This window comes from Salvelinus namaycush, chromosome 5, assembly GCF_016432855.1.
Source record: "Salvelinus namaycush isolate Seneca chromosome 5, SaNama_1.0, whole genome shotgun sequence".
Classification (NCBI taxonomy): Eukaryota; Metazoa; Chordata; class Actinopteri; order Salmoniformes; family Salmonidae; genus Salvelinus; species Salvelinus namaycush.
In genome coordinates, this window is record NC_052311.1 from 39199912 (window position 1) to 39259404 (window position 59493).

Below are 59493 nucleotides of genomic sequence, written 5' to 3' on the forward strand. Positions count from 1 at the left end.
CCCCCCTCGTTGTCCATTACAGTGATTCGATTTAAGTGTTCCAAAAGGCCTTTGACATCAGAGAGAGAGAGACACTGAAAGTCCTCGGAAGTTTATACAACTGCCTCGAGTAGGCTCCATCTTTAATAGTGGGCCCTCGTCCAACGTATATATTATTCTAACTTTCTTACTGCCACGAGACAGGGCCTGCTCTGTGCACATAGAGCCCATAGATGGCCCTCCCCATCCGCCACTCTCTGCTCCACACTACTCTACCCAACCTGTCTAATCACACCGCCGCCAGTGGAGCACACACTGATTTGCAGTTCAAACACATCCCGTGTCTTACGCTGGGATGTGGCATCATGCACTTTTCAAGCTAGCCCACTCAGGAGCACACTTGTACATTTTATATTTTCATTTACACGTTCCTTTTCATCATGCTGTTTGCCCAGGAAATACTTAGGTTAATGTAATGTGCAAACAAACGCTGTGCCCTTTCATCTTGAAACGTTTTGCAGTCATTACAGTGCTGTACAGAAATGTCATGTTATTTAAAACGTGTCTACAGCCACATGGAACTTGAACACAACGTGACTTATAGACATATCTAGAAATGAATCCTAAAAGTACAAGAGTTGGGGGGGGGGGGGGGGGGGTTCTACTAAGGTAACATATGGAATTGTTTAAACAGCTATTTAATTTTGAATTTTAGGACCCCTGCAGGTATATATTAGTTGTAGGCCAAACCGTTCGGATGCTACAGACAAAGAGAAGACCGATTTTCAGGATGTCTCCTGGTCTGACAAACAGTGCTGTAGCTCTGCCACTTTCCACCGTAAATGCGGAAAAGCCGACATTGGTGGATTGAGATCCATTAAAAAAAAACTAATATATTTAGCTTTAAACAGACTGATTTTTATGGGGATTTTTGTATTATGTTAATTAGATTGACGCACGGGTGCTTCAATCGACACTAACGTTTTTTAAAGATTATGCAAGGCTCCATAATTTCAATTAATGAAACAACCAGTCTGTTTGGCTTAAGACTTGAGAAAAAAAGACCCGAGGACTAAAACATACACTTATGTTTCCTGACCAATCGTGTGGTGTAATGACAAGCGATGCCAATAGCAGTAGACATTCTAGAATGCACTCCTGCAGTCTGAGACTGTCCAGTCATTGACACACAACATTATGTTTCAGACAGATTGTTCCTGCATTTGTCATGGGGTTTTCGGATGGCTGTCACTTGCCAGATTCAGTGCGCTGTGACATTTGTTGCCATATTCACAGGGGCGTTTAGGGGCGTGTTGTTTACGAGACCACTGATTGTTTTACCAGAAGATCATTTTTTATAGTTTTATTTTATTTATAGAGGAATAGTCTAAACCTGTGCAGTTGCCTCACCCCCCAAAAAAAATCTATTTAATGTATTTCATATGTTAAAGATGATTACCAACATCTTTTTTAATGCGGTTTAGGATGGGTGTGACTTTTCCTACATGTACACTTCTCATGCAAATAAAATGACTGTGTATGAGTATGTGTGTGTTTGTGTTGTGTTAGTGAGTATGTTTGCAGTCACCAATCAGATACATCTATCAGGAGGTATAGTCCAGGTGGGAATTGCTAGTCAGCTACCTACGTTCCTCTCTGATGCTGAGACTAAGTGCCAGACTACCGGTAGTAGTGTGGTGGTTGTCTCATTCAAATCAAATCACATTTTATTGGTCACATACACATGGTTAGCAGATGTTAATGCGAGTGTAGCGAAAAGCTTGTGCTTCTAGTTCCAACAGTGCCGTAGTATCGAACAAGTAATTTAACAATTCACAACAACTACCTAATACACACAAATCTAACAAGTAATCTAACAATTCCCCAACAACTACACACAAATCTAAAGGGGTGAATGAGAATATGTACATATAAGTATATGGATGAGCGATGGCCGAGCGGCATAGGCAAGGTGCAGTAGATGGTATAAAATACAGTATATGCATGTGATATGAGTAATGTATAATATGTAAACATTATTAAAGTTACATTATTTAAAATGGCATAGCAGGGTTGAAGGGGAGATGTTTGGGATTCAGACCAGATATATTTGGGATCACCACCCCCACTAACACTGTAAGGGCACTATCCAGGGAGAGTGGGACTGTACTCTTTTAAATCCCCTGGTCCTTCTCATACCAGCATGGAGAAATGGACCTCTAGCTAGCCGTTAGCCACGTGTGATCAACACCATCACCATCTGCAGACTGGTACCTGACCTCCAACTAATGAGCCTGAGTACCCACATGTGAGAGCCCCACTGCACCCCAGCACTGCTGCCTCAGCCTGACTCAATCTGGACTGGACTGATCGAGGAACAGCTGGAGAGACCCTCTGATTTATTTCACCTCACAGGAGTCAAAATGGCCCCTGCTCGTGTTTGCTCTGCTAACTATCCAGTGCTGCGGGAGACAGAGGCCCACCTGTGAGAGGAGGATGTCTCATCACTGCAAACCAAAGCTTAATCGCTGATCTAACTCATCAGCCCTGCGGCAAACGCACACACACATAAACATACATTCTACCTCTCTCATAGCACCACCACCACACAAAAATCATACGCTACTACTAGGGATCAAACCGCGTCACGTTGAATCACACAATGTTTGCCCTGGGCTAGACATATAATTTCATTGTGCCGCTTGCGTCTTAAAGAGCGGGTGGATGAGAAAGTGGTGCCGTCACCAGCAGGGAGCCCCCCACCACAAGCCCCACAACGTGTCTGTGACGCGCCACACATGGCTTTAGCTCCATGGGCTGGCTGACCAAGTTTACCCATATCTCTGTCATCACTGCGAGTTTACCAGGCCAGACTGTGGGTCTGTGAGAGATACCAGAAATAAGCCATGATGCAGTAATATATCATTTCCAAATGTTGACAAGTGAAGATGTGAGTCGTTTTAGAAGACTTCAAACTTGTCTGTGGAACATAATGATCCAGTTACCCCTGTCCTGTCGCAGCATCAGTTTTCCCACTGTCTCGCCTCAGCAGGCAAGCCCCATGCTGCTCTATGGGCCAAGACTGTTCAAGTCACCCACAGCCAGACAGACGGAAAGGGAAGGAGGGACTCAGACAGACAGTCGGACAGAGGGACATAGTTGTTCCACTCACCCTGTCATTTTCTTTGTTTCATTACCCTTTTGTCAGAAACCAAAGCCCTTCTCTTAATGCGACCATGTTGTCTTTTCCATGTTTGTGTTCGGAACTCAAAATGGCAGCAGCAGCAGGGCCAGGGCGTGTGCACCCAGATTCCCATCATCTAGTACCCTGTCCCTCACTCGCGCACCATACCCACCACGGTGACAACAAAAAAGAGTAAAAATTATTCATTCTGGTTTACCGATAACCAGACACCCCCAAAACGCCCCCACTCTCCCGTGGCACCCTGTTCTCTCCAGAGTGGTATATATCAGGCTGGGAGAAAGTGCCCAGACCATTAGATGGGTTGGTTGTTTAGCCACAAAACCGACACATGCGCAACTATGGGGCAAAACAGATGGGGTTGGCTTACATTTTTCACAACATGTAAACTATATTTAGTCTCCAATGTTAATTGAAAACATAAATAAACACACAGACTTCTGCCACATTGACGCTTGTGCATTGTTTTCGTGACGCTGTCAGCTAACCCGTCTACGGCCCAGACAGACTGTGACTAAATGGGTGGGCAGAACCGTAGTTAAGGTTTGCCACCAAGGCTTTCTTGTAGGCCAGACTCTACGCACATGGCACAATGCACAGTATGATTAGAAACAATGACGTGTGACACACAAACAAACATCCTACTGCTGGTTATATATAGTTTGGTTGACATGCAGGGCTTTGCGTCACAGCCTCAATAACATGTCTGTGGCTTTCCGTACAGCTTGGCTGCCATGGTCCAGTTCCGCTCTGTGTCTACTGTCTACTGTCCGGTGGGCACGAGCCAGGAGAGTCATAACTTCAACACTGTTCTGCCAGCAAATTCAACATACTGTAGCTATTGGTTGTGTGTGTATGTGGTGATATGCCAATTACAATTTTAATATATAGCCTAATATTTTATATGTATGCTTGCTTGGTCAGGCATTGCAGGGTTATGCTTTTTTTATATCAAAAGAGTTAAAGAGATTTATTTTGTTTATCTTGGGAGATTTTGTTCATGAAAAGGAAAAACAGATACTTTTACATTCTTAATTTCTTGTTTGTTGTTTTTTTCCTCTCGTTTATGTGGCCTTCTATTTGGGCTCTGGCGTATTTACACACACATCCACAGACATGGCTACTTTTAGCTGTGTGCGACAGATTTCCACTCCAGCCGTGGGCCGGCTGACTCCATGGCTGACGTCAGTGCAGAGGGGCCCCAGCGCAGACACTTGTGGTGTGTCTGTGTGTGAGTGTGTGGGATGGGAGACAGGGTTTTCTCGCTGGAAATCCCGGTTTACTCACCGCCTGGCTCATTGTGGCTAGGTCACCACTGGCCTGGGTTTGCTGATAGGGTAAGAGCTTAGACGCTAGACTAGACTAAGACACATGGGCTTTAGTTCTCATCAGGTGTCATTCCATCCCATGTAATCTGATTATATTTGACCTCTCCTGTGGGGAAAGTTATGACGTTTTGAAATGGCATTGACAGATACCATTTGAACACCAATGTTTAGAAAGACATAGGCCTGCCAGGTTTTGGGTAGGACTTGGTGTCTACAGAGGCACACCCCGCTATCAAGTCTACAGCCTATGTCTGTCTGTCTGTGCGCATGTGGCTATATGTATATATGCGTGTGTGTGTTTGTTTAATCCGTGCCAGCAAGACTCCCTGTTTAGCATACCACCCTGAGTTGGTGAGACGGGTCAGCAGTGTTCAAACAATGGCCGGATGAGAATAAACAGCGCATGGCCACTGGACGCTATGGGAGGGAGATCGAGATGAGGTTCTAGTCCACATTTAAAAACTGACTCACTTTCTGCCTCCCAGACATGGGGGTGAATCATTCCAGATTAAGGGGCCATACAATTAAAGTCCCTGACACACATATTTGCTATTTTCTTTCCAGCCCATCCCTACAGCTTCTTGCCAAAACAAACAATTTTTCTTTCTTTCTCTGCCCACCACAAAATTTAACTCATGGCTGATAACGTTTTACTGTACATTCGACCACCAACAATCTCAAGCAGTATTTTTCTGTTTCGTCTTACGTTGCCATGTGCACAGGGTTGGAAGCCAAATGAACACACACAGACAGATACAGTATACACACACACACACACACACACAGCACGCAGCACACACACACACACACACACACACACACACACACACACACACACACACACACACACACACACACACACACACACACACACACACACACACACACACACACACACACACACACACACACACACACACACACACACACACACAGAGAGACACTCACAAAGAGACAGGGTTGAGTGCAAATGAAAATAAATGTATAATTTATCTGTGGAATTTAAAGCTAACCCCTAACCCTTCCAATTCAAACTGGTTGTGATAGGAGTGAGTGGGAGTGAAGTAAAGTGTGCGCCGAAACATGCTGAAGCAATAATACTCTCTAATGTGTTCCATCTCTGATAAAGCACTGTACCTGGTGCCACTCTGGCTACCCCTCCACCTCATACAATCACACTGCTAGACGACAGCACTCTCCCACATACACACACAGTCACTCAATCCCCAAGCACACAGTCACTCAATCCCCAAACACATAGTCACTCAATCCCCAAGCACACAGTCACTCAATCCCCAAGCACACAGTCACTCAATCCCCAAGCACACAGTCACTCAATCCCCAAGCACACAGTCACTCAATCCCCAAGCACACAGTCACTCAATCCCCAAGCACACAGTCACTCAATCCCCAAGCACACAGTCACTCCATCCCCCATATGCTGTACTCACCTCAAATACACAGCCACACATACAGTGCACTCAAATACATATTCACTCACCACACTGCAAACACACACAGAAAGAGACATAAGCACACTGCACTGTTTCAGTTCTATGCCACACAATTACACTCACTCTAACAAACACACATAATCAAAGTCAAACATGAAATAGCCTACACACACATGCATGCAGACACAGCCTATCTATTGTACCACTTATGGTGCTGTACAAAGGTATGTTACACATTTTGTTCAAAGTGGTTCCTCGCTCTTTGTCGGTTCCCAATAATGGATGAAAAGACCTTAAGAGCGGTCGTATATCATTCATATAAAACGTTTTATATCTATAGAGAGGACCATACGATAATGAGGAATTCCCTCTTTCCCATCCAAGATAGGGCTGAGAGATGGAGATGAGTAGACAGGAGGTTTAAGTCAAAGGCAGCTGGCCTGGCCTCTCCACTGCTGTGCGGTATGCTGCTGTGATGTGGCTATGAAAGGTTAGGCTTCTGGGCTGCAGAGGCTACCAGGAGGGGGCGACTTCTTCAAACTAGAGCCCTGCGAGATTAGATTATATTTCAAAGAAACGATGATGATGTTCCTTGAGTTTTGTCTGAGTTTAGAGAGACAAAAAGTAGCTAACAGCTAACTGCTCTCTCATGTCTCTTCATTGAGCAGAGCAGCCCAAGCGGAGCGGTTGCTATAGATACTCACAGACTCTGAGCTCCATGAGCAGAGCGCATGCAGAGTGAGCTGTGCGCAGGGAGCGAGTGACAGACAGAGAGTAGCAGCTAGTGGATTTACTAATGGGGGAAGTTATTTTGGGTTTCAGGCAAGGCTAGGATTAAGCAATCCGGCCTGGGTAGGGTAGAGCCTGAACGTTGCAGGCACAGGCTTAAAATGCATGCCTGTGCAGGGCTCTACGTCAAACACTGTCCTGATAGCCACAGTCAGAGAAAAAATCGTCTTATGCAATACTCAATTAACAGACACGTGGGATACCAATGTTGCGATATGGCTTTGATGCACATGAGGATCGATGGAGAACACCAGGATGTAAGGGTTGTTGTAGCAATTTGTACAATATTTTACGAATTTTCAAAACATTATTGTTATGAATTCCAATTTGTTGTGGCTAACGTCACCTAAGTGGCTAACGTCACCTAAGTGGCTAACGTTACCTAAGTGGCTAACGTTACCTAAGTGGCTAACGTCACCTAAGTGGCTAACGTTACCTAAGTGGCTAACGTTAACCACCCAAAAATGTATTTCATACATTTTGAAGTCAAGCTGTAACACAACAAAATGTGAAATAAGTCAATGGGGTATGAATACTTTCTGAAGGCACTGTATGGGGTTTAGCGTGTGTGTGTGTGTGTGTGTGTGTGTGTGTGTGTGTGTGTGTGTGTGTGTGTGTGTGTGTGTGTGTGTGTGTGTGTGTGTGTGTGTGGGGGGGGGGGGGTCTCTTTTATATCTTAGTTGTTTGCCGTGCTGATAGAGGCAAAGGCAGGTATAATGTTTGCCCTGCTTGTCTGTTTCACATTACCCTTCATGGTTGCTTAACTGTACTACATTTAAGACTGTATTTTATGTGCTTCCGACCCGGGGAAACCTTTTCTTCCGGGAGAATGCATTTTTTTCCTTCCCTAATATGAAATGATTGATCTTCAACACACCTGAAGCAGCAACGGGAGAGGCCTGCCTTTATAGTGGAAACATGCATGTTTTATGATTTTTATCTCACATCTTTGAAATCCATTTAAAGGGCTGCTCTCTGATACCATAACTGTATCCAACTGGTTGAGTTTGAAGCGTTTTTACACTAGAAGCGAAGAGAAGTGCAAAGAAGATCAATGTTTCCCTGTAATTCAACATGACAGTATCTGAACCAGTGGTCCCACACAGCCTGCTCTCATAGACTAGACGTAACATAATACATGTAAATCCGGGACCCTCAAATTAGTAGTAATTAGTATGATATGTTACGTTTGTGATGGTTACATAAGGCAGAAGGTTACTTAAGGCAAAAACAAAAGTAGGATGGCTGGTCGGGGTGGATGGGTAGGCATATAACGCAAAGGTTCAAATCGCATCACGGACAATTTGAGCTAATTAGCAACTTTGCAACTACTTACTACTTTTTAGCTTCTTTGCAACTACTTAGCATCTTAGCTAACCCTTCCCCTGACCCTTTAACCTAACACCTAATCTTAACCCTGACCTTAAACCCTAACCCTTAGCTTGGCTAATGTTAGCCACCTAGCTAACTTTAGCATTAGCCACCTAGCTAACATTAGCCACAAGAAATTGGAATTCGTAACATATCATGCATTTTTCAAATTCGTAAAATATTGTACGAATTGCAATTCGTAATATATTGTACAAATTGCAATTTGTAACATTTCACACAAATTGTAATTCGTAACATCATATGAAATGGATAATGGACATCCACAAATTAATACATACCATACAAATCATTACATATCATACTAATTGGAGTGTACCGCATTTACATTTGCTATGCTACATCTACCCCTGAGTCCATGTTGTCCCACAAGGTTTGATCCATGAACTCACATATCCATTCATGAAAACAATAGTGTTTTAGTAGTCTCATTTGAACAGGAGTCCCCAATGCTCTGTGCAGACCAGGCTGACTGGCCAGCCAACAAAACCCATCCACTGAGACACATGACCGTGGTCTGCATTATTACTGTATTACTGTATTTTCAGAGGTACGCCAAAACAATCACCACGATGGGACAGATAAACATGGTCACTGGCTTAGTCACCACTATGGAGAATGACAAACTTCCCGCTCTCTGTCTAGCCATTTTGCCCCATGCCACCAGTCAATTCCTTAGACAAATTGAAACCATTTTACTGGTCTGGCAAGTTTAAGACAGCGGGCCGACAGGGTATGTGCGTTGTTGGGAGGACAGGAGGTGAAAAAAAGAGAAAGAGATGGTGTTTCTTCCTCTTCATGGAGTTTGAGACACTGGCCTGTCTGGGGAATTCATTTCCTGCTGGGCTGCGATGTAGGTGAGAGGTGGGAGTTGGGTTTCCTGCCTTATGCTGATGTAGGGGCGGGCCGTGGGGTGGAGGAGGCTGGCTGCAGGGCGGGGGTGTATTTGGGGAAATGTCTGAATCGGCTTCACAATTTGGTGAGAAGAATGATGTTTTGGAGGGGCGAGGGGGTTGCGCCAACATGGCTGTTGACCTTTTAGGACGTAATTTTGTCTCACTGATGGATCTCAGGATTTTCAGCACAATGATGACTGATACTTGCCCTTTCGATCTCTCATATAGACAAGTAAACCAGGGATGGCTGGCTGAACAGACAGCATTTAGAGAGCTTCATAATGAAACACACACTGCCATTGTGAAGTGGCCTTGGACTTCTCTGGAGAAACCATAGACCTCTGAGTCTGAGAAGTCTGAGTCTATCCCCCCAATCTGTGATGACTGGCTTGGATGTGTGGGAAGGTTGTGCTGCTTCAACTGAGTCAGAATGTAGGTTAGATCAACAACATGGGGACTTTCACCACTATACAGCAATAATTTGCCAGACACACAGTGCCACCTGCTGGCCAAACACACTGTGTGAGTGCACACATGCACACATTTGTTTTCATTGAAAGCCTTAAAGACATGCTCCGGTACTTTAGCGACTAAGTAATTTTTTAACCTCCCGCTTTTTGCTGGATGTGTCAATGTCTAGCTGCAGGAGCTAGGAACACAAGCATTTAGCTACACCCGCAATAACATCTGCTAGATATATGTATGCGACCAATAACATTTGATTTGATTTGATTTGGTGTAGTTCATACATGTGTAACAGCTGTCCAGCGAAGACAAGATGACTGGTTTCGGCACCAGTAGTGTAACAGATGTGATCATACTTCGTCACTCTCTTGCGTTGTGTTTTTAAAGAAAGGACTGTCCAGCCAGCGATGCCAGTTGGTTTGTGTTTATTCTGACAATAGACACAAGGAAGCGCATTAGATGTGCAGGACAACGATATGTTAATGGTTGTAGATTTCCTGATTCGTCACTTGCATGTCAATATTAGACTGGGTATTTTGTAATCAAACATCATAACAATGACATAAATAGTACACAATACAATACATGTAAGTACCTAACAATAGACACAAGGAAGCACATTAGATGTTCAGGACAACAGTATGTTGATGGCTGTAGATTCGGGATTCGTCTGTTAGCATGGAAATAACTGTGAATTAGCAGGGAGCTAATGTGACCATTACAATTAGAGCATGCTAGCTAACTCGCTCTTACAGCAATAACATACAAAAGCAGATCCCGGGACTCCCCCAATATCTAACAGTTATCATACACATATATACTGTATATACATTGCCTTGCAAAAGTATTTACCCCCCTTGGCATTTTTCCTATTTTGTTGCATTACAACCTGTAATTTAAATGGATTTTTATTTGGATTTCATGTAATGGACATACACAAAATAGTCAAAATTGTTGAAGTGAAATAAAAAAAAATAACTTGTTTAAAAAATGTTTTAATTAAAAACAGAAAAGTGGTGTGTGCATGTGTATTCACCCCCTTTCCTATGAAGCCCCTAAATAAGATATGGTGCAACCAATTACCTTCAGAAGTCACATAATTAGTTAAATAAAGTCCACCTGTGTGCAATCTAAGTGTCACATGATCTGTCACGTGATCTCAGTATATATACACCTGTTCTGAAAGGCCCCAGAGTCTGCAACACCACTAAGCAAGGGGCACCACCAAGCAAGCGGCACTATGAAGACCAAGGTGCTCTCCAAACCGATCAGGGACAAAGTTGTGGAGAAGTACAGATCAGGGTTGGAGAGACCAAAGATAACCCTGAAGGAGCTGCAAAGCTCCACAGCGGAGATTGGAGTATCTGTCCATAGGACCACTTTAAGACATACACTCCACAGAGCTGGGCTTTATGGAAGAGTGGCCAGAAAAAAGCCATTGCTTGAAGAAAAAAATAAGCAAACACGTTTGGTGTTCGTCAAAAGGCATGTGGGAGACTCCCCAAACATATGGAAGAAGGTACTCTGGTCAGATGAGACTAAAATTGATATTTTTGGCCATCAAAGAAAACGCTATGTCTGACGCAAACCCAACACCTCTCATCACCCCCAAGAACACAATCCCAACAGTGAAGCATGGTGGTGGCAGCATCATGCTGTGTGGATGTTTTTCATCGACAGGGACTGGGAAATTGTTCAGAATAAAAGGAATGATGGATGGCGCTAAATACAGGGAAATTCTTGAGGGAAACCTGTTTCAGTCTTCCAGAGATTTGAGACTGGGACGGAGGTTCACCGTCCAGCAGGACAATGACCCTAAGCATACTGCTAAAGCAACACTTGAGTGGTTTAAGGGGAAACATTTAAATATCTTGGAAAAGCCTAGTCAAAGCCCAGACATCAATTCAATTGAGAATCTATGGTATGACTTAAAAATTGCTGTACACCAGCGGAACCCATCCAACTTGAAGGAGCTAGAGCAGTTTTGCCTTGAAGAATGGGCAAAAGTCCCAGTGGCTAGATGTGCCAAGCTTATAGAGACATACCCCAAGAGACTTGCAGCTGTAATTTCTGCAAAAGGTGGCTCTACAAAGTATTGACTTTGGGGGGGTGAATAGTTATGCACGCTCTTATTTGTTGTTTGTTTCACAGTAAAAAATATTTTGCATCTTCAAAGTAGTAGGCATGTTGTGTAAATCAAATGATACAAACCCCCCAAAAATCTATTTTAATTCCAGGTTGTAAGGCAACAAAATAGGAAAAATGCCAAGGGGGGTGAATACTTCCGCAAGCCACTGTACACATCAGGACATGTGCATAGTGAACTCTTACGCATTATAAATATGGAAATAGAATACAGTATTTTAGAACGTGACCTACCACTTGAATGTCAATATCAGAGTGGGAAGAATTTAAATTTGCTATCTCCCCCTATCTGCATGCATGACCGATGGCATAACACATTATTGATATGTAAATTCAACCAAGCAAAATGTGTACATAAACATCAAATACATATTTCTGCACTGTCAAGTAGAAACATAACCAACTCTGTTACACATTCATAATCAATGAGCAGAATGACTGTCTTACCACAATTAGCCACAAAATCCCTAGTTTGAAAGCAACTGTTTTCTTGAAATTGTCCTGTGCCATTTTCCCTACATTTCCTCTATATGGGACAGCCCCCTAGCAATTTGTGTTCTAGCTAATGAGCTTCAGCTCCTCGCATTTGAGTGACAGCTAGCAAGAGGCCTGCCCAGCATTATCAAATGAGGTTGCAGGGCAGGCCCAACGACTCAGTGTTCGGCAGAGAGAGCGCGAGAGCAATGAGGTGGTGCACATATCTGCACATAGTATGCAATTTTCAGGGACTACTTTCAGACTACTGGCTAAAAAGTATACAAAAGTACCAGAGAATGTCTTTAAAGGCCCAGTGCAATCAAAAATGTGATTTCCTGTGTTTTATACTGTATATACTTCCACACTATGAGGTTGAAATAATATTGTGAAATTGTGAAAATTATGATAGTACCCTTTTAGTGGAAGAGCTGTTTGAAAAGACTGCCTGGAATTTCTGACTGTCTTGGTGGGATGGAGTTTTGGCCTGCCAGGTTAATAGAACAATAAGAAAGAGTTCCAAACCTCTCTGCCAAGAACAGATAGTTTTCAGTTTCCCCCTCCCCACTCAGACCACTCCCAGACAGTCCTAACAAAATTCTTGCTTGAGAAATTGCTCTTTGCTCATTTTTGGTTCTTTTTGATAATTTTAATTTAAAATAATCACTGTAAGGTACTTAATTGTTACCCAGAAATTATTTGATATTGAAATAAAACCGGCTGCATTCGACCTTTAAAAGGTATATTTTGCCTGCCGCTGTGACAGAAATGTAAGAGGTAGAGCACACACTCCTTGAAGTTCTACCCGTCACTGATCAAAGGCCTTCATGTTGAGGAGGGAAAATTGGCAAGTCAATTCTGATAAAAAAAAATTGTAATCCAACTGCTGGCTGGTTTAAGGCTAAAACCCCATCCAGTGTGTCGTGTATGCCAAAGCCAAACAATATTGCGGCCAACATGCCAGCAATGCAAGCCTCTCAAGGTTTCTTGCTTCCTAAAGAAGTGTCTTTGTTGTCACTGGCAAATCACCTATAAAGGTTATGATGTGAACTGGTGGGACCAAACATTTCAAATGTCCCAGATTACAAAGTTCTTTATTCCGCATGGTAGAGAATGTCCATTTTATACCTCTAATTTGTATCTCCAATATTTTCAACTTGTGCCCTGTTATGCCCCTGGGTCATGTTCAATAAGGGTACACAACGGAAATCATTTAAAAAAAAGCTTTGCAATGGGAAACTAAAATGTGCCTTTCTTATTGGATAAATCCAGGTAGTCCCTCCCCGTTTTAGTCCGTCGTCTTCCATTTGGTGCTTAATGAACACGTCCCAGTGTATCACGGCAACCTTTCCATCTCTGCAACGACGCAAGTGCTTAGGCCAGGCATGTAGAGGGATGGTGGTGAGACTAAGGGCCAGAACCAAGCTGTTACATATTCAGGTACCCAGACGGGCTGGTGGCATTATTTTAAAGAGTGTGAAGAAAGTGGAAGAGAAAATCATTAAAGCACTTTAGTTGAAGGCCATTAAGCCTCGACAAAAGAGATTCCAATAAAGTGTTTAATTGGTTGAAACAAACACAGATGAACTATACAGCTTGATGATAGGGTTAGTCGGCCATTTGAAACAAACCAAGCACTCTCCATGGTGCTTTGGTCTAGGACATGCAGAATCTTGAATGCCATGCTACAAAAGACCCTACAATGCTGATATCAAGTATGTAGACTCTGCAAGATACAGAAAACCATCACATACACTGGATCATAGCCTGCCTCATCTTTTATTTAGGAACATTATTGCTTTCTACTGTCTTAGCTAAGTAGTGTTAAATGAGACGTGAGATTGGCTAGAGCACTCAGGACCACCACATTAATATGAATCAGTCGGTCCAGCTCTGACGAATCAGAGCAAGCCCTGGGCCCAGACTGAATGGTTGTACATAAACACATCTACTGAGCTGTGTGGAGCAGAAAAAAGACCACCCTTCCACCTGTCAATCTGGTTTAATGCCGGAATAGGCCTGAAAGGAGACGATTAGAGATACTACACAGGAGCCTTCAGAGAAGAACTCAACTTGCCAGGTCTTTCAACATTGGAAATGGAGCTAAAGGGGAGTCCACAAACACATTTGATTTAGTTTTTCCTGAAGGTCATGATGCCCTGTTGCCTGGCGTGCTTTCCAGTCTGGGATGAACAATATTAGATAGACATTAGGTCTATGATGCCCACTAGTGGACAAAGCAGGAAAAACAGGCCTCAATGGAAACTGGTACAGAAAATCCATATGCAGAAATGTTATCCAACCAACTTGATAAAATTACAAGTGTGTGTTTATGTATGCACAGGACAGATGGAGACTGACAGAGCAATGATTTACATTTTTAATTTTCTTAAATATCTACGATAAAAAGGCCCCACCCCTTGCACATTCGTGATGATATAGAGCTGAAGCTGAGCCCTTAACTCCCCACCATGGTATAAAATCAAAAAGAAGATTATGACTGATTGATACAGATCAAGAAAAAAATTGAAATTCTTGAGTCTCGCAGAATTGGGGGTGGAAGGAGCACAGATGGTTCACTGGGCTGTCCTGAATCAGGGCTAGGGGATGACAGGGACGGATGGGGGACACAAATATTGGTTAAGGTATATAGTAATTGATATAGGGAATGTTGTTGGGCTGGAAGGGTTGAGTTAAGAGTGGGTAAATGGCTCTAGTAGATGTAGTCCAGGGTTGGGCAAGTGTGGTTAAAATGTTCCACGGTTTGGTAAGTGTGGTAAGACGGCTATAGGTAGGAGATGGATGCGTGTTCCAGGGTTGAGTTGCGTCAGGGGAGTTCCTTAGAGGTTGTGGTTGTTGAAGATGATTGTAGGGCGGTCTGGGATTCCTTCATTCTCCCTCCAATTAACATCCTCGTCAATGTCTAAATGAATCCTGGGAAGAGGTGCTGCAGGAGCAGGACGGCTCCCACCACCATGAGGCCACAGAAGAACAGCACCAACCAGATAGGGAAGGATCCTGGGATGGTGAAGATACAGGGAGAGAGTACAAAGGAGGGTGAAGGAAAAGACAATACTGCTCACAATGCTAAATCAATGCTACCAATTCAAACCACTTACTTCGGTTTCGTACAGTGTGCATCTGACAGCGGCTGTCCACAGCCACACTCAACATGGCTGCCTCGTTGTTCCCTTTGAGGCTCTGGCCTTTGGGAGTGTCAGGCAGGAAAGCCAGATCGGTCACCACAATGCCGTGGGACTCCTGCACATAGTACAACTTCTACAGAGACAATGAGACAAGATAAATAGGGAGTTACACAGGGATAAGCTAAGGCAGCTAATTATTTGTGTGTGCGTTTGTCTACCTGTAGTGAAAAGGCGGCATAGATTGCTACTGATCCCGTCACTGTCCCAAGGCCGAGAAAGGTTCCAGAGTCACTGTGGAACACAGGGAGAATAAAAAAGAGCCACTGACTCCTGGTTAACAGGGAAGAACAAATATCTACAACAATTACATTTATTCAGGGATAGGCAGTATACCGTATTTTACTATATACACCGGTATTGACCAGTTTGAGTTTTTACTTTACCTTCTGTAACGGTATTTCAGTGTTTGGTTTGTTAAAATGTGATACGCCACTCCGTTTCTTTAATAGTTTACTCCGCAACTTGAGTCTCTCTCCCCAAGCTCTGCCCCGTCACTCAAGGAGCGCAGTTGCTGTTAGACCACGAGATCATTTGCCGACAGTTCACTGCATGGTCAATGCAGCAGATGCAACAATATGTTGATAACAGCAATGCTGCTTTCCGCTTTGCTTCTTAATATAAGTGTTCTATAATTACACTATTAGTTTGTATCTTACTGTCTGCAAACAGCTAGTTTGTCTTTTCTTAGAAAGTTGTGGCTAAAATAATCGTGTTAGCCGCTAATGCGAATCGCTAGTTAGCTAATAAATGTACTGAGTTTGAGCAAATGTAGCTAGCTAATACAGCCTGACACCAGTGCTGGTGTAGGCCTAAATCTGCATGTTGTTTCTGCAACAGTATTTTCTAAAATCAGAGAGGAATAGGCAAAGCATGAATATATTAGCTAGCTACATGAAGTAAGAGAAACTTATAGGGTTCCACTCCCATGGGAAACACTGACCAACACTTTGGTTCCTACCCTGTCACAATAACGCCTCCAATTAGTATTGAAATTCCAAGTTCTATGAACGCCTGCTTGGCTTTTTCATTCATTGACATGTCAAACGGTGTATTCAAAGTGCCCACTATTACATTCTAACGCTCACCGGACAGTTTTAGGTACACCCAACTAGTACTGGGTTGGACCCCCTTTGCCTCCAGAATAGCCTGAAATCTTTCAGGCATTGATTTTACAAAAGGTGTTGGAAATGAGTGTTGATCAATTGATCAATTGGTGTCAAGGGATCTAATGTGTGCCAGGAATAAATTCCCCACATTAGTACACCACCACCCTGTACCATTGACACCAGGCAGGATGGGTCCATGGATTCTGCTTACATCAAATCCTGACTCTGCCATCAGCATGACGCAACATCATTCATCAGACCAGGCAATGTTTTCCCACTCCTCAATTGTCCAGTGTTGGTGATTGCGTGGCCACTGGAGCCACTTCTTCTTGTTTTTAGCTGATAGGAGTGGAACCCGGTGTGGTCGTCTGGTGCAATAGCGCATCCATGAGAACGATTGATGAGTTGTGCGTTCCGAGATGCCATTTTGCACACCACTGTTGTACTGCACTGTTACTTGTTCGTCAGAGTGCAAGATTCTTGCCATTTTCCTTCAACCTTTCTCATCAACGAGCTGTTTCACAGGACTGTTGCTGACTGGATGTTTTTGTTTGTCGCACCATTCTCGGTAAACCCGAGACAATGTTGTGCGTGAAAAGCCCATGAGGGCGGACGTTTGAGATACTGGATCCGGCATGCCTGGCACCGACGATCATACCACACTAAATGTCACTCGCTTTGCCCATTCTAACGTTCAATCGAACAGTAATAATGCCTCAATGCCGGTCTGCCTGCTTTATATAGCAAGCCACGTAACTCACTGTCTGTAGGAGCAATCCATTTTTGTGAATGGGGTGATGTACCTAAAACTCTCCAGTGAGTGTAGAGTAATCATTCTATTTACATGATTCCAACAGTTCCAACACCCAAGTGTTTTAATCTAAATCGCAATACTTAGTTAAAAATAAGGCCTTGATTTTTTGTGCATATTGTGCGCACCTAAGAGATCCAAATCAAATCAAACCTACGTGGCAGTATGGAAATTGTCAAATTAGATCAACTTCTGGTTGAAGTTTGATTGTACAGAAGAGAAAGCCCCTTTGAAAATCACTTTGAATGTATGTGTAGCCACCCTAGGATCCTGCACAACTCATAAAGCAAATGTAGAACTTTTACTATTCAAAAACATATCATAAATGTGAGAAATATTGTGATATGATATTTTGGCCATATCAGCCTTACATTTATGACACAGTAACGTCACAGAGAAATACTTGCAATGAGCAGTTACGCAACCTTATCAGAGATTAACAAATAAGGCTCTTTCTCAATTCTTCTTTGCTCAATTCCTCGCATCCTTTCTGATTTGCCTTCTCAAAATGCATTGGAAAAGAAGGTCTGAGGGGAGGGACCTTCTCCAATTCAGAAGGTGGGCAAGGAAAGATTAATTGAATCCTAGGTATCATCTCCATCCTCCCTCACCTGACAGCCAGGGTGGAGATGACCTCAGTGCCGCAGGGGTTCGTCAGCATGGGTAGGAAATTCTGGCCGTCCCATTTAGAGAGGTAGCATTGTGGAGGTTTTCTGTCTCGTTTGTGGGGGATCTGGATGGTGTAGAGCCTCAGGGTGTCTTTCTGGTCCTCGACTTTTCCAAACCTAAACGGGAGAGCGAAAAAACATATGTGGTATGCTAGTGTGGCCATTGGATCAGAGCAATATGTCGGTGATGTAACAGGGTATATGAAAATTAGTAGGAGAAAGGGGTATGTGCTTGCCTGCAAGACATATAGCGGTATGACTTCGCTGCTATCTGAGGCATCTTCTCATGCCAACAGAGGCTCATGGCCAGCTGGTTGCCACTCCATATACTGCAGGCAAAGTCCCGGCCCACCGTCACAAGGTGCTACACAGAAACACAAAATAACACACACACAGGTCAGAAAACACTAACCAGTTTAGCTTGCACATTATGTTTATAACCTCTTCATTACTGTGATTCCAACACAGACAGACATCGAGGTCATATACTTATTAGCTGTTTAGTACCTTGTTATTCGGACTGATGTCCAAGTCTTCAATTTCCCCCTCATGAGCTTTGAAGTCCAACTTCTCTTTTAAGGAGGGGTACTGATGAGAGAGCAGAGGCATTACAGTCAAGCTCAACACCTGCACAGTAACAAATTGGGGAGAAGTCGCAACATGGCGGCTATTTTGGCATAACTTAAACTCACCTCCCACACTCTGATGTGTCCGTCTGTCCCGCCAGTCAATAGGAGGCGGAGATCGGGACTGAACCTCACACACTTCTGGAGGGGGTCCTGGGGGTTGAGGTCCGACTGCACCTCCCCAAACGTGTCAACAGAGATCTGGGTGGTGTTATCATTCATCTCAGACACATTGCCCCTAGCAGCATCTCCCTCACTACCCTTACCCCCTTTCCCAGCTCGTCTCCTAGCTGCGCCCTGCTCACTGCCGCCCCCTGCTGGAAAATAAGGCGCATAGTGATGTGTTAATGTAAGGCAGTGTTGCCCAATCATTCTCCTGGGGACCCAAAGGGGTGCACATTTTAGTTTTTTCCCCCTACCACAAACATACGTGATTTAAATAATCAAAAAGGCTTGATGATGAGTTGATTAGATGAATCAGGTGTGTTAGTGCTAGGGCAATAATAATCATGTGCAGCCCTTTGGGTCACCAGGACCAGGATTGAAAAACACAGATGTAAGAGATTAAATGTAAGATAGGAATGATGTGACAGTAAATGTATCTGTAAAGATCATTTGAACTTTGTGTATGAAGAGGTTTATAAAAGTGAATGGCAGGTTTTTGGGGGTGTCCCTTCCTTACCGTCTTTGGCTGCAGCCTTGCCCCTGGGCTGGCGTTGTCTGAAGCGCATGAGGCTGCATCTGCCGTCCTGCCCTGCGGCGATCACATCCCCGCCTATTGCCAGATTCATGGTGGCACGCGTGTCTGTGTCATGAGAGTGCACCAGGGTGGCACAGTGCTGGTCTCCTACCAACTCCAAATCCAGGAAGTGCTGAAAAGACAGTCCCTTCACTTAGCAAATACTGTACAACATTACTCAGATTTAATTAGATCAAAATAAATGCTGAATCACAATGTCTACAATGTTTCTGCATTTTCACACTTACAGAATACATGCAATGTAAAAGGGTGTGAAGACAGAGAAGAGACTAGAAATTGAGAGATTGTGCCCATAGAGCAAAACCATTACATGATCACCTAAACATTCAGTAGTTTACCACTGCATTCTTTATGCCTGTCTTGGAACCGCCTCCCCCTCCTGCAGTGATCACCCATCCTGTTTTGGGGTCCACTTTGATTGTGTAGAGGGGGAAGGGGGCCCTATACAGGTCTGGCATCCTCCGTTTGCCCATGGCTCTTGAAGGAATCAATCCACTTCAGGGCAAATTCCTTGTCTGTAGAAACAGACACAGGAGTACTCAAAATACAAGACAAAAAACTATAATTACACAATAGTAGCTAGATCCTTGCTTTTAGCAATGCTTGTGTATTTATATGCACTAGTGTTGCTTTCAATTGTATTTGGTTGCACAAAACAGTCTGTGGAAAGCCAAAGTTAAATACAATTTTCGGACAATTTAGACCCTACCAGGATGCTGCAGGGTGGGCATAACTTGTGGAACGTTCCAACAGGAATCTGTTCCAAAAACGTCGTAAGTAACAAGCTTGCCAACAAACAATGCATACGAAGTTTTTGCAACAGATTCCTGTTGGAACGTTCCACAAATTATACCCACCCATGCTGCACACCCTTGGCTGAACACGGTTTGCAACATCCTAAATTGTCCGAAAATGGTGGTGGAAAATGGTGTATTAAGACAGTAAACATATTTTTCCTGTTTTAGAAGATCCTGACCCTACCATTACAGGTGTTTACACTGAGCTGGGTACACAGTCGTGGTTACATTAAGACCCTATGGAGCCGGCGTGAGATTTGGGTCAGAAAACGTATCTCAATGCAGGGATGGGATATGCCACTGTACTCCAAATTGTACCTTTATCCACACTGCACCATTGAGAAGATTGAAATACTGCTAGTTTCCTGGGAAACTGCCCTTTTTGGCTTCATGCTAGCTGATGATGAAAACTGGCAGTATTTCAATCTTCTCGGTGGAGCAGTGTGGATAAAGGTAACATTTGGAGTACAATGGCATATCCCATTCCTGCAATTAAGTAGGTTTTCTGACCGATATCTCGCGCCGACTCCAAGGTGTGGTAATGTAACCATGATTGTGTTACGACCTCGGGTGTAAACAAGAGTAACTGTAGGGATGGTATCTTCTACCTGTCAAGCCTAAGGCGCTTGCTACATCGTTTGCTAACTAACTAGAACAAGTTTTGTTATTTTAATGTTAGCTCGCTAAACATCCCATCGCGAAAGTCTTGTTAGCTAGCTAGCTACATAACTTGAAATCTTTGCAATCGTCACTGCACAATACATCTGTACAAGACAGTTTAACTAGCTAGCTAACTCGCCATCTAAGCTTTTAGCATGCCAGCCAATCATTAACGTTAGCTAATTGAGCATGAATGGTGCACTGGGTAGTGTATGCTAATGTGTTTGAGGTCTTGCAAACCAATGTGTAGCAAACTCTACCTGTGTAATCTGCTCCGATTTCTCTTCTGATGCCAATTATTTCAATTAGTTGGCTATTATTCCCATTATGAGCTGTCACTGGCTGCACATATCTAATGAAAATAACGCTAAAGTTGCTAGCTAGCTAGGTAGCCAGCTTGCTACTTCCCTACATACACGTCAGCAGCGTGCAATGTGAGCGTCCACGTCATTAAAGACGCCCCTGTACGTACACTGTCAAAAAAAACATTTGAACTATCCCTAGATAGACCACACCCTGTCGTTTCCATTGGGCGAAAAGTAATCATAGTGGGCAGAACAATCAAGGTGGGCAGAGCCAAGCACGAGCTAGCGAAATCCTATTGGTGCGTTCTAGCAGGTATTTGCATATTTCCTTTAGGTAATGTCTACTCTGTGAAGTGTGCAATAACTCAATTTGTTCTTGCGCTACTAAACAAAGCATTTTTATACATGTATATTTTACTTTGGCAAAGGGTAAAGTCTACAAAACTTGGTCCACTCTGTTCATAACAGATTCTAGTTTGGGGAACAGAAAACTGTATTAAGATCAAAATCCCAAATCCCAAATCCATTTTCTCCCACTGCCAGCCACTGGGCTTCCTCTCACTGCCAGCCACTGGGCTTCCTCTCATAACCATATTTGGTGGTGAGCGGAAATGCCAACCGGAGGCTTCAGATTTATATATCCGGTGAAACATATTACATTGTTCTGTGACACTGTATTGATTGAACTGTATTGTTTTTTTTTTCTAAACACAATAAACATTTTAATAGCATTGCAAAACAAGAGACAAATATTTGCAAACAAATGTTTTACATATATGTATTCTATTCTACATAGATCTAAAACCTTCTGTAGATCATGGACAGCAGAAAAGATTTGCACAGGCCTATATTGGCCAAACAATGTATTGATTATAACACTTTCCTCGTGCAAATAATCTGTTTCTTCTTTGTCCTCTGTGGCCAATGCCATGGAAAACAATATACACATCTGATGTTCTATTCTGATTCTGCCCAACAGGGTCATTCAAATATTGGATTAATCACATGAGAGGGATGATGAAAAAAATTGTCTCTCTAAAACAATAGTGATACTGAGAGCATGATTGTGATATTGTTATAGGACAATGTTCATTTATGAATCTAGAGAAAACCCTCACATGAGGAGAGACATGGTTAGACACAATAAACAGGATTAATTTGTCACTCCATTCCCTTGCCCATTTCTACTGGGAAGAGATCATTCTGAAAACCGGACTTGTATAATCCGCTTTAGCAAAGCAATCAATTGTTATGCCTCTGCATAAAATCATGACATTACATAATCATCTGTCAACTGTTAAAGGATGTACCCTAATCCATTGCCTCCCATAATCTGTGTCTAATTTTGCACACCATCGTCATCTGTCCTACCGCAGCCTTTGCTGGTGGTAAAGAGCACTGTTTAATAATTATTGTTGGCTGTTCTCTGGGGAAATCTGTCTCTCCACGGCAACATCAGTCTTGGAATCCAGCAATTAATGAATCACTTTTACAGAGTGTTACCTACAAGCCTCATCTATTTGAATGGGCTGCATCACTCTAGGCACATATCAGTAGCGGTAGGTTAATTCTCCATGATTAGCACAACTTCAAAAATATGTCCACATGTGTTCTCGTGGTCTCTAACCTCTGCTGCCTTGACAAAATCCAAATTGATACATCATGCTCTTAAAAAATGAGGCAAAAGTAAGATCACGGGTGTGTTTATGGGGAGGTGGCATGGTGACAAGGGAGAGGACCTTGTGATATGGGGTATCACACACCCCAAGCTATAGAGGGATGAATACAGGGGGAAGTATGATTGTTCAATTTGGGCCTGAGAGGCAGGGAGATGTTGTTGATGAGTTTGTTTCCAGTAAAAAAGGTCAATGGTCTGGGTATTGATCACACGTTCAATACAGGGTTTCAGTGGAATAATCAATACAGGTCTAATGGTAGTGTCAACGAAAGAAGCCGGTCTCGGGCAGGTTCGGCACAGCCAGTAGCGTTTCTGGGACACAAACAAATTACCAGACACAACAACCTGAACACATCTCATAGTCAAAAAAGAATAATGAACAACGACGCCATATGGTGCATGAACAGCCCTGGAGCACCTAGACTAGACTCAGTTCCTGCTCCACACACACTGTTTGGCATTTTACTGCATTGCATTGTTAGGCGCTAGTAACAATCATTTCGCCGCACCCGCTATATGATTTTCTAAACTATGTAAGTGACCTTTGATTTGAAATAGGGTGGGCGTGAGCAAAATAAACTGATGTTGTGTAATGGACTGCTGCTCTTGTTTGGATTGTTCAAGCCGATGCGGGAACAGCTGTCGATAAGTACGCTATCAATTGTTCCCTCCCAAAGACTGGTTCAAGTGACATGCATATTTCTTTTACGGTGTTTGTTGGATCCATTTTACCTTTATTTAACTATATAAGTAGATCATTTGATGTGATAATGGTCAGAGTCAATTAGTGCACTCAGACATTGTGGTGGTATGGCCAGGAGGCGGGAAAACATTATGCGAACTTTAATGGCAATTAATCAATAAAATGAAATCAAGTGCCATATAAGTTCATCCAGTCATAATACATAACCATATGCTATTTACATTTAGTTATCCTATTTGGAATAGTCTGTCCCTATTTCTGATTTAGGGGGGGGGGGGTTTAAAGACTGGGACGGGCTTATCAGGGGTAGAAAGTGAAGATCGAGGGCAAAAAAGCAGAGCTGTTCCGTATTTTCTGCAGAAGGCGAGTCCATTGTAGTCTATTACTCGTCGAGAGGGACATGTTCATGTTATTCTTATAACAAACACCCCAAATGCACTGTTTTGATTACAAGTGACATCTAATCCTTAAAAGAGCGAGCACCACCTATAGGAGATCGAAAGTGGCTTTTTCATGGCTCTGTAAACGGATGCAACAATATGCGGATGGTTTTTACAGCATCTGGTACAAAATCTCTGTTCACATGCGGCATTTTAAAAGGGATAGATAGACAGGAGATGCCAAACGTCGAGTCACTGGAGAATGAAAACCTACATTGAAAGATCACGTTCATCTTTGGCCATCACCACATGTTAAATGGATACAGAATGGGTAAATAATGACGCTTATTATTTTCAGTCATTCGATCATTTAAGTGGGTACGACAATAGCAGTCCTCTAGCACCTTTTCAAAATAGAAATGTAGCCACACGATTTAACCCTGAAATCACAGGCAACAAACGCATAAATATGTGTAATGAGGGCAAGAAATATGTAAATATTATGTCCTTATACTGTAGGCTGGAAAACCGGGTTGCTTAATAATACGGCAACAAAGACTGTGTTAAGTATTTTAAATGGATAGTCTTGATCGTGCCGTTTTGGACATCCATTTTACAAGTTCTATCCTTTTTCTCTTTTTCATAGAGCGCAACATGTAGCCGATTTCCTGTGTGCACTGTAAAATCAGAAGTCCCGCATAGTGCTCCGGGGTTATTATCAACTGAGGACAGAGGCGCAGTTTTCTCAAGCTAAATATTGGAAGGAAACGAAAGACATTGCTCTCGGTATCAGTCTGTCAACTGCAAAGAAGAAACGAATCTAGGCCTCTTTTGCACAACTTGCACAAGCTGTCCATATTTCCATTCATTTTCCTAAAAATCCCAGTTTTTCCCAACGTGGATTGCTAGTCAGGCGTTATCTCAGGTGAAGGGTGGCAATGTAAACAAAGTGTTGTATTCGAAAAGAAACAAAGCTATATTATCGCCCCCAATTTATTCTTAGTGAATTTTCCATGGGCTCACTTGAGGAAAATTAACATGGTCCAGGAGACCCTTTAAATCTCCTTTTGCCTTAGGCCTACATTTGGAGAACATTGGATTGGTGAATCAACTGACAGAGGCGTGTAACTAACAAATATGTGAGCAAAGCTTTTCCAAAGTGCAGATCCTGACAATCAAGACACTACGTGGGATTTAAAGGACATTCGTGACACCTCAGGGCAAAGGGTTCAGTTTACACACAGGAGAATAAAAGGGAACCCGATGAGAGAGCACGATGTAGGCCTACGTTTGAACCTTACAACAGTACCTTGAGGAATTTTACACCTGCAGAACTACAAACAGATTTCCACTTTTTTACGACGAGGTCACAGGAAGAATACCAAACGTAGTCATTATTCACGATGCCTCGCAACAGGGCCTTCTCTGAGCCGGAGTACTCAGCAGAGTATTCGGCGGACTGCTCTGTGACCCTACCATCGGACCCAGGCCATGCCGTGGGGCGCACGCACGAGGTAACGGTTCGCAGCCAAGGGTGCTGCCTCTGCCTCCCACGCTTCATGCGTCTCACCTTTGCACCCGAGTCTCTGGAGAACCTCTATCAGACCTATTTCCGGCGGCAGCGACACGAAACCCTGCTGGTTTTGGTTGTGTTTGCTGCCCTGTTTGACAGCTACATCATTGTCATGTGCGCTGTGGTCTACACAGGCGAAAAGCTGGCCTCTGTGGTGGTGGCATCAGTGGGCCTGGCATCAGACATCCTACTCTATGTGTTGTGCCGCTACGGCCTGCTACCCGACCGCATCTCGCGACGTGTGGTGCCCTATGCCCTGTGGGTGCTCATTGCGACCCAGATCTTCTGCTACCTGGGCCTGAACTATGCCCGCTTCCACCAGGCCAGTGACACAGTGGGCTGGCAGGCATTCTTTAGCTTCTCCTTCTTCCTGACACTGCCCTTGCGGCTCACGCCCATTGTGCTGATCACATCCGTGTCGTGCGGGGTCCACACCCTAGTGCTGGGGGTCACCATTGCTCAGCAGCAGCAGGAGGATATCCAGGGGGCTGCCCTCGGGAGACAGGTGAGAGTGGGAATGGGGCTGAGGACACACCTTGGGTGGGGGATGAATTGCAGCGGGAGTGAGAGTGGGTGAGTTGTGATGGGGATTGGAGTTGCAGGTAGAGTGGGAGACAGGTAAGAGTGGGTGCTGAGGACACATGCAGGAGGGGAAGGAAGTTGCAGGTGTAGAGGGAGACGGGTGAGAGTGGTTCAGGAAACACTTGGGGTGGGTGGACACATAAGAGTTGGATGAAGTTGCAGGTGGAGTTGGAGACAGGCAGGTGTGTGTGTGTGGGGGGGCACGGTAGATAGTAGGGTGGCAGGTAGAGAGAGGTGAACAGATCTTGTGAAGTAGCTCATAAAATAACTAGGAACAGTGCAACATGCCGTACTTGCAACTCAATGAATGATGAGCAATTACTAGGGTATGTACAGCAGATTTAATAAGAGGCTAGATATTGTTAAAAGGACAGTGCAGGTAAGTCATGCTAGCTTTCCTGATCACATCAAATGGTGTGTTGAAATAATTTCATCATGCAGAAGATAAGCCTCCAGTCTATGTACTATTTATGTCACATTATGCCCTGTAATTGTCTACAATGAATAGGCATTACTGATGAGTCTTCAAACAGGCTGACTGTATCAAATGTTTCGGTGACAGAGCAGAGGCTGAGGTTTCAGTGTCTCCTACCAACTAAAAGAGTCTGAGGTAGAATTATCAATGGCAACAAAAAAGCCTCTGTGGTTTTGTCATTTGTCTATATTTGTTATTTTAGAGGTTATTCTCTTGTTTGACATCAAGACTGTTCTCAAATGGTCCACAGTTTTTGGTTCTCAGTATGCTCATGTCTTTATCATAATGTCACATTAATCCAATGAGAGGCAGGCAGCCCAATAAAAGGCCAACCACCCTATCAGAGCTTCAATCTGAGCGAATCAAAACGTTATTCAATGACAAAACAGTGCAGTATCCAAACTTTGTTTGAAATTTAACTCATCAGTAGCCACCTCACTGCAACCTATTAGAGTTTGGTAATGGTTTTGAGTGCTGGTTTCTTTTTGCCTGTCTGCCACATTCAAGATACCACTAGCCTAGATCGTGATAAGTCTACACAAGGGTCGTCCCCACGGCGTTCAGAGTGTGTGTATGTGCGTCCGTATGTCAAATCAAATTTGTATTTGTCACATGCTTCGTAAACGACAGGTGTAGACTAACAGTGAAAGGCTTACTGTGCGTGCCTGTTTGTGTGTTTGTTATAGTGCAGGTGGTGTGTGCATGCTCGTGTGTAAATGTGTGTGTCTAATGACTCTGGCGTTCTCCAGCTGCTGGCCAACATAGTGATCTATGTGTGTGCCATCACTGTGGGCGTCATGTCCTACTACATGGCAGACCGGAAACACCGCAAGGCCTTCCTGGAAGCACGGCAGTCCCTGGAGGTCAAACTCAATCTGGAGGAACAGAGCCAGCAACAGGTGAGACTGACAGACTGAGACAGGGAGGAAGTGTGGGTAAAAACATATGGTGGGAGGACAGAGGGGCATATACAATATAGGGCAGGAGACAACATGTGCAGAGAGAGAAAAGTGACAGAGGTTGGTAGGTTTGAGTGGTAGGTTAGAGAGTGGGGGGCAATAAGGAGTGTGTGGCAGTGCCAGAGTAGTGCCCTGGTTTGAATGTATGTGATTCTGATTCAGACCTGTTTTATTTATGTTGAAGCCAAAGGGAATTTAAACAATATTCTTAGTATCTACAGCTCCATTTGATCTACTGTTACAGTACACTTACACTAAGCTAATTACATATGTGTGTGTGTATGTGTGTGTGTGTGTGTGTGTGTGTGTGTGTGTGTGTGTGTGTGTGTGTGTGTGTGTGCGCACACAAGGGTCTGTGTGTGCTTGTGCATATTTTGTCTGTTTGAGTTAGCACTGTGTCAGCAGTCATTTCCCCTCCCTCCCCATCTCACAGCTGTGGCCATTGGGCATTCTTGATTGCTACTATTTATGGAACAGACGGTCACTGCTATAGAGAGCTCAGAAAGAGGGAGAGCGCTGAGAGGAAAGGGGTGATTATGGAAGGGAGGGAGGGAGGGAGAGAGAGACTCTCCCAGAATACTAATGGAGAAGCATGGGCTGCCGGGATACAAGGGCCGCCAGCCAATCAAGGAGCATCCGGTCGCTGCAGGTTACTATGGCGACCGGCCTCCTGAGACGATGTCCGCAGTAATCACTCTGCTGACTCGCTTGCCCATTTTTTTTGTCTCTCCGTCAGGTTTTGATAAGAACGTAGAAAAACCCTGCCACGTTATTTGTTTTCCTCCCTCCACGTGTGTGTGAACTCAAGGCTTTTGTTTGCCTGATGCGTTTGTGTTTTCCAATGTTTATGTTTCTGGTCTTGGGTCATCAAGGGTGGAATCTGTTCAGATGGACTTACGTGGCGATGAGTGATAGTTTTAGGCCAATCAGATTTGTGTATAGGGACAGTGCTTTTAACAGGGAGAAATGTTATAGGCCTATATGTCTATGTACTGTGTAATATGTGATTATATATCATGTTTGACCGTTGGATGTTTATTATTTTATCAGGGAGTCATACTGAGACCAAGGTCTCTTTTACAGATAAGCCCTGAATTACAGAAATGACAGAAAATACGCACATCAAAATGCAAGCAGAAAGAAAAACACGGTTATAAAGCCTTTGTCAGGTTACAAAATAGAAAATAAGGTTCTCAATCAGCTTACTAAATTTCCCTAGAGGCACCCAGATATCAAATTTAAGAACATTTTGAAGATTATTCCATAAATAAGGTGCAATGAAACTAAAAGCTGATTTACCTAACTCAGTAGCAGCCAAAGAAATTTCCAGAGTTAGCCATCCCTGAGACAGAGTGTGGTAACTCAGCCATCCCTGAGACAGAGTGTGGTAACTCAGCCATCCCTGAGACAGAGTGTGGTAACTCGTATGTCTAAAGTTTAGGAAATAAGTTAGGTACAGTGGGACTTTTTGTAAAAGGGCTTTCTAAATAAAAACATAGCAATGTATCAACCTACGTGACATCAGAGGGCAAACCACCTGTCTGTCGGACCCCAGTAAGACTAGTTGTCGCTAATGGGGATCCTAATAAATCAAAAGAATGCAGTGACGAGTACAAACATTTTAGCCCGTAGTAAAGCACAGTGCACTATGTTAAATTGCATCTAACAGCTTAAATGAAGTGACAGCTGACTTCATATAGATGATGTCGCCATAGTCTAGGACCGATAGGACTGTCGACTGAACAATCTGCTTTCTACTATTTAGCGAGAGGCAGGACCTATTTCTATAGAAGACCATTTTTATTCTCAGGTTCTTAACTCATCAATATGCTTTTTAAAAGACAGCTTCAAATCTAACCAGATATTTGTAAGCAGGGACACAATCAATATGGACACTATCCAAATGACATGCTTCAATCATCAGAGTTATTTTTATGTGCTCTAGAGAACAACCTACACGTAGTTTTACCTGCATGCAATACTAATTCCAGGTCAATAAAGTTTTTCTGTAATACAATGAAGACAGACTGTAGTTCAGATAGAGCCTGGTCAACGTTGGGGGTAATAGCATACACAACACTATCATCGGCATACAAGTGCATAAAAAAAAAAAAAACTTGTCGATATTGTTAATGTTAAAAAGCACAGGACCAGAATCGACCCCTGTAGGACACCTTTCGTAATATCCAGGAAACCTTATTTAACACCATCAGTAGATATACACATTGAGTTTTATCTGTCAATACATTTTTAAACCAGTTACATGCAATCTGGTCTAGGTCAATTGAGGAAAGGCTCTGAATTAGCCATGAGTGATCAAAAGTATCGAAAGCCTTTGACAGGCCAATGAAGAGGGCAGCACAATGTTGCCTTTTATCCATACAGTTAACTACATCATTTATAACTAGGGATCCAGCAGAGATACTGCTATGACCTGGTCTAAAACCCGACTGATGTACATTTAGAATACATTTTAAAAATAAGAAAGATCTTATCTGAGAATTAATCAAATATTCTAATATTTTAGCAAGGCAAGAAAGTTTAGAAATAGGGTGATTGAATTATTTAGATCACAAGGGTGTAACTCACCCCAACTCACACCCTGACCATACTAAATAAATACAAAACAAGGGAAAATAAGGTCAGGAACCTGACAAAGGGTCTGCATGTTTGTGAAGGGGGAGTACATGGGCCGCCTTCCAAACCTTGGGGATAGTACCAGATATAATCGTCAGGTAAAAAATATGGGTTATTGATTCAGTAATCAGGGGGGCAGAGAGCTGCAGCAAGAATGGATCAAGAATATCAGCCCCAGTGGATTTTTTCAGTCTTAAGCAAGGCATTTAGCACATCACATATAGTAAATTGTTGAAATGAAAACAAAGATTCACTAGAAGTTGATGGGTTAACCATCGAGGCTGGCAGAGGAAGAGCAGTTGATTGACTTACCAGGGTCAATTAAACCACAATTTCTCGCAAACAAAAAGCCTGCCTGGATAAAATTATGATTAAAAGCATCGCTTATCCCATTCTTCTCAGTTATGATGCCATAGTCAGACAGAACTTGCTTAGGCAGGGAAGAAGAGGAATTTGTACGCTTCAGTGCATTTACTGTTTTCCAAAATTTTGATGGATCACCAGCAGTCGGATATAGAGTTTAAAAGGTCATTTGGTTTTGCTTTCTTAATCGAGATAGTACATCTGTTTCGCAATTGTCTGAAACATTTCCAGGCCTTTTTCCTTGCTTTGGCCCAGGCCAGATTTCGCATCTGAATGAGCTCAGATAGCTCTGAAGATCTAACCCTTGGTTTTCTATCTTTGACTCTGAATTGTTTAAAAGGGGCTTGTTTATATGCCAGAGGAATTACATATGGAGGATACATTTTCTAGAGCCAACTCTGGGTCAGGAATACAGGAGACAGTGGCTAAATCAGAGTAGAACCATGTAAAGGATTAGTATTTTGTGGTTTCGTATCTCTAATACATACCATGGGATGTGATTATAACATGTACAATGCATTCGGAAAGTATTCAAACTCCTTGACTTTTTCCTAATTTTGTTACGCTACAGCTTTATTCTAAAATTGATTCAACAATTGAATCAATTTTAGAATAAGGCTGTAACGTAACAGAATTCCCACTAATCTACACACAATACCCCATAATGACAAACCAAAAACAGGTTTTTCTTTTTTTTTGCAAATTTTGTAAAAATGTAAATGTAAATATCATATTTACATAAGTATTCAGACCCATAAGTATTTGTTGAAGCACCTTTGGCAGCGATTACAGCCTCGAGTCTTCTCAGGTATGAAGCTACAAGCTTGGCACACCTGTATTTAGGGAGTTTCTCCCCTTCTTCTCTGCAGATCCTCTCAAACTCGGTCAAGTTGGATGGGGAGCGTTGCTGCACGGCTATTTTCAGGTCTCTCCTAGGGCTATTGCGGTGACTGTATTACCGCCACACTGGCGGTCATGAAGGCAGTCAAATTCCACATGACCATTTAGTCACAGTAATTAGGCTTCTCCAAACTCAGATGCTGCTGCTGGTCATTAGTAGCCTACCAAACTTGCTAACTGCCTGGTACTCAGCACTCTATTACTCGCACAGAATAGAATAGGTCGACTTTTGTACTATGGGGGATAGTAGATTGACATAGGCTAGTGCTTTTGCTGTTCGTTATGCCTACTTATCTTGTTTGCTGATGTGCACAGTTGTGTCCCCAATGTGTCTGTCTTCACTTGTAGCCTGTGAGAAAGACCCGATCACGTGATAGAGCATGCAGCACTCCATCACAACGGCCACTGGGCGCAAAAGGCATTAATTTTTTTAGGGTGCATTACGGCCACACAAAGGGGATGCTGCTGTGAAATTCTAGGCATTATCAAGTGCTTATCAAATTGTGAATGGGTGACTGATGTACTGTGTACAGCCTGCACAATAAACAAAGCAGAGCTCATGCCTTTCAAGCAACCTTCATTAGAGTCGCATCATGCAGCTTTACAATGTAAACTCTGCAAAATAAGAAACGTCCTCTCACTGTCAACTGTGTTTACTTTCAGCAAACTTAACATGTGTAAATATTTGTATGAACATAACAAGACTCAACAACTGAGACATAAACTGAACAAGTTCCACAGACATGTGACTAACATAAATAGAATGTGTCCCTGAAAAAAAGGGGGGAGGGGGTCAAAATCAAAGTAACAGTCAATATCTGGTGTGGCCACTAGCTACATTAAGTCCTGCAGTGCATCTCCTCCTCATGGACTGCACCAGATTAGCCAGTTTTTGCTGTGAGATGTTACCCCACTCTTCCACCAAGGCACCTGCAAGTTCCCGGACATTTCTGGGGGGAATGGCCCTAGCCCTCACCCTCCGATCCAACAGGTCCCAGACGTGCTCAATGGGATTGAGATCCGGGCTCTTCTCTGGCCATCGCAGAACACTGACATTCCTGTCTTGCAGGAAATTACGCACAGAACGAGCAGTATGGCTGGTGGCATTGTCATGCTGGAGGGTCATGTCAGGATGAGCCTGCTAGAAGGGTACCACATGAGGGAGGAGGATGTCTTCCCTGTAACGCACAGCATTGAGATTGCCTGCAATGACAACAAGCTCAATCCGATGATGCTGTGACACACCGCCCCAGACCATGATGAACCCTCCACCTTCAAATCGATCCCGCTCCAGAGTACAGGCCTTGGTGTAACGCACATTCCTTCGACGATAAACGCGAGTCCGACCATCACCCCTGGTGAGACAAAACAGCGACTCGTCAGTGAAGAGCACTTTTTGCCAGTCCAGCGACGGTGGGTTTGTGCCCATAGGTGACATTGTTGCCGGTGATGTCTGGTGAGGACCTGCCTTACAACAGGCCTACAAGCCCTCAGTCCAGCCTCTCTCAGCTTATTGCTGACAGTCTGAGCACTGATAGAGGGATTGTGCGTTCCTGGTGTAACTCGGGCAGTTGTTGTTGCCATCCTGTACCTGTCCCGCAGGTGTGATGTTCGGATGTACCGATCCTGTGCAGGTGTTGTTACACGTGATCTGCCACTGTGAAGACGATCAACTGTTCGTCCTGCTTCCCTGTAGCGCTGACTTAGGCGTCTCACAGTACGCACATTGCAATTCATTGCCCTGCCCACATCTGCAGTCCTCATGCCTCCTTGCAGCATGCCTAAGGCATGTTCACGCAGATGAGCAGGGACCCTGGGCATCTTTCTTTTGGTGTTTTTCAGAGTCAGTAGAAAGGCCTTAAGTTTTCATAACTGTGACCTTAATTGCCAACCCTCTGTAAGCTGTTAGTGTCTTAACGACCGTTCCACAGGTGCATGTTCATTAATTGTTTATGGTTCATTGAACAAGCATGGGAAACAGTTTTTAAACCCTTTACAATGAAGATCTGTGAAGTTAATTCGTAAAAAATACAAATATATTTGAAAGACAGGATCCTGCAAAAGGATATATGTTTTTAACAATCAAAACATATAGCCCAACGTTTGTAGAACAACTAAAGTGACAATATTAACTCTAAATTAAGCATATAGGAATACCTATTTCTTTGTTAACCGCTCATCACAGAAGAGCCGCGTCCGCACTCTCTCAAATCGTTTGGAGAAAATATCCTTTCTATTTTATTCAGCTTTGTTCAATTGTTTTCTTCATACTATAAAATAATGCCATGGAATTCAAAGCAAATCTTGTCTGCTGAATGAACTAGTGTAGCCCACATCATTTGGCATAGCCAGATCAGGACCTAACATAAGGAAAACTCAGAGTATGCTATTCTGTTCTTTTGAAATTTACTACATTTTCTAAAATAGATCATGGATTTATTGTGATGGGTGTAGGCTATATTACATGGATTTATTAAACTTTTTAAAATGTAGATGTTCCGAAGGTCAGCATCAGTGGCTTGTATGTGTGGAAGCCAGGAGATGCTAAATGTGTTTATGTTAATTAGCGGTCAATTACCGTGAGACTGACAGTTATTTGCTTGAAAATCAGCTGCTGACAAAATTTTGTGACCACCACAGCCCTAGTCTCTCCAGAGATGTTCGATTGGGTTCAAGTCCAGACTCTGGCAGGGCCACTCAAGGACATTCAGAGACTTGTCCCGAAGCCACTCCTGCGTTGTCTTGGTTGTGTGCTTAAGGTTGTTGTTCTGTTGGAAGTGAACCTTAGCCCCAGTCTGAGGTCCTGAGCGCTCTGGAGCATGTTTTCATCAAGGATCTCTCTGTACTTTGCTCCATTCATCTTTCCCTTGATCCTGACTAGTCTCCCAGTCCCTTCCGCTTTTAAACATCCCCACAGCATGATGCTGTCACCACCCTGCTTCACCGTAAGGAGAGTGCCAGGTTTCCTCCAGATGCGACGATTGGCATTCAGGGAAAAGAGTTCAATCTTGGTTTCATCAGACCAGATAATCTTGTTTCTCATGGTCTGAGAGTCCTTTAGGTGCCTTTTGTCAAACTCCAAGTGGGCTGTCTGTCACGGCCGTCAAAAGAAGTGGACCAAAGTGCAGCGTGGTGAGCGTACATTTTATTTTATTTTAAAATGTCGCCAACAAAACAAGAAACAAAACAAACAACCGTGAAGCTTACAAGGGCTATAGTGCCCCTAACAAAGACAACTACCCACAACGAAAGGAGGGAAAAAGGGCTACTTAAGTATGGTTCCCAATCAGAGACAACGATAGACAGCTGTCCCTGATTGAGAACCATACCCGGCCAAAACATAGAAACACAAAATCATAGAAAACAAAACATAGAATGCCCACCCCAAATCACACCCTGACCAAACCAAATAGAGACATAAAAAGGCTCTCTAAGGTCAGGGTGTGACAGTATCCCCCCCCCCCCCCCAAAGGTGCGGACTCCGGCCGCAAAACCTGAACCTATAGGGGAGGGTCTGGGTGGGCATCTATCTGCGGTGGCGGCTCAGGTGCGGGACGCAGACCCCGCTCCACCACTGGCTCACCCCACTTTGGTGGCACCTCTGGTGCAGGGACCCTCGTCGCCGACCCAAGACTGAGGACTCTCGTTGCGGGCCCCGGACTGGGCACCCTCGTTGCGGGCTCCGGACTGGGGACCGTCGCTGGAGGCTCCGGACTGGGTACCGTCGCTGGAGGCTCCGGACTGGAGACCGTCGCTGGAGGCTCCGGACTGAGGACCATCGCTGGAGGCTCCGGACTGGAGGCCGTCGTTGGAGGCTTCGTGCCATGGATCATCACTGGAGCCTTCTTGCCATTGATCATCACTGGAGGCTTCGCTGGAGGCTCCAGACTGGTGGTCGTCGCTGGAGGCTCTGGACTGGAGGCCGTCGCTGGAGGCTCCGGACTGAGGACCGTCGCTGGAGGCTCCGGACTGGAGGCTGTTGTTGGAGGCTTTGTGCCATGGATCATCACTGGAGGCTTCTTGCCATGGATCATCACTGGAGGCTTCGTGCCATGGATCATCACTGGAGGCTTCTTGCCATGGATCCTCACTGGAGGCTTCGTGCCATGGATCATCACTGGAGGCTTCTTGCCATGGATCATCACTGGAGGCTTCGTGCCATGGATCATCACTGGAGGCTTCTTGCCATGGATCATCACTGGAGGCTTCTTGCCATGGATCATCACTGGAGGCTTCGTGCCATGGATCATCACTGGCGGCTTCTTGCCATGGATCATCACTGAGGCTTTGTGCCATGGATCATCACTGGAGGCTTTGTGCCATGGATCATCACTGGAGGCTTCTTGCCATGGATCATCACTGGAGGCTTCGTGCCATGGATCATCACTGGAGGCTTCGTGCCATGGATCATCACTGGAGGCTTCGTGCCATGGATCATCACTGGAGTGAGGAGACGTATGGGCAGTCTGGTACGTGGAGCTGCCACAGGGCCCACCAGGCTGGGGAGACATACAGGAGGCCTGGTTCTGGCAGCAGGCACAGGACTCACCAGGCTGGGGAGACATACTGGAGGCTTGGTTCTTGGCGCTGGCACCGGATACACTGGGCCGTGGAGGCACACTGGAGGTCTCGAGCGCAGAGCTGGCACTACCCGTTCTGGCTGGATGCCCACTTTCACCCGGCAAATGCAGGACGCTGGCACAGAGCACACCGGCCTGTGAATGCTCACTCGAGACACCGTGCGCATCACCCCATAACACGGTGCCTGACCAGTCACATGCTCCCCACGGTAAGCACGGGGAGTTGGCTCAGGTCTAAACTCCGACTCCGCCAACCAATCAACCAATTTTTTGGGGAGCTGCCTCTCGGGCTTCCGTGACCGGGTCTTGTCCCCTGCCATTCTCTCCTCACCGGTCCAGCTCGTCCTCCAGGTTGGCGCACGCTGCTTGGTCCCTTGGTGGTGGGTAGTCTGTCACGGCCGTCAAAAGCAGTGGACCAAAGTGCAGTGTGGTGAGCGTACATTTTATTTTATTTTAAAATGTCGCCAACAAAACAAGAAACAAAATAAACAACCGTGAAGCTTACAAGGGCTATAATGCCCCTAACAAAGACAACTACCCACAACAAAAGGAGGTGAAAAGGGCTACTTAAGTATGGTTCCCAATCAGAGACAACGATAGACAGCTGTCCCTGATTGAGAACCATACCCGTCCAAAACATAGAAACACAAAATCATAGAAAACAGAACATAGAATGCCCACCCCAAATCACACCCTGACCAAACCAAATAGAGACATAAAAAGGCTCTCTAAGGTCAGGGCGTGACACTGTCATGTGCCTTTTTACTGAGGAGTGGCTTCCGTCTGGCCACCCTACCATAAAGGCCTGATTGGTGGAGTGCTGCAGAGATGGTTGTCCTTCTGGAAGGTTTTCCCATCTCCACAGAGGAACTTTAGAGCTCTGTCAGAGTGACAATCTGGTTCTTGGTTACCTCCCTGACCAAGGCCCTTCTCCCCTGATTGTTCAGTTTGTATGAGGGGCCAGCTCAAGGAAGTCTTGGTGGTTCCAAACTTCTTCCATTTAAGAATGATGGAGGCCACTGTGTTCTTGGGGACCTTCAATGCTGCAGAAATGTTTTGGTACCCTTCCCCAGATCTGTGCTTCGAGACAATCCTGTCTCGGAGCTCTACGGACAATTCCTTTGACCTCATGGCTTGGTTTTTGCTCTGACATGCACTGTCAGCTGTGGGACCTTATATAGACAGGTTTGTGCCTTTCCAAATCATGTCCAATCAATTGAATTTACCACAGGTGCACTCCAATCAAGTTGTAGAAACATCTTAAGGATGATCATTGGTAACAGGATGCACCTGATCTCAATTTCGAGTCTCATAGCAGAGGGTCTCAGTACTTATGTAAATAAGGTATTTCTGTTTTTTATTTTTAATACATTTGCAAAAATGTAAAAAAAAAAAAAAAAAAAACGTTTTAGCTCTGTAAATTGATGAGGGGAGACAGTTATTTTGTATCTATTTTAGAATAAGGCTGTCATTTAACAAAATGTTGAAAAAGTCAGGGGGTCTGAATACTTTCCAAATGCACTGTATGTACTGTTTGAGCACATCTATTGGTTGAAGGGTGATAGAAGTAGATATAAATGGAAGTGGAGACTTTGGGATGGCAATGGACAGTTTCCTTTGGACAGTTTCCAACGGACGGTTTCCTTTATTATAGAAAGTGGTTTGATCAGGTCACTGAATCATTATTGATTCTGATTGAGTCATTGATTGATTCTGCTGCCAATCACACCAAATGAAGTGCCTTTATTGTAAGCTGTGCATGCGTCTATTGAGGCTCTTTAGAGTCTCCTCATATCGACTGAAACCTCACCAGTCTCCCTGTGTCATCCACAGGAGCGTCTCTTGCTGTCCATCCTGCCCAAGCATATAGCAGACGAGATGTTACAGGACATGAAGAAGAAAGAAGCCAGTCAGACTGGACAGAAGGAGATGCAGCAGTTCAACACCATGTACATGTATCGCCACGAAAACGTCAGGTAAGACTACAGACCTATGGCTAGGAGAACACAACTTATAGAGGATACTATGTCGTATAACACAGAGGCAGGATGTCCAATAGGATGATGTGATGACTGCATGTAATCCCCTTTCTCCTGCAGTATTTTGTTTGCAGACATTGTGGGATTCACTCAGCTGTCATCATCATGCAGTGCCCATGAGCTGGTCAAGCTCCTCAATGAACTGTTTGCCCGCTTTGACAAGCTGGCTGCCGTGAGTCACTCACACACACACACACACACACAGACATAAATATATTACTTACGGACTAAAAATGTATATTGGTTGGCAAGTATACTAATCTTTTAAACAGATTTATTTGTAGATTAAAGTTAATTTAAATGAATAGTCTCATCATTTCACAAACAGATGAAATCACTTATTTGAATGTTCCAGCCTCTCCATGACATCACTGTGTGTGTGTGTGTGTGTTTCTGTGTAGAAATACCACCAGTTGAGAATAAAGATCCTGGGCGACTGTTACTACTGCATCTGTGGCCTGCCAGACTACAGAGAGGACCACGCTGCCTGCTCCATCATGATGGGCCTGGCCATGGTGGAGGCCATTTCGTGAGTAGCACCCAATGGAAATGTGGACTGTAGAAACTTTAAAGTGGTTTGTGGTATAGGCTGCATGTGTCAAAGGACATCCTATTCACCAACTTAGGGTCAAAGGTAGTATACTACTGTAGAACCAATTACTTTCATGTGCTGAAAACAGGTCTGACATCTACAGTATCTGGATAAATGCTGAGAAAATAATACACAATTCATATTTTCTAGAAAGGTTTGATGCGCTTTTAAGTCCAAACCTTTCCGTATTCCGATTGACTTCCTTTTCAGACGTGTTCACATCTCAGAGGTCCTTCTGTACTTGTGGTGAATAGGGTGTCATTTGAGATTTGCACATAGAGTAGGAGTAATGTGATGTGCTGGAGGCAAAACAAATGGTAGGGGAAAGACTGGCTAGTGTGGTTCTTCTTGGCTCTGTGTCACGGTGACTGTGTTGTCCTGTAGGTATGTTCGTGAGAAGACCGGGACAGATGTGGACATGCGTGTGGGGGTACACACTGGCACTGTCCTGGGGGGCGTCCTGGGACAGAAGCGGTGGCAGTATGACGTCTGGTCCACTGACGTCACCGTGGCCAATAAGATGGAGGCGGGGGGAATACCGGGGTAAGAAGGAACTGGTTAAACCCCTCTAAGTTATAAAAATTTCCCTAACTCTATTTACAGATCTTTACTACAACCTTAGATGATGCACAGGCAAGATTTACCTGCCTCATGCACTCATATTTGTCAAATGTGTTTGTGCCCAATACAAACCCTATATACCAATACAAAATGAATTATTGCTAGCAATAAGTTATGAAGTCTGTAAGGAAATGTTGATGTACTGTATATCAAATAAGAGGGTGACAACAGGAATTATTCAAAGTTTGCAATAGGGAGGGCATAGGGTCAGCCCCCACCCGCCCTGCCATTGATATGCCAAGCTCTCTGACCTATAACCTATAACCCCTGACCTTTGCGGCAGGCGTGTGCACATCTCCCAAGCCACCATGGAGTGTCTGCACGGGGAGTTTGATATGGAGCCGGGGAACGGGGGCGACCGCTGTGAGTACCTGAAGGAGAGGGGCATCGACTCCTACCTGGTGGTGGTGCCCAAGGGCCCCCTGGGAAAGAACGGCATCAACGGGGTGGTGAGTATTGCCTCAGCACCTAGTTTTATTCAACCTTTATTCTTACAGGTTCGTCTCACTGAGATAAACCCTCTGTAAAACTTTATTTTACAACCAGGTAGTAGTTAAGAAATAACTTTGTCTTTAACTTTGGTACCAGTCACCAATTTAGTTGAATTCTTTGAGGTAATTACCAGCGTAGTTTCCTAGTTAATACCATGAAAATACCAGGTAAGTAACAGCTTACAACAGGCTGTAAAAGAAAGCGTTACAAAAATGTCAATATTTTTTTCTCTCCAGATTCCTCCCGTCAACACACCACAGTCACTGTAACACACCTCACCTTCTCTCTCTCTCTCCCCTCCTTCCTGTCTCTTCGTTTCCTATCAGAAGTTGTCTGTGATGTCATCCAATGGGAACTCTCCATTGTTGATCAACACCACTGAGTGTAATGGAAGTGTCCACACAGCCTGCACCACACCAGACGAGCCAGAGGAGCTGGACACACGGGTAACATATGACCTTTACTGTAACCCCTAACACACAGGATTGCAACTCTGTGTCCTACAAGTGCACAGTATGTGCAGGCCTTTGTTCCAGTTTAGGATTAGTACACCTATTCAAATTATTAACTAATCATTGTCTTATATTCAGACCTCGATATGTAAATTCAGGGGTGTGCTGGCTAGTACAAAAACCTCCAAATACTTTGGCTGTCTCCAAGACAGGAGTTGCTCCAACTTGTGCTACCTTCTCCACTTCAAACCTGAATGAAGAGTGGCTACTTCCAGATTCTCCACCCTTCTCATTAAGTGTGCACTTGCACACTCCCCGTCATGGATCTAAAAGCATTGAATTGGTGTAAGTATTGGCTGGAGAGAGTTTCGACCATTGTTAAATCCATAAGAGGGAGTGTGCAAGTGCACACTTTAGAAGAAGTGTGGAGAATCGGGGTGCATCCAGTGGGTGGTGTAATGACAGAACAGGAATGCCACCTTGTGACTCCAGGTGGTGAACCCTTCGTTCCCCAACCCTCGGCGGAGGCTAAGACTGCGGGACCTGGCCGAGAGGGTGATTGATGCCCAAGAGAACGAACAGGAGCTCAACAAACTGCTCAATGAGGCACTGCTGGAGAGAGAGACCGTACAAGCGTGAGTAGACAGAGAGTGAGAGTGTGGGTGTGTGTGGGGTTCCAAAATTCCAGGAACTTTAAATAAATTCCCTGCTTTTCATGAAATCCTGTTTGGCGGATTCTGGATTTCATGCTTATTCCCTCCTGATTCCGGGAATCCCCCAACGAGGCATTTTGGGAAAACCAGAGAATGTGTGTGATATTCATAGAGAAACACCCAGTAGCAGAGGGTGTGTGTCATGATTGTCTTTAGGTGAAAGAGAGGACCAAGGCGCAGCGTGATATAAATACATCTTCACTTTATTTGAAGATGAAACGAAAACGACCACTAACACAAACTAGACAAAGCTACAAACGAAAGTGCAGACACAAGCTACTAACGTCAAACATAGACAATTACCCACAACCTACCTAATGCCTATGGCTGCCTAAATATGACTCTCAATCAGAGACAACGATAGACAGCTGTCTCTAATTGAGAACCAATCCAAGCAACCATAGACTTACATAAACACCTACACTGAACACAACCCCATGAACTCTACCAAAACCCCCTAGACAATACACACACCCTAGACTAGACAAAAACCACAAACATCCCCCATGTCACACCCTGACCTAACTAAAATAATAAAGAAAACAAAGATAACTAAGGCCAGGGCGTGACAGTGTGAGAGTGAGCCATGTGCAGCCAGGTATGAATCCTATGGTTATGTGAGCAGACAGACCGTGTGAACCCTCCCTCTGCCCTGTCAGTTTGAAGGGGAAACGCATCAACCGTCTGTCCCTGCGCTTTGTGGACCCTGAGCTGGAGACCCGCTACTCCGTAGAAAAGGAGAAGCAGAGCGGAGCTGCCTTCAGCTGCTCCTGTGTAGTGCTCCTGTTCACTGCAGCCATGGAAGTCCTCATAGACCCTCGGTGAGTTCACCTAAACTCTCTCTCCCTCTCTCTCTCTCTCGTGTTCCTTATGTTCTGTGTGTTCTTGCGGTTGACAGGATGATAGCAAACTACGTGACCCTAGCTGTGGGCGAGGTCCTGCTGCTCGTCCTAACTGTCTGCTCTCTGGCGGCCATCTTCCCTCGAGTGAGTGCCTCTTCCCCCCGCTCCACTATCACACCTTGCTCAACATCCAACCAGAGAGCAGCTAGCCTTTCAGAGCGAGCAACAGTTAACCCACAGCTAAATCATAATTTATCATAGAACATTTTCCACAACATAATAAATCTGTAGATATGAAGATATTTGTTGTGGTATACTCTTGAGTAAAAATAACGTAGTTGTGATAGTGGATCAACATATCGTAGTTAAATAACTTAGATGTGCTAAGCATCTCATGATGCTGTGCATTTGATGTGTACATACACTCCCAATGTTATGTAAGCTGAATGTGGTAAAGAATGTGTCTAATCAGCACCCCATATGTATGTTCTTTTGTCACGCATCAGCACTTTTGATCTAACCTCATGAGCCAGGTCATGGAAAGTCAAATTTATTGACTGCTACAGACAGTTATGTAGCTACCACTATCGACTGCTACTGTCACCCTAACAGCAAACCCCCCCCCCCCCCCCCCCCCCCCAATCCCCACATTGCCCACAAGGGTTTTGCACCATGTGCGCACAGACACACAGACACACACACATACAGTGCATTCGGGAAAGTATTCAGACCCCTTGGCTTATTCAACATTTTGTTAAGTTACAGGCTTATTCTAAAATTGATGAAAATGTTTCTCCTCAACGATCTGCACACAATACCTCGTAATGACAAAGCAAAAACAAGTATTCAGATCCTTTACTCAGTACTTTGTTAAAGCACCTTTGGCAGTGATTACAGCCTCGAGTCTTCTTGGGTATGACGCTACAAGCTTAGCACACCTGTATTTGGGGAGTTTCACTCATTATTTTCTGCAGATCCTCTCAAGCTCTCTCAGGTTGGATGCGGAGGGTCCATGCACAGCTATTTTCAGGTCTCTCCGGAGATGTTCGATCGGGTTCAAGTATGGGCTCTGGCTGGGCCACTCACGGACATTCAGAGACTTGTCCCGAAGCCACTCCTACGTTGTCTTGACTGTGTGCTTAGGGTCGTTGTCCTGTTGGAAGGGGAACCTTTGCCCCAGTCTGAGGTTCTGAGCGCTCTGGAGCAGGGTTTCATCAAGGATCTCTCTGTACTTTGCTCCGTTCATCTTTCCCTTGATATTGACTAGTCTCCCAGTCCCTGACGCTTTTAAACATCCCCACAGCATGATGCTGCCACCACCCTGCTTCACCGTAAGGATGGTGCCAGGTTTCCTCCAGACGTGACGCTTGACATTCAGGCCAAAGAGTTCAATTTTGGTTTCATCAGACCAGAGAATCTTGTGAGTCCTTTAGGTGCCTTTTGGAAAACTCCAAACGGGCTGTCATGTGTCTTTTACTGAGAAGTGGCTACCATCTGGCCACTCTACCATAAAGGCCTGATTGGTGGAGTGCTGCAGAGATGGTTGTCCTTCTGGAAGGTTTTCCCATCTCCACAGAGAAACTCTGGAGCTCTGTCAGAGTGACCATCGGGTTCTTAGTCATCTCCCTGACCAAGACCCTTCTCCCCGATTGCTCAGTTTGGCCGGGCGGTCAGCTTTGGGAAGAGTCTTGGTGGTTCCAAATTTCTTCCATTTAAGAATGATGGAGGCCACTGTGTTATTGGGGACCTTCAATGCTGCAGAAATGTTTTGGTACCCTTCCCCAGATCTGTGCCTCGACACAATCCTGTCTCGGAGCTCTATGGACAATTCCTTTGACCTCATGGCTTGGTTTTTGCTCTGACATGCACTGTCAGCTGTGGGACCTTATATAGACAGGTTTGTGCCTTTCCAAATCATGTCCAATCAATTGAATTTACCACAGGTGCACTCCAATCAAGTTGTAGAAACATCTCAAGGATAATCAATGGAAACAGAATGCACCTGAGCTCTATTTCGTGTCTCATAGCAGAGGGTCTGAGTACTTATGTAAATTAGCTCCCAAGTGGTGCAACGGTCTAAGGCACTGCATCTCAGTGTTAGAGGCATTACTACAGACCCTGGTTTGATCCCGGGCTGTATCACAACCGGCCGTGATTGGGAGTCCCATAGGGCGGCGCACAATTGGCCCAGCGTTGTCTGGGTTAGGGGAGGGTTTGGCCGGGGTAGGCCGTCATTGTAAATAACAATTCGTTCTTAACTGACTTGCCTAGTTAACGATCTTTTTTAAAATAAGGTATTTGTGTTTTAAAAAATATATATTTACAAACATTTCTATTGTGTGTAGATTGATGAGGAAAAATATAATATAAGGTCACAAAATGTGGAAAAGGGGAAGTGGTCTGAATACTTTCCCGAATGCACTGTACACACATAAACAAACAGATAAACAACTACTATATCGAGGGCGAAATGCATGTCCATGTCAACATGTCTGTGCCTGTCACAGTACAATGTCAACCACATGAACACCAGAAGCCACACACACTCACATATACAATTCACCCCAGAGCCTATTAAAAAGAGCTTTTAGTGCTACATAATGAAATGCTTTTACTTGAAGCTATATGGACCAGATTATTGTTCAGCTGCTGAGAGAATGTACTGTACTCAATGAGATCAGATTTGACCTTGGAGATCTGAGTCCCCTCGCGCAACAGTAGTTCCACTCCAGTGACTATTCTTTATCTATGGAAAATCAATCCCTGCTCATCATAGATGTTCATAGAGAAGCCCTCTGGTTGGACTGATGCATGACTCCTAATGGCATGATTGATGGTTCAATGAGGAAAACCAATATGTTTCGTCCTCGGTTTGTCACAGCTCATCTGAAATGACCGTTGACAGATACAGCACTATATAGTAGTATACTGTACTGTCACTAACATGAAAGTCACTATAGTACAGATGTAGGATCTTAATTTGAACACCCTGTTTTAGTTCACCTTTATTTAACTAGGCAAGTTAGTTAAGAACAAATTCTTATTTACAACGACAGCCTACAGTTGCAGGACAACTTTCCTGCCATGCAGGAAATGTACAACTTGTAGTGTATTTGAGGTTTATAAAGGCTTCTGGAGTTTACCACTTTGACATTTCAGACTTGATTTTCTCTCGACAGAAATGTCCAATAACTATAATCCACATAATCATTTTATTTTTGAATGCTGTAGCAAACTGGCGCAAATTAATCATTTTCATCTGTACAAAGTCACTCTGAGAAATACCCTGACCTCTACTATGGTTTCGATCTGATGATGCGTACGATGATGATTACAATTGTATTACTTTGTTGGTTACAGCGAGCAAAGACGACCGTCACCATCAATCATAGTTAAAACGTTTTAATGTTCCGCCATTGCCCCACATATACCACAGGTGTCATAAAAGAGTGTTGTAAAACATTACTCAAAACCACATCAATACAACAATGGTGGTGGTGGTGGTGGTGATGATGATGATGATGATGATAGATATTACTGGTAGTTCACGTGACTGGTTAATGATATTACTGTTGATGACCAACATGTTATTTTTCCTCCTAGGTTTTCCCTAAGAGGCTGGTGTCTTTCTCCACATGGATCGACCACACCCGCTGGGCACGGAACACTTGGGCCATGGCAGCAATCTTCATCCTCACCATGGCCGACATTGTGGACATGGTGAGAAACGTTCATCGTTAGTCCAGTAGAAAAAAATCACAACACTGAGAACAATGGCTTTCTGGTGTTGAATTATGCAGTAGCACGCCAACACAAGCCTTCCCATAAACCTGGGTTTGACTTCAGGGTCTGTTTTTGGTATTGACATGCATGCATACCATCCATATGCAACAGCACGCATTGCAGTTAAATGTTTTAAATTCATAATAAAGCAACAAGATGGGAGTGAAACCAAGGATTTTTTTAAAGGGGCCCAGGTAAGCTTGGAGGAAGCACTAGAACTCGATTGAGTGGTGGCTCGAGTCTTGCGTTGACATTTGGCCTCTATCCCCTCTCTGTCCACGCCCTGTAGCTGAGCTGTCCCCGTCCCTCGGGAAACGCCACAATTGCCCCTCCTTCCTCTGTTGTCCAATCCGGGGCAGAGGGCTGTCTGGACAACCCCAAGTACTACAGCTACATCGCTGTGCTGGCTCTCATGGCGACCACCATGCTGGTGCAGGTCAGCCACATGGTCAAGGTCACACTCATGCTCCTCATCACCATAGCGACGGGCATCGTCAACATCTACAGCTGGAGAGACATATTTGACCGCTACGATATGGCCCGCTTCCAGGACTACAGGTGGATGTGGTTGTGGTGTTATAAGCTGTAGAACAGGTGTGGGTGGTGGTAATCAGTTTATGGATATGTGGTCATCATTTCTTTTCAATTAGTAAAACTGGAATTGGAATTTCAGTTGACTGAATTGAAATGAAATTGACCTCAACTCTGATTGTCATGTTTAGTGTGATATTGCTGTTCTCTAAACATTGTGAGCATGCCGGTGATTTCTGATTATCTCTGTGCTCTGTTTTTAGGTCTTACCTGGTTCCCTCCAAATATGCCATGACTGTGATGATCTTCATCATGATGATCAGTTTCTACTACTTTTCTCGACATGTAAGTTACTGTGGCAGAAGTCTACTAGTTATATACCTTCCAACCTCACTAAGTCATCACTACCTTTTCTATTTTACACATGTTCTGCTTCCTCTCCATTCTTGTTAACCTCTCCACCTCTATTTGAACCTATTTCCTGTCTCCCGCCACCATGTCCCTGACTTTAGGTGGAGAAGCTAGCCCGTACTCTGTTCTTGTGGAAGATTGAGGTCCACGAGCAGAAGGAGAAGGTGTATGAGATGAGGCGCTGGAACGAGGCGCTGGTCACGAACATGCTGCCAGAGCACGTAGCACGCCACTTCCTTGGCTCCAAGAAAAGGGACGAGGTGAGACAGCTTCACTACTGTAGATGCAGTACCTGGTTCTCCCTTCGTGTTAAACATACAGTGCCACGAAAAAGTATTTGCCCTTTCTAATTTTCTCTACTATTGCATATTTTTGATACTGAATGTTATCAGATATTTAACCAAAACCTAATAATAGATAAATGGAACCTGAGTGAACAAATAACACAACAATTACATACTTATTTTATTTATGTCATAAATAAAGTTATGCAACACCCAATGCCCCTGTGAAAAAGTAATTCCCCCTCACACTCAATAACTGCTTGTGCCACCTTTAGCTGCAATGACTCCAACCAAACGCTTCCTGTAGTTGATTATCAGTCTCCCACGTCGCTGTGGAGGAATTTTGGCCCACTCTTCCATGCAGATCTGCTGTAATTCAGTGACATTTGTGTGTTTTCAAGCATGAACTGCTTGTTTCAAGTCCTGCCACAACATCCCAATTGGGATTCAGTCTGGACTTTGACTAGGCCATTACATTTTTTTGACTTGTTTGCCTTTTAGCCATTTTCATGTAGACTTTGTGTTTTTTGGATCATTGTCTTGCTGCATGACCCAGTTGCGCTTCAGCTCACAGACTGATGACCTGACATTCTCCCATAGAATGATCTGATACAGAGCAGAATTCATGGTTTGTTCTATTAAGACAAGTCGTCCAGGTCCTGAGGCAGCAAAGCATCCCCAAACCATCACACTACCTGCTTGACCGTTGTTATGAGGTTCTTACTGTGGAATGCAGTGTTTGGTTGGGACCATATGTGACCAAAATTGTCACACTTTATAGCCCTGACCGCACCTACCATGTAGCTACAATGTGAATACTAGGGCTGAGACGGTAATGGAATTTTGGATGAAAGTTATTAGTCAGTCAAATAAACGTGTTCACCGTTATAACCGGTCAAATAGCAAAACAATTATAATACATGTACGAAACATGTGAACACTGAGTGTACAAAACATTAGGAACCGCTTCCTAATATTGAGTTGCACCCCATTTTCCCCTCAGAACAGCCTGGACTCTAAAAGGTGTCGAAGGTGTTCATTACATTTACATTTACATTTAAGTCATTTAGCAGACGCTCTTATCCAGAGCGACTTACAAATTGGTGCATTCACCTTATGATATCCAGTGGAACAACCACTTTACAATAGTGCATCTAACTCTTTTAAGGGGGGGGAGGGGGGGGTTAGAAGGATTACTTTATCCTATCCTAGGTATTCCTTAAAGAGGTGGGGTTTCAGGTGTCTCCGGAAGGTGGTGATTGACTCCGCTGACCTGGCGTCGTGAGGGAGTTTGTTCCACCATTGGGGTGCCAGAGCAGCGAACAGTTTTGACTGGGCTGAGCGGGAACTGTACTTCCTCAGAGGTAGGGAGGCGAGCAGGCCAGAGGTGGATGAACGCAGTGCCCTTGTTTGGGTGTAGGGCCTGATCAGAGCCTGAAGGTACGGAGGTGCCGTTCCCCTCACAGCTCCGTAGGCAAGCACCATGGTCTTGTAGCGGATGCGAGCTTCAACTGGAAGCCAGTGGAGAGAGCGGAGGAGCGGGGTGACGTGAGAGAACTTGGGAAAGTTGAACACCAGACGGGCTGCGGCGTTCTGGATGAGTTGTAGGGGTTTAATGGCACAGGCAGGGAGCCCAGCCAACAGCGAGTTGCAGTAATCCAGACGGGAGATGACAAGTGCCTGGATTAGGACCTGCGCCGCTTCCTGCGTGAGGCAGGGTCGTACTCTGCGAATGTTGTAGAGCATGAACCTACAGGAACGGGTCACCGCCTTGATGTTAGTTGAGAACGACAGGGTGTTGTCCAGGATCACGCCAAGGTTCTTAGCACTCTGGGAGGAGGACACAATGGAGTTGTCAACCGTGATGGCGAGATCATGGAACGGGCAGTCCTTCCCCGGGAGGAAGAGCAGCTCCGTCTTGCCGAGGTTCAGCTTGAGGTGGTGATCCGTCATCCACACTGATATGTCTGCCAGACATGCAGAGATGCGATTCACCACCTGGTTATCAGAGGGGGGAAAGGAGAAGATTAATTGTGTGTCGTCTGCATAGCAATGATAGGAGAGACCATGTGAGGATATGACAGAGCCAAGTGACTTGGTGTATAGCGAGAATAGGAGAGGGCCTAGAACAGAGCCCTGGGGGACACCAGTGGTGAGAGCACGTGGTGCGGAGACAGATTCTCGCCACGCCACCTGGTAGGAGCGACCTGTCAGGTAGGACGCAATCCAAGCGTGGACCTTGCCGGAGATGCCCAGCTCGGAGAGGGTGGAGAGGAGGATCTGATGGTTCACAGTATCAAAGGCAGCCGATAGGTCTAGAAGGATGAGAGCAGAGGAGAGAGAGTTAGCTTTAGCAGTGCGGAGCGCCTCCGTGACACAGAGAAGAGCAGTCTCAGTTGAATGACTAGTCTTGAAACCTGACTGATTTGGATCAAGAAGGTCATTCTGAGAGAGATAGCAGGAGAGCTGGCCAAGGACGGCACGTTCAAGAGTTTTGGAGAGAAAAGAAAGAAGGGATACTGGTCTGTAGTTATTGACATCAGAGGGATCGAGTGTAGGTTTTTTCAGAAGGGGTGCAACTCTCGCTCTCTTGAAGACGGAAGGGACGTAGCCAGCGGTCAAGGATGAGTTGATGAGCGAGGTGAGGTAAGGGAGAAGGTCTCCGGAAATGGTCTGGAGAAGAGAGGAGGGGATAGGGTCAAGCGGGCAGGTTGTTGGGCGGCCGGCCGTCACAAGACGCGATATTTCATCTGGAGAGAGAGGGGAGAAAGAGGTCAAAGCACAGGGTAGGGCAGTGTGAGCAGAACCAGCGGTGTCGTTTGACTTAGCAAACGAGGATCGGATGTCGTCGACCTTCTTTTCAAAATGGTTGACGAAGTCATCCGCAGAGAGGGAGGAGGGGGGAGGAGGGGGAGGAGGATTCAGGAGGGAGGAGAAGGTGGCAAAGAGCTTCCTAGGGTTAGAGGCAGATGCTTGGAATTTAGAGTGGTAGAAATTGGCTTTAGCAGCAGAGACAGAAGAGGAGAATGTAGAGAGGAGGGAGTGAAAGGATGCCAGGTCCGCAGGGAGGCGAGTTTTCCTCCATTTCCACTCGGCTGCCCGGAGCCCTGTTCTGTGAGCTCGCAATGAGTCGTCGAGCCACGGAGCAGGAGGGGAGGACCGAGCCGGCCTGGAGGATAGGGGACATAGAGAGTCAAAGGATGCAGAAAGGGAGGAGAGGAGGGTTGAGGAGGCAGAATCAGGAGATAGGTTGGAGAAGGTTTGAGCAGAGGGAAGAGATGATAGGATGGAAGAGGAGAGAGTAGCGGGGGAGAGAGAGCGAAGGTTGGGACGGCGCGATACCATCCGAGTAGGGGCAGTGTGGGAAGTGTTGGATGAGAGCGAGAGGGAAAAGGATACAAGGTAGTGGTCGGAGACTTGGAGGGGAGTTGCAATGAGATTAGTGGAAGAACAGCATCTAGTAAAGATGAGGTCAAGCGTATTGCCTGCCTTGTGAGTAGGGGGGGAAGGTGAGAGGGTGAGGTCAAAAGAGGAGAGGAGTGGAAAGAAGGAGGCAGAGAGGAATGAGTCAAAGGTAGACGTGGGGAGATTAAAGTCACCCAGAACTGTGAGAGGTGAGCCATCCTCAGGAAAGGAACTTATCAGGGCGTCAAGCTCATTGATGAACTCTCCAAGGGAACCTGGAGGGCGATAAATGATAAGGATGTTAAGCTTGAAAGGGCTGGTAACTGTGACAGCATGGAATTCAAAGGAGGCGATAGACAGATGGGTCAGGGGAGAAAGAGAAAATGTCCACTTGGGAGAGATGAGGATCCCAGTGCCACCACCCCGCTGACCAGAAGCTCTCGGGGTGTGCGAGAACACGTGGGCAGACGAGGAGAGAGCAGTAGGAGTAGCAGTGTTATCATTGGTAATCCATGTTTCCGTCAGTGCCAAGAAGTCGAGGGACTGGAGGGAAGCATAGGCTGAGATGAACTCTGCCTTGTTGGCCGCAGATCGGCAGTTCCAGAGGCTGCCTGAGACCTGGAACTCCACGTGGGTCGTGCGCGCTGGTACCACCAGGTTAGAGTAGCAGCGGCCACGCGGTGTGAAGCGTTTGTATGGTCTATGCAGAGAGGAGAGAACAGGGATAGACAGACACATAGTTGACAGGCTACAGAAGAGGCTACGCTAATGCAAAGGAGATTGGAATGACAAGTGGACTACACGTCTCGAATGTTCAGAAAGTTTAAGCTTACGTTGCAAAAAATCTTATTGACTAAAATGATATAGTACTGCTGGCTGGTGAAATAGGCTAGCTAGCAGTGGCTGCGTTGTTGACTTTGTTTGAAAGTGTAGCTGGCTAGGTAACCTCGACAATTACTCTAGACTACACAATTATCTTGGATACAAAGACGGCTATGTAGCCAGCTAAGATCAAACAAATCAAACTGTTGTACTGTAATGAAATGAAATGTAATACTACCTGTGGAGCGAAGCGGAATGCAACTACTCGCTCCAACCCGGAAGTGCGTATCATAGAGGGAGAGGCAATAGAAGTGTTGTTTCTTGTATTATTGTCTTTTGTGTCTTTAGAGGACTGCTTCACCTTAATGTCCCCTTTCCCTTTTCTTCTGTCCTTATTTTGTCCCACTTTGTCCCTTCTTTGTCCCTTCTTCTCTTCTGCCAACTAGACACTCCTTGTTAGCTAGCTAGCTTCTTCCAGGAATGTCCCTAGCAACTGCCTAGCAACAGGTAAACAACTTAGCTAGCTAAGAAAACGGTATAATTTTATGAAAAATTGTTACTTTTTCAAAAGCCTTTCTTCTTTGTTAGCTGCTTGTTTGGTCTCCTATTCAGTTTGCAGTTTTCTTTTGATTTTTTTCGATGTACCAATCGAATACCAATGAAGCCACCATGTAGGTTCAGCTATGGCATGACCGGGGGAGTTAGGAGTCCACAGGGATACTGGCCCATGTTGACTCCAATGCTTCCCACAGTTGTGTGAAGTTGGCTGGATGTCCTTTGGGTTGTGCACCATTCTTGATACACACGGGACAATTGTTGAGCGTGAAAAACCCAGCAGTGTTGAAGTTCTTGACATACTCAAACTGGTGAGCCTGGCACCTACTACCATACCATGTTCAAAGGCACTTAAATATTTTGTCTTGCCCATTCACCCTCTGAATGGCACACATACACAAACCATGTCTCAAGGCTTAAAAATCCTTCCTACCCTTCATCTACACTGATTTGAAGTGGATTTAACTGGTGATATCAACAAGGGATCATAGCTTTCACCTGGATTCACCTGGTCAGTCTGTCATGGAAAGAGAAGGTGTCCCAAATGTTTTGTACACTCAGTGTATATGTTTTTTTTAAGAAGCACATTTTCTCTTCTGCTCCTAACTGCATTGTGCTGCTGATGCAGAGAGTGTGGTGTTGCCTAGGCAACCCAAAGCCTTGTTTGCTACAACACCTTGCATGTTTCAGCAAGGAGCAACAACGTTTCATCACGTTGTAGAGTCCATGTTACAGCAGAAACTGACTCAACTGCACGAATGGCCGGCCATCCTGTCTTCAGTCAATTGGTCGTTCATATACAGTACCAGTCAAAAGTTTGGACACACCTACTCATTCAAGGGTTTTTCTTTATGTTTTACTGTTTTCTACGTTTGAAATTCTTCAAAGTAGCCACCCTTTGCCTTGATGACAGCTTTGCACACTCTTGCCATTCTCTCAACCAGCTTCACCAGGAATGTTTTCCAACAGTCTTGAAGAGTTCCCACACATGCTCAGCATGTGTTGGAAGACTCACCCCAAACCATCTCAATTGGGTTGAGTTCGAGTGATTGTGGAGGCCAGCTCATCTGAAGCAGCACTCAATCACTCTCCTTCTTGGTCAAATAGCCCTTACACAGCCTGGAGATGTGTTGGGTCATTGTCCTGTTGAAAAACAAATGATAGTACCACTAAGCGCAAACCAGATGGGATGGCGTATCGCTGCAGAATGCTGTGGTAACCATGCTGGTTAAGTGTGCCTTGAATTCTAAATAAATCACTGACAGTGTCACCAGCAAAGCACCCCCACACCATTACACCTCCTCCTCCATGCTTCAAGGTGGAAACCACACATGCGGAGATCATCCATTCACCAACTCTGCGTTTTACAAAGACACGGCGGCTAGAGCCAAACATCTCAACTTTGTAATCATCAGACCAAAGGACAGATTTCCACCGGTCTAATGTCCATTACTCGTGTTTCTTGGCCCAAGCAAGTCTCTTATTATTGGTGTCTTTTAGTAGTGGTTTCTTTGCAGCAATTCGACCACAAAGGCCTGATTCACGCAGTCACCTCTGAACAGTTGTTGTTGAGATGTGTCTGTTATATTTATTTGGGCTGCAATATGAGGTGCAGTTAATTGCCGATTTCTGAGGCTGGTAACTAATGAACTTATCCTCTGCAGCAGAGGTAACTGTGGGTCTTCCTTTCCTGTGGCGGTCCTCATTAGAGCCCGTTTCATCATAGCTCTTAATGGTTTTTGCGACTGCACTTGAAGAAACTTTGAAAGTTCTTGCAGTTTTCCGGATTGACTGACCTTCATGTCTTAAAGTAATGATGTACTGTTGTTTCTTGTTGCTTATTTAAGCTGATCTTGCCATAATATTGGCTTGGCCTTTTACCAAATAGGGCTATCTTCTGTATACCACCCCTAACTTGTCACAACATGTCACGCCCTGGCCTTAGTTATCTTTGTTTTCTGTATTATTTTAGTTAGGTCAGGGTGTGACATGGGGGATGTTTGTGTGTGTTTGTCTCGTCTTGGGTGGTTGTATTGTCTAGGGAGTTTTTGTAGAGTTCTTGGGGTTGTGTTCAGTGTAGGTGTTTAGGTAAGTCTATGGTTGCCTGGAATGGTTCTCAATCAGAGACAGCTGTCTATCGTTGTCTCTGATTGGGAGCCATATTTAAGGCAGCCATAGGCATTAGGTAGGTTGTGGGTAATTGTCTATGTTTGACGTTAGTAGCTTGTGTCTGCACTTTCGTTTTGTAGCTTCACGGTCGTTTGTTTTTTTGTCTAGTTTGTATTAGTGTTCGTGTTCGTTTTTCATCTTCAAAATAAAAGAAGATGTATTCATATCACGCTGCGCCTTGGTCCTCTCATTCACCTAAAGATGATCGTGACACAACACCACTGATTGGCTCAAACGCATTAAGGAAAGAAATTCCACAAATGAACTTTTAACAAGGCACACCTGTTAATTGAAATACATTCCAGGTGACTATCTCATGAAGCTGGTTGAGAGAATGCCAAGAATGTGCAAAGCTGTTATCAAGGCAAAGGGTGGCTACTTTGAATAATATAAAATATATTGATTTGTTTATCACTTGTTTGCTTACTACATGATTCCATGTGTTATTTCATAGTTTTGATGTCTTCACTATTATTCTAAAATGTAGAAAATAGTAAAAATAAAGAAAAAACGTTCAATGAGTAGATTGTATCCAAACGTATGTTTATTTATTTAATGGATATGACAGTTATTTAATTGTCATGGTGATCTTCATCCATAACCATCGGTTATATGGTAATTGTGCCAGCCCTATTAACTACATAGGTTTTAAGGCAGTCAATGTGAAGTGGGACCAATACATGTATAGTTCCTGAAGTTGAGAAAGAGGTATCAATCACGGTCACTGTGTGCGGTGATCAGCCCCCATGTTATAACAGTGGTAATATCAAGGCACAAGGCGAGTCCCAAATGCAGACACAGGAGGCAGATGGTTGGAGTCTTACAATGTTTATTAATCCAAAGGGCTAGGCAAGAGAATGGTCGTGGACAGGCAAAAAGCTAAAAACCAGATCAGAGTCCAGGAGGTACAGAGTGACAGACATGCTCGTGGTCAAGGCAGACAGAATGGTCAGGCAGGCAGGTACAAAGTCCAGAAACAGGCAAGGGTCAAAACCGGGAGGACTAGAAAAAGGAGAATACAAAAAGCAGAACGGGAAAAACGCTGGTTGACTTGGAAACATACATGACGAACTGGCACAGAGAGACAGGAAACACAGGGATACTGGGGAAAATAAGCGACACCTGGAGGGGGTGGAGACAATCACAAGGACAGGTGAAACAGATCAGGGCATGACAGGTAAGGTTTGTTTAGCTATTGCAATGGTTACAGCTAGAGTTATACTGTTGAGTTATCTATGTCTGTACATCTGTTAATCTGAAATATATGCCCCTTCCAGGAGCTGTACAGCCAGTCATATGATGAGATTGGGGTGATGTTCGCCTCCATCCCCAACTTCTCGGACTTCTACACAGAGGAGAGCATCAACAACGGGGGGATTGAGTGCCTCAGGTTCCTAAACGAAATCATCTCTGATTTTGACAGCGTAAGAAGCTCATGAATGCATCATTTCATTTTGTGACTTGTAACAGTCATGCAAATGGTGGAACTAGCTTGCTATAACAATGGAAGTACTGTATGTTATTACTCCTTATTCCTGATGCATGCCACTGTATAGGAATTAAAGATGCTGCCTAACACTTTGAGACTTGACCTTTCAACCCGTGACCTTTAACCTCTGACAGCTCCTGGACGAGTCTCAGTTCCGCTGCATCACCAAAATCAAAACCATTGGCAGCACCTACATGGCAGCATCAGGTGTCACTCCCAACGTCAGCAATGGCTACGCCTGTCTGAAGGTCAGCTCATTACCATGGTCATCAGCCAATGGGTCCGGGTCAGGGGAGGCTTAAACTAGCCGTGTAAACTATATTATGTAAACTCCTATAGTATGACATAATCATGTGAACTCCTATAGCTAAACAGCAGAACTCCTGATGAACTCAGTCTAGAGCGTCTTCTACTGTTTGTGGTAGCAGGTCAGAAATGTGATCTAGAGCTTTAGTACTGATCTTTTACAGAGGATATGTTCATTTTATGGGTGATGATGATCGTAGTGGTGGCGGTGGTGGTGATGGTGATCAAATTAATTCACTTAACTTGATGATGGTGATGAAGATGGTTAAGGTAGAGGGCTCTGTTGTGCAGAAAGAGGAGCTGACCGACAGAGAGCGCTGGCAGCATTTGGCAGATCTGGCTGACTTTGCTCTGGCCATGAAGGTCACGCTCATGAACATCAACTACCAGTCCTTCAACAACTTCATGCTACGCATAGGTCAGTGCTAACCTTTCAGCCATATATTTTAAGGTGAGAGGAGAATGGAGAGCGTGTCCTAGTTTTGTACTGCATGCATATCATGTATCCCATCCTCTCCCCAGGTTTGAATAAAGGGGGGGTGCTGGCAGGAGTGATTGGTGCCCGGAAGCCTCACTATGACATCTGGGGCAACACTGTGAATGTGGCAAGTCGCATGGAGTCCACAGGCGTCATGGGTAACATCCAGGTAAGGCCTCACCATACAGGGTGCGACAAGATGCAGGATGTGATAAGTAGTGAGGTGACAACCAGACAATCAGTTATAGCTGTAGCGCATTGGCCCGTAAGGTTGTTGATGTACCTGATTTCTGGTGAGGACTGAGCAGGAGCACTTCATAACCAACAATGCTTGATACATTGCAGTCACCTGCAAGATCTCAAAATCACATATAGCAATCTGATACCTGACTGCACAGTCGATGATGTGGCATGAAACCATTGGTTGACTGAAATGTGGTCTGCCTGGAATGCAGCCATTGTCTCACAGATGGCTATAATAACATAAGAATAATCCTACTTTGTTTGATTACTATTTAGATCGTGGGATTTGACATCAGGGAATGTCTTTAAGTGGATTACCAAATCTGGGCAGAAAACACATGTGTTGGCTGGATCTGTATGCATACGGAGATTCATCACCTAAAATTCAATGTGATTCTGCTTCCCCCAGGTGGTGGAAGATTGCTACCACATCTTGAAGGAGTACGGATTCCGTTTTGTGAGGAGGGGACCCATCTTTGTGAAGGGGAAAGGAGAGCTGCTTACCTACTTTCTGAAGGGTAGAGAAAAACAGGGATCCTTCATCAACGGCTCCTTGGTCACCCTGCCACACCAAGTGGTGGACAACTCCTGACCTGCGTGTCAACGCACACAGAAACACAAACGCACACACATAATCAGAAATATACATTCTAATGTATAAGTGAGATCTGAATTAATGCTTATACCAACACTCCATCTTTCAGAATTACAAAGTATGTAAGAGGATATGAACATCTTGCAAAGAGAGAAGATTTGTTCCGCCTCCCCTACCCTGCCTGTTCAAATAGTTTTTTTGCAAACTACAAAGCTTTTCAAAATAGTGCTCAGCTACTTGCACTACAGACTTATGAACACATATCACGCTACTGTATAGTCACACATATTTACACACATTTTTAGACAAACACTCTTCAGATACACATCGTCTGACAAACACACATTCATGTATTCACTACAATGCCATCACTCAAGCCAGATGCAGCCAGGCTGTTGGACTAAATGCCTCATTTTGAATACTTTCCCCCTTTTACAAAATACTTTATATTTGGAAAATGATGGATTTCATTGTGTTTGTTACAGTATCTCCAAACTGCTCGGAGATGAAGATGACCTGAGATAAGATGGTAGAGTGTTTGAAGGTTAATGCAGAGTGTGTGTGTGTGTGTGTGTGTGTGTGTGTGTGTGTGTGTGTGTGTGTGTGTGTGTGTGCGCGCGCTGAATAAGCCTGCAGTGAAAGTGTTCTTTCTCACTTTTTTTCCGATCCGCAATCAAGTAATGTTGCCATGCCCTCTTTCTGTTTGCTATGAATTTGGAACACATGCCTTCTCAGTTCTCTGCTCTTCCCCCCGGGCTTACATTGGCACATTTCACTTCTTTACGGCATCTGAGGCTATTCTGACAGTGGGTATAGAACCCAGGTGTGAGTCCTCAGGTGTGAAATTGGAGACAGGTTGAATGTTTTTGTGTTTTTTGGAGGCATTGCAGATGTGTGCATGCATGTTGTAAAGCAAGTGATTGAGTGATTCATGGTATTTTAGAGTTTGTGGTCACCGGGTCTTTGTGAGTAGCTGACACCTGTGGCCATTATGGGTATTCCGGTGGGTAGAAATGCAGTGCCCTGAAAAGGTATTTGCCCCTTTTTGGGGGTTTCTCTATTTTTACATGTTTTTGATACTGAATTAGCAGATCTTCAACCAGAATCTAATATTAGATAAAGGGAACATCAGTTTACAAATAACCCAAAAAATTATACTTATTTTATTTATTTAAATAACAAAGTTATGCAACTGTGTGAAAAATGAATTGCACCCTTACACTCAATAACTGGTTGTGCCACCTTTAGCTGCAATGACTGCAGCCAAATGCCGCCTCTAGTTGTTGATCAGTCTCTCACATCGCTGTAGAAGAATTTTGGCCCACTCTTGCATGCAGAACTGCTTTAACTCTGGGCCAAAATTCCTCCACAGCGACGTGAGAGACTGATTAACAACTCCAGGAAGCGTTTGGTTGGAGTCATTGAATCTAAAGGACACAAGCAGTTATTGAGTGTGAGGGGCAATTACTTTTTCACACGGGCATTGGGTGTTGCATAACTTTGGTTATGAAATAAGTATGTAATTATTGTGTTCTTTGTTCACTCAGGTTCCCATTGTCTAATATTAGGTTTTGGTTGAAGATCTGATAATATTCAGTGTAAAAAAAATATGCAAAAGTAGAGAATTAAAAAGGGGCAAATACTTTTTCACAGCACTGTATGTTTGTTTGTTTGACTGTATGTAAGGTGGATATGTGAACAGTATTGCAGATGCGGGTGAGTTTCTTTTGCTCGTATTGTATCCCCATAAGTGTCTTTTCTCCAAAATTGGATGAAAGTGCAATAGTTTATTCTTCTACAACCCTCTGTCCTCGCTTGCCCCTTACACAAATTAAAACATTGCTGGCCCTTTAATTAATATTTTTATAACTAAGTTTCAATCATTCTGAGATGATATTTAAAGTGAAGGGATAAAGGACTAATGAGTCTGAGTTGTACATACAGTTTACTGTTCATTAAATTAATTTATTGCAGATGTCAGGGACGGATTTCCTTTTTTAAACCAATGTAAAAGTGCCAATGTTGAAGGAATGGCTTTGGTCCCTGAAAATGTGGCCAAAATGCAGGTCTTTGCTGTTTCTCGATTTGTATTTTAAAGAACCTCAGGCTTGGGAATAAAATGGCACTTTGAATGGTCTGTAAACTATCTGTTTTTGAGTTTAAAGAAAAGTTAATAATGTATTTCTTTTAAATTATTTGTCATTTTCAAGTGTATTGATTAAAAAAAGAATTTGAACCATTGTCTCTAATACTTTCTTTATTCAGTGTGTTTTGGGTAAGTTTGTTGTCTCCTCTTTGGATAGCATAAAGTTGTCGCGTATGTGTGAGAGTGTGATGTCTGATCCATTGCATGCAGAAGTTGCAGAACCTAATGAGCACAATATGTTGAAAAGACGTTTCAACTGATTTTGCTTACTGAGAAGAGTTCCCCTTTTTGATGTAGCTTAAAAAAAACATAGAGGGGCAACCTGCAATTGAACTTCCATTTTTAGAATTTTAAATTAATGATATATACGGGTATATAATAATAATCCATTGATTATTGAAGAATATAACATATTGTCTCATGAGCTTAGGTCAATTGTCATACTCCACCAGAACTGAAAATATAAGCTGTTTAACTCCAATGTTTGTAAACAATGTAATTTGAAACGAAAGCTGTATAGCCTCAACTTGTTAATTCTATAATTTTGACGTCATGGATGGTCAGTCCTTGCATCCATAGCTCTGTATATGAATTTGAGAGTGGTTGCGTTTGGTTACAGTGGTTACATACAGCAG

The 59493-nt window shown here is 44.2% G+C and overlaps 2 protein-coding genes across 4 annotated transcripts; one reads left to right on the forward strand and one right to left on the reverse strand.

Annotated features, from left to right (window-relative positions):
• Positions 1-14487: 14487 nt before the first annotated feature.
• On the reverse strand, positions 14488-21196 carry LOC120048256 (prolactin regulatory element-binding protein-like). Of its 3 annotated transcripts, none has more exons than XM_038994092.1 (10): positions 21016-21196; positions 19637-19813; positions 19221-19410; positions 18605-18852; positions 18420-18500; positions 18149-18276; positions 17856-18029; positions 15486-15558; positions 15241-15400; positions 14488-15139 (listed from the first exon to the last, which is right to left on the reverse strand). In XM_038994092.1, exons 2-10 carry the CDS (start codon positions 19769-19771, stop codon positions 15045-15047), a joined length of 1284 nt encoding a protein of 427 aa, XP_038850020.1. In that variant the 5' UTR covers positions 19772-19813; positions 21016-21196; the 3' UTR covers positions 14488-15044. The 3 variants fall into 3 exon arrangements, with proteins under 3 accessions (XP_038850020.1, XP_038850019.1, XP_038850021.1); XM_038994091.1 differs by having other exon boundaries at positions 18605-18855; XM_038994093.1 differs by lacking the exon at positions 21016-21196 and having other exon boundaries at positions 18605-18855; positions 19617-19716.
• Positions 21197-23803: 2607 nt separating this feature from the next.
• LOC120048257 (adenylate cyclase type 3-like) lies at positions 23804-58011 on the forward strand. The gene is made up of 21 exons (XM_038994094.1): positions 23804-24152; positions 24468-25899; positions 27201-27350; positions 37724-37866; positions 37990-38101; positions 38331-38458; positions 38906-39064; positions 39426-39591; positions 39961-40080; positions 40579-40721; positions 41459-41620; positions 41698-41785; positions 45245-45361; positions 45714-45982; positions 46219-46300; positions 46468-46626; positions 54879-55025; positions 55225-55338; positions 55688-55814; positions 55919-56043; positions 56527-58011. The coding sequence occupies exons 2-21, from the start codon at positions 25225-25227 to the stop codon at positions 56707-56709; spliced, it is 3369 nt and encodes a 1122-aa protein (XP_038850022.1). The 5' UTR covers positions 23804-24152; positions 24468-25224; the 3' UTR covers positions 56710-58011.
• The last annotated feature ends 1482 nt before the right edge of the window (positions 58012-59493 follow it).

Coding starts and splice junctions, on each gene's coding strand:
- LOC120048256 (XM_038994091.1), bottom strand. CDS start 19,771: ATGGGCAAACGGAGGATGCCAGACCTGTATAGGGCCCCCTTCCCCCTC. Junction 15,559..17,855: donor ATCTCCACCCTGGCTGTCAG/GTGAGGGAGGAT, acceptor TGTGTTCCACAG/TGACTCTGGAACCTTTCTCG. Junction 15,401..15,485: donor ATGCCGCCTTTTCACTACAG/GTAGACAAACGC, acceptor TTGTCTCTGTAG/AAGTTGTACTATGTGCAGGA.
- LOC120048257 (XM_038994094.1), top strand. CDS start 25,225: ATGCCTCGCAACAGGGCCTTCTCTGAGCCGGAGTACTCAGCAGAGTAT. Junction 39,065..39,425: donor GAGGCGGGGGGAATACCGGG/GTAAGAAGGAAC, acceptor CCTTTGCGGCAG/GCGTGTGCACATCTCCCAAG. Junction 40,722..41,458: donor GAGAGAGAGACCGTACAAGC/GTGAGTAGACAG, acceptor CTGCCCTGTCAG/TTTGAAGGGGAAACGCATCA.